At 58.4% G+C, this 68,918-nt stretch overlaps 1 protein-coding gene and 1 long non-coding RNA gene across 4 annotated transcripts; both read left to right on the forward strand.

The window, feature by feature from the left end:
* Positions 1-12,715: 12,715 nt before the first annotated feature.
* On the forward strand, positions 12,716-17,311 carry LOC140903262 (uncharacterized). Its single transcript, XR_012156201.2, has 3 exons — positions 12,716-13,612; positions 14,606-14,735; positions 16,933-17,311. It is a non-coding gene; the product is annotated as an uncharacterized LOC140903262 (long non-coding RNA).
* A 1,520-nt stretch (positions 17,312-18,831) lies between these two features.
* MIDN (midnolin) lies at positions 18,832-50,698 on the forward strand. 3 transcript variants are annotated; one of them, XM_073324260.2, is made up of 8 exons: positions 18,832-19,265; positions 22,561-22,786; positions 24,284-24,371; positions 24,651-24,713; positions 36,094-36,486; positions 37,841-37,973; positions 38,507-38,800; positions 48,942-50,698. In XM_073324260.2, exons 2-8 carry the CDS (start codon positions 22,569-22,571, stop codon positions 49,202-49,204), a joined length of 1,452 nt encoding a protein of 483 aa, XP_073180361.1. In that variant the 5' UTR covers positions 18,832-19,265; positions 22,561-22,568; the 3' UTR covers positions 49,205-50,698. The 3 variants fall into 3 exon arrangements, with proteins under 3 accessions (XP_073180361.1, XP_073180363.1, XP_073180362.1); XM_073324262.2 differs by lacking the exon at positions 18,832-19,265 and adding an exon at positions 21,672-22,395; XM_073324261.2 differs by lacking the exon at positions 18,832-19,265 and adding an exon at positions 21,672-22,385.
* The last annotated feature ends 18,220 nt before the right edge of the window (positions 50,699-68,918 follow it).

Here is a 68,918-nt window from a genome sequence, read left to right on the forward strand (position 1 = left end):
CTCCCTGACCCTCCCCCAGCCAGGCAGTGGCATGGAAAGGGCTTCCCGTGCTCTCTTCTCCCATGCGGGCCGGGAGCTGGTGGGGCCAGGGTGACGGGGGCATGAAGCTGGGCAGGGAGTCCCTGGTGCTGGACCTGGCGGTGCGGGGAGGAACTGGATTTCTGTGTGCAGCACCTGGCGGGGTTGTGGGCACCCCTGCTGTGTGCACCTGGTGTGTCAGGTGAGGGGTGGCCCCTTATCCCAGGCAGGGTCTCTAAAAGCCCTGGCGTGGGCGGGTACCTGCCTGTGTTCTGGAACCAGTGTTTAGGGAAGGCAGCTTGGTTTGGGGGCCCAGGCAGAGCTGTAGTGACCAGACCTGATGGGCTCTGGACTGGATCTGGTTCCAGGAGGGGAGGGGGTGGTTTCTGGGTGTGCCGGGATTAGTTTGGTCTGTGCTCTCTGCAAGATGCCCCACCTATTCTCCTCCCCCAGCCCTGTGGCTCCCCCACATTGTCTTCCCCCTTCACCCTCTGATGCCTAGAGGCGCATCCTGTCTTGCCGGAGGAGCTGTGTCCCCGAGCCACCAGGTGAACCCTGGCTGGCTGCTAGCAAAGGCACTGGGTCTCCTTGCCTGCACGGGGCACTCCAAGGGCACGGTCCCTGTGCCAGGGTGGGGGCCATGGCATTTCTGACGGCTCACACGGGTTCCTGATGAAAAAAACCCAAGTCCATCTGAGAGGGGAACAGCCGGGCCAAAGCGGGTGGGGATGCAGGTGTTTTAGCAGGGAAGCTGCGTGCTTGTCTGCCTCCAAGGGGTGAGTGTATTTCCCATGGGTGTTTATGCACTAATCTGTAGGGACGCCAGGACACGAGAGCGTTTTGGTGTGTGTCCGCATCCGTGTGCCTAGGTCAGGGAGAGGTCTGGTGTGTGTGAGGAGGGTAGGTTGGGCCGGGAAGCTTTTCTGAGTGTGCACCCACCCACGCAGGCTGATCTAGGCACACAGCTCCAGGCACACAGCTCCAGACACACACATAGCTGTGCACATATAAGTAGGGTCCAGGGGGTGCAGGGGAGGGTGCAAGGAGTGTGTGTGGGGGGGGTGTCCAGTGGGTGCATGACGGGGTTCATGGGGTGTGTGTGGGTCCAATGTGTGCATGGCAGGGTGCATGGGGTATGCGGCATCTGGGGGTGCACGGTGGGGCTCATGGGGTGTGTGTGGGTCCAGTGGGTGCATGGGGTTTGTGGTGGCCCTGGTGTCTCTTCTCCCCCCCTCTCACGAGTGAGTCTCCATCCGGGAGCGGTCTCCCCTCCCTGCACTTGGCTGACTCCTGTGGGAATATCCCTCAGGCCAGGGCAGCACTGATGCCAGCTGGGCTGGGGAAGGCTGGCAGCTGGGTTAAAGCACCCGCACAGAACTGGGGGGGGGTGATACTGGCACAGTAGGCACAGCCCAGGCCGGCACACAACTCCCACGGCTACCTGCCCCCACCCTCCCCAGGGCTGCTTGTCTGTGCAGGTTGGGAGCTCCCGGCCATATGTCAGGTTGGGACCGGCTCCTCCTGCGCCTTCCAGCCCAGCCCAGGGCAGGGGTGGAAATGACAAAGGCTGCTCCCCTCCGGGGTGGGGCCACCTGCTCCCTTGGGGCCTTTCTGGATGGATTTTTCCAGGTCCTTTAGTCCTTTAAATCTCAGTGATTTAGTCACATTCCTGGTGGGGTCAGGAATCCCCTCCCCCACCCACAGGCAACCATCTCCTCGGAGCAGGGCTTTTCCTCTGTGAGCTCTGCCCCGGCTCCATTGGCCTCTTGGGGCTGTAGGGTAAAGGGGGCAGTCTGTTAGCCTGTGGGGCACAGGCTGGTGTGGGGTGACAACACCCGGGCACCTGCCACAGGGAGGGGTTCGTTTGTTTCTGGACGGAGCTGCCAGGGGCAGAAAATGTTCGTTGAGCAGAAGGGAGAGAAGTAGAAGAATCTGACCCAGCGGCTGGGGGTCTGGGAATGGGCTGGGGGGTGCTGGCTCTGAACTGGCCCCAGGGTCGGGGACTGGCTGGCACAGGGGATCAGAGAATGGGCTAGGGGCCTCTCCCCTCTAGGGGGTGCTGGCTCTGAACTGGCCCCAGGGTCGGGGACTGGCTGGCACAGGGGATCAGAGAATGGGCTAGGGGCCTCTCCCCTCTAGGGGGTGCTGGCTCTGAACTGGCCCCAGGGTTGGGGATTGGATGGCACGGTGGGGCAGGGAATGAGCTCAGCCTCTCTCCCTGCCATGGGTATAGAGGAGGCTCTGCGTGGAAGCAGCAGGAAAGCAATTGACAGGAGGCGAGCAGATGTGGCTGCCCAGATCCATGGTGGCTGTTGCTCGGTCCCTGCTCCTGGAGAGGTCAGGGCGGGAAGGTGGGTGTTTCACACAAAGCCATTGGCCAGGGATGGGAAACCGCGGCTGGTGGCGGAGTCCAGTGGGCGACTGGACCAAGTGGAGGGGTGCAGTGGGGGATTGGCAGTGCCGCTGTGGGATGCAAGGGGGGGCAACGGCTCCTCCCTGACTCGGCCAAGGGCGACTGCACCAGCTGCCTGTGCGAGAGACTCTGGGGGCTAGGCCCGCGCTGCGGCGTCCAGCCCGCGGGGTACTGATTCGGTGTCTGCGGCCCAGATGCATCCGCTGGCACTTTGCAGAGTCAGCGGGCGGGCTAGGCTGCCGGGATCCGCAGTTTCACCACGCTCCCTCCTGTGGCTGAATCTCCCTGGGTGCATCAGGGGCCCTGGGGCCCCTTCTTCACTGCCCTGTGCCCTTGTGTATACTAGAGCGAAGGGAGGGGGTTGGGGGGGGGATGGTAACAGGCCATCCGCTCACAATGTGAATTTGCATGGCTGTCAATGGCCGCAAGGTGTGGAGGGCAATGGAAAGGGGGCTTTGGCATGTCAGATGCCCGCAGAGCCCCTGCTATGCCAGCCCAGTGCTAGTTGCCCCCGGATATACCAGGCCTGAGGCCTCACTTTGTCCCATGGGGTGAGCCCAGCTGTTCCGACATTCATATTGCAGCGTGAGCGATGTGCCGGGATGGGACACGACCGCAGAGAGACGTGATGGTGGCTGATGGGCCTTGACAAGAGGCTTTGCCAGGGGCATCCCAGCTAGGTGCCACTGGGTGTGTGTGGGTCAGGTCAGGGCTTGCACTGCCTTGCTGGGCTGCATTTGCCAGTGCTGGGTGTCTGTCTCCACCCCCTCCCCAGCTGCAGCGCTGCAGGATCGGGGAGAGTTACCTGTGTCTCATCCTTGTGCTCTGTACCAAGCATCTGCGCCCCCTTGGGTTGGGTCAGTTGTTTGATGGGTGCCCGTGAATACAGGAGAGAAGCCAGCAAGAAACAAGAGCCCCTGCTCTACTGGGGGGGGGGGGGGGGGGGGCAGCATCTGGACATGGAAACTCAGGCTCCATGAATTATTCAGCTGGGAAAAGCTGGGACCTAGGTCACATGTGAGGCTGGGGTGCCCGCAGCGGCCACAGGTAACCGATTGCTGGGGAGGGGCAGGGCACGGAGCTGCCCCGCTCTTGACACTCCTGCCGTCTGTTTACACGTGGCGTGGCTAACCCGCTCCGGAGCCGCCCCAGCCCCAGCTCAGCCTTGGGATTCCTGGCGGGCCCCACAGTGCGGCCAGGGGGAGGGGCTGGAAAAAGGAGAGCGGGACACAGTTATGCCGGCTGGCTGACCCACGCCCATCCGCCGTGTGTTGAAAGGCACTGGAGCGAGGAAGAAGGGGATTTGGCAGGGGTGGAGAGGAAGGCAGAGGAGGAGGAGATGACCTTAGGTCAACATAGCTACAGTGGTCAGCGGTGTGAAAGCCCCCCCACCCCAACACACACAGCTATGCTGACCTGACCCCCCGTGTAGACGTGGTGTTCCCACGCCACTGGATAAAACCCTTCTGTCGGCGTTGGTGATGTTCTGGGCTTGTGCTGGCCTCCCTACACCAATGTAACTGTGTACGCTGCCACCATAGACCTACCCTCCATCTTGCTGATGCTCCCAAAACCAGTCCGTCTGGCTGTCTGTTGCCATGGTAACGCTGGCAGGAACAGCCGGGATTGCGTTTGAAACCCAATCCTGAAAGCTGGGCCAGAAACAATTCCCTGCTCCCCCACATGGGACGCTAGGGCCAGTGGAATCCAGGCCTGCAGACGCAGAAGTCTTGGGGGGCGAAGTTTGCAGGCTGTACCCGGGGCCCGGTACGAGGGATACAGCGACGCTGCTGACAGGTCCCAGGGAAGCGGGAAGACAGGCCTTGTGGTGAAGGCACTGGGCTGGAACGCAGAGAAAGAGGTTCAGCCTCTGTGTGTCCTTGGACAAGTCGTTTCAGCTGCTAGTGTCCCCAGTCCCCATCTCGAAGATGGGGATAATGTTTGACGCACTCTTATATTGCAAGGTAAGTATGTGGATGGACAGGCAGGCATGACCCCACCATACATGCTAACGCATCTCAGTGCCCGCGATCCTCAACCTGAGGCTTGTTCCTTCCTGATCCCTCTTTGCAATCAGTGTGAGCCCTGAAGCATGAGGATTGGCTGTAATTTGTATCCTAGCTGGCCTCCCCAGTGATGCCAGGTTTTTTAATCTGCACAACCATCTCATCTTGTTTTGAATCTCGCCTCGGTAAATATCCTGCGGGGCTGAGTTCCGGGCGTTAATTACACGCCAAGTAGGAAAGAAAGGAACAAGAGGTTTCAGCGTTGTGTTTTCGTTTCCTGGCCCCCGTTGCAAATGACTCGTGATCTATCACCGCACGTGCCTCTTTCATAATTGCTGCTAATGAAATAAACGAAGTCCGTTTCCTGCCACATCACACCCTGCCCCCGCCCACCCCGGCCTGCTGGATGGCTTCCAGGCTCAGCAGACCTGGGGCCCGGCTGCACTGGTAAACAAGCACATTAGAAAAGTTGCACATGGGGGAGGGGGAGGTGTTCCCCTCTCCCATTAACAGATGACACATGTGGCTTTGTGTTCTCAGCTCCTTGGTGGGTTAGATCCTATGGCCCGATTGTAGTTGCATCCTGGAGCTGGAGCACCGGTCACATGCTGCTCCGGAACAAATGCCAGGTTCCTGGTGACAACTAGGTGACCATGCATGGTGGAAATAAGAATTGATCTGAACATTAGACCGGCAGCTCTCTGCAGCGTGTACCATGGTGGGGCCCCCGTCTGTCCCTAGGCATTGCTCTAATAATGAGTAATAATAAAAAACTCACCGGCATGGAAACTCCAGCCGGGGCCTGTGGGAGCGTTGAAGATATTTGGCTAATGTCCCTGCCCCTCCCTTCTTTGTCATATCCTCAGTTCTTGTCCGGGACACTGATGTACCAAGGGGGCAATTTTTTGTATCTTTTCCAGCCTTGGACCAGAAACTGTATGTGTATCGGTGTGTGTGTGCGCTGGGGGGAAGGTTGGACCCTGTTCTGCAGGGAGCTCAGACCCAGGGAGTTCTGATCATTCTTGCAGGGTTTGGATCAGCAGCCACAGGGAGGCAGCCCGGCCTCAAGGGAGGAGAAAAACAGGGTGCCCTCAGGTCTCTGCCCTGGGCTCCCTGTGGGACCTTGGTCAAGGCTGTGCCTCAGTTTCCCTATCGGTACAATGAAGGTGGGTGGGGGAGGGAGTAATCCTTCCTGGGTCTTGTCTAGACGAGGAGCTCTTTGGGGCAGTTCTCACTGCGTCTGTGCAGCACCTGGCACAGTAAGGCCTGGAGCTGAGCTCGGGGCTATAGACGCTACCATGATACAAGTGAATAATTATGGGCTGGCATGGACTTGTGTGATCTGTCCATCTATTACTTGATCCATATGTAATGTTTATAGAGCCCCAGTCCAGGGCGAGTCACTTCCCTGAGCAGTGCCTCAGTTTCCCCACTAGTAAAATCAAGACAATGCTATTTACCCTGCACAATTAAATTAAAATACCCAGAAGTGGCATGGCTGGCCACTGGGGAATGTGACCTAGGGCTTAAAGTCCATGTCTGGGCATCTGCTATCTGTTCTTGGTTCTGTCACTGACTCACAGGGTGACCTTTGGCAAGTCACTTCCTTTCCCATACCTCAGTTTTCCCATCTACCAAATGAGCATAATGACACTGACCCACCTCAGGGGCGGGGAGGTAGGGGATGTGCTGCAGCCGCTGGTGCATAGGACTTCTGGGTTCTCCACCCTGCTTCACCACTGACCTTGGACAAGTTGTTTCTCCCTCTGTTAAATGGGGTAACTCCTGGGGGGCAGGGGCATTGTCGGGCTATTTGTAAATCTCCGTTGCTGGGAAGGGCAGCAGATTGATAATATGACTCATTATGATGAGACTACCCATCTGGATGGGAAACTGCTTGGAAGAGGGCCCATCTCACTGTCTATGTACAGCGCCTGGCACAACGGGGCCCTGATCACTGCTGGGGTCTCTAAGCACCGCCAATGGGTAGGTACAAGTGATGGTGGTACTCAGCTGGCCCTTCCACTCCCTGACCACTGGACATGCCTCCTGAATGCACAGGGGGCACCCATGGAGGTGTCTGCCCCCTGCTGTGCCCATCCCACCCCCCACTCGTGCTGGTAACCATACCCAACGCACAGTCCCCCGCGCATGCCATCCCTGCCCCCCAGTGGCTGATCCTGCCTGCACTGCCGTTCCAGCACATCAGTGGCAGGGCCTCTGAGCTGGAGCAGGCATAGGCCACTTCGAAGGGGGAGGCAAAGGGAAACGGATCCGCCCTCCGAACCCCCCCCCACTTAGCAGCGCCAGGCGTGCCGGAGCCCAGATCTCTGTCTGGGGTCATGGGCAGGGATCCCGGTAACTCTTCATCACCTCCCGCCAGCCAGGGACAGCTCAGAGTGACTCACCCGCCCTGGCCCCTGCAGGCACTGTCAGCAGGTACATAGTCAGGGGCCAGGAAGGGAGCAGGATCTGTTCCTGTAAACAGGAACCCCATGGCCACTGTGCTAGGAGTCAGCCCCGGCCCTGGGTAGCGCGCGTGTGGGTGGGTGCGTGTGTGTGAAATGCGAGGGGGAAGTGTGTGTGTGCACTTGTGCGTGGGGGTAGAGTGACCAGATAGAAAGTGTGAAAAATCAGAACAGGAGGTGGGGGGTAATAGGCACCTATATAAGAAAAAGCCCCAAATATCAGGACTGTCCCTATAAAATCGAGACATCTGGTCACTCTACATGGGGTTGGGAGAAGTCTGGAGGGACAGGGCTGGAGGAGACACCCCTGGCCCATCTGAGCCCTGATCCACCCTTCAGCTCCGGTCTCATTAACCACAAATCTCCCCACTGTATTTTCCACTGCATGCATCTGATGAAGTGAGCTGTAGCTCACGAAAGCTTATGCGCAAAGAAATTTGTTAGTCTCTAAGGTGGCACAAGTCCTGCTGTTCTTTCTGTGGATACAGACTAACACGGCTGCTACTCTGAAAACTTTCCCTTGGTTTCTCATGATCTTCCTCTGATGCTGTTAGAGGCTGGGGCCAACGCCGCAAGGGGCCCTGCTGCCAGAAGCAGGGCCCCCGAGACATTTGCACCGCTAGAAGGCAGCTTTAGGGGCAGGGGAAATAAGGCTGGACTAAACATGTGTGTGTGTGTGTGTGTGTTTGTGAAGATGTGTGTGTGCGTGCACATTTGTGTGAGGGTTTGTGCATGCTTGTGGGGGGGGGTGCATGCGCATGGGGGGGGTGTATCTGCTAGTCGAGAGCTGTGGGTTTGTGCCGTGGGTGTGTGTATGTGGGCTGTGTATGTCTCTCTCTCCTTCCCCATGCCCATCATCACGGTATCTGGGCTTTGGCCCACACTTGTCCCCGTCTGAGCACCCCCCCACATTCTCCCTGGCTCAGCCCAGTGCAACGTCTCGGAGAGGGGAGGGGGGCGCAGGTGGATTCCCTCGAGAGAGCCAGGCCCCCGCCCCCGCGCCGTGGGGCCCAGGCAAGAGGATGCGTAATGGTCCTGCCCGCGTCACGGCCGGCTCCTAGGGGAGGGGTGGCTGGCGGGGACGTGTGTGCCGGGAGCATCCAGCGCGCCGAAGCCACCTGACGACAGCGAAGCCTCGGCCCCTGGCTGGCAGCAGCTGCTGTGGAGTTGCCATTACTAACCATCTGGCGTTCCTGCCCCCGGCCAGGGTGGGTGAGGGCTGCACATTCCTGAGCCCAGGCCAATTAGAGCACTGGGCAAGCCCCGGGCGGGCGGCATGCCTGGGCTCTGAGTGTGTGTGTCAGAGCCCCACACTGCGAGTCCCCAACCAGCCACATCCCCCCGTGGGCGGGAGCTAGCCCCTGCTCCATGGCGGCCCTTTGCCCAGGGATTCCCTCACCCTCGCTGCCCTTTGGGGGAGGAGGGGTGCATGGGGGGGCGGTTGGGGCAGCGGAAAGGGTGATCTGGGCCAGGGGCTCTTCCCCTCCCCCACGTGACAAACCCTGCTGTAACCACCTGCCCCAGCCCCTCTGTGTTCACAGGGCCCTAAGCATCACCTATTGGGGGAACTTGTCCCCCCGGGGGCCTTGTGCCTATCTCCAGCACCTTCCTGTCTCTGCCTCTGCCACGGGTAGGGCCCTGATCCTGCAAAGGGGCCCGAGCACCCTCTGACATCAGTGAAGCGACGCTGGCGGGCGTTGGAAGCGCTGGGCATCCTTCCGGCTACACGCTTTCCCCCCATCCCTGCCATCCGGGTGGCCCCCCACGTTGCTTCTGCAGTGCCCGCAACTGGGCCTATGGCCATTGGGCCGTTGGCTGGGCCCGGCCCCCTCCTCTCACATGGGAGCGACTGTCTGTGGCGTCCCCTGGGCCCCGTCCCCAGCTGGGAGCAGGCGGCCTCCGGCAGAGCTGGGGGGGAGTTGGGGAGGATGATTGGCATTCCCAGTCCCAGGGGCCATGGGAGGAACGCAGCTGGGGGGTTACGGGAACCAACCGCAGAGAATGACTCAAGAGGAGGAAAATCCTTCTGCAGCTGCCAAACCCAACAGAGCAGCCGAGCAGGAGCCCCGGGTTCCCAGCCAGGGGGAGGCCCCAGTACAGGGAACCCTGGGGTGTGGGGAGGATTGCCCCAGCTCCTCCCCTCCCGCACAGGAATGGGTTTGTGTGAAATGGGGCTGAGGGGGGGTGCAGAGACACCTCCTCTCCGTGGGCCCCAGGCGTGTTTGTATCAAGGCCAAAGAGGAAGGGAGCTTGATGGGTCTCGCCCCAACTGAACCTTCAACCACATCAGAAAACTGCCGAAAACCGCCATGCAGGCTGGCCAGGAAACAGGGGCTGGACTGGATTAGCAGGGGAGCTGTGGGGCCCGGCAGGGCTGTGGGAGGGGGGAGCCCAGGCCTGGAATAGTAGAGAGGCTGCAGGTCATCAGCAGGGCTATGGTGGGGCGGGGGAGCAGGGCTGGATGAGCAGGGGGCTGTGGGTCGGGATTGAGGGGCACTTGCAAAGCTGGGGGGTTGGGAAGAGCCCAGGGCTGGAATAGCGGTGGGGGCTGCAGGTCACCAGCGGGGCTATGGGGTGGAGCAGGTCTGGAGAAGCAGGGGGCTGCGGGTTGGGCCTGAGGGGCACCGGCAGGGCTGTGCACAGAACTCCCCTAGGCTGTACCTGGCTTTAGTGACCTTTGCGCTATGCGGTGCTAGCATTGAAGGGCTTCGGAGCGGATTGGGGCCCCCCTGGGCCAAGTGCTGCCCAAACCCCACCGGGTGGAGGGTCACGGCTCTGCCCTCATCTCTCTCCCGCTCCATCCATGGTCGTCACTCTTCCTGCGGCTGGTTGGCCGGCTTTGATCTGTCCCTGGCGCTGTCTGGGTTTCTCTCGGTCTGCCAGGGCTGCAAATGGGGAGCTGGTCCCCGGGGCTGGGGCTGCGGCAGAGGGACGGGGCGGGGAGCGGAGCCGTTGGCCACGGGAGAAGTGGGTTGAACTCTCTGAATCCTTGGTCCTTTGTTACCAGGGTGGGCCTGGCTGTGATACAGGAAGTGAGACGGGCGTCAGCGCTCTGGAGACCTTTGCTGAGCCCCTGGCCCCTTGGATCTCCTCGCTCCCCCTGCAGTCCCTCCGCATGCATAGTACAGGCCCCTTCCCAGCTTGCAGGGGAACGGCCCCACTCCCACTCCCACACGGGCTAAAGTCGCTCCTGGGGTAACTGGTGCTGGGTTGGATCCAAGGGCGTTTGGCCTGTGACGAGCCCCAGCCATCGCCTCTGCCTGGCCCTGCCATGCGGATCTGTGTTCCCCTCACGTCCTCCCAGCGCCTCCTGCTGGGTGCTTCTAACCTGCCGCTCGCTCAGGAAGGGGTCGGCAGGCTGGGCTGGGGGCTTTGGCTGGAAGCAGAGCTCGTTCGGAGCGTGCGCTGGAGTGGGTGGGGGGTGGTGGAGAGCATCTGCCAGGCCTGCCCACAGAGCCGATGTGCTGTTTGACGCCAAACAGCCCGAGAGAGACAGACAGACCCATCTGCCGGGAGTCTGGCGAGCGTGGCTCTGAGACTTCCTTGCTTTGGGGGGGTATACCTAGTCCCCGTCCCCCTCTTTGGAAATGATGGGGTGTTCCCGGTGGGATCTAGAGCAAGTTAACCTTGGGCAGCTGCATGGGCTCCTCTCCTCTCTGGGGTGGTGCAGTCGCATGGCTGGAGTGGGGAGGGTGGGAGTCAGGGCTTCTGGGTTCCGTTCCCAGGGTTGGAAGGGGAATGGGGGCTAGAGGTTAGAGCAGGGCCAAGTGGGGAATCAGGACTCCTGGGTTCTATTCCCAGCTCTGGGAGGGAGGATGGTGTAGTGGGTAGAATAGGACTGGGAGCCTGGGCTCCTGGGCCCCATTCCCCTCTGTGTGACCCACTGAATGGCCTTGAGCAAGTCACTCCCCCATCCCCACTCTCCATGCCTCAGTTTCCCCATCTGTAAAGCAAAGCTAATATTATTGACCCCCACCTCATGGGTGTGTGGGGTGGGGGTGAAGCTACATTAACACGTCTTCAAAGCATGTTGGGATCCTGGGGTGCAGGAGGCTGGCCTTGGCAAATAACACTCCTGGGCTGACAAGGAAGGCCGGACTCCCCCGTCAGCACTGGTGTCAGGGCCTCGGAAACTGCAGTGGTGGCTGCTCGAACCCCAGAGCCAAGACCTCCTCTGACCCACAGGTTCTGGGGTTGCAGCACCCAGGCAGGCCAGCTCACTCTCCAGGGTGGGTGTGGTTATCATGCTATGCCTGGGGCAGCCCCCAGCCCCATACAATAGTACTGCTGTGGGGTTCTGCTACCCAGTCTGGGGCTCCCCAGCAAAGGGGCCAGTGGGATGATCTCCAGTGGTCTTGCCATGTGTCCCAGGAGCAGGGGAAGGATAGAGACAGTTAACGTGAGGCAGCTGTAAGGGTTAATTGTTTAAAGGGGCACCACCCTGCAGAAGACTGTCCCAGGAGGTGGGGTTTGAGTCAGCACCAAAGCGCATCAGCAGAGCTGTGGGGTGTGGGGAGCCCAGGGCTGGGACAGCAGCGGGGCTGTGGGTCAGGAGGACTGAGGGGCTCCAGCAAGAGATCCCCACTGGGGAAGGCCTGGGAACAAAAAGGCAAACTCCCCTGAAGGGTCAACCCTACAACCTCCCCTTGGGCACTTGATTCCCTTTCCCCAGGAGTTCCCCAGCCTTTAACCCAGCATCCAAGGGGCCCAGCCAGTGTCCCTTCCCCTAGCTCCCTTGGCATCAGCTAGAAAGAGACACTGCTGAGAGGGGTGCTGCTCCCCCAGAGCTCCTGTCTCTGGTCGGGATGGGGAATCGAACCCAGGTCCCTGCCACAGCACAGGGGAGCCCTGGCCCCAGAGGACCTCAGCCTGTGAGTCAATGAGCTGAAAGGGGAGCAGACGCACTGAGGAACGTATGGTGCCTGGCCTGTGCCAGCGGAGATGGAAAACTTGGCCTCCCAGATGGGAGCAGTGACCTCATGGCTCTGAGAATAGCCCCTGGCCTCTCCCCCACTGCGCTGCCAGGCAGGACCTGATGCATCCAAGTACAGGTCTGCCCCTGGAGCCGTGACGGCAGCGCGGCCCCTGTCTGGGGGAGATCAGTTTCCTGCCCCCCAGGTCCGAGCAGAAATGCTTCTAAGGGACAGGGCGTCACCCCGGAGACCTGCCTCTGAAGGTGACTTTGGGCACAGGAGGAGCAAACCCAGCTGCTCCAGCCCCAGTTTCCTTGCTGGCGGGGGGCGGGAAGGGAGGGTGTTGTCTGTTGTCGCACCTAGTTTTGCCGCCTGGCTGCTCAGGTGAGGCCCCAAGGCTGGGTTAGCAGGGGGCTGCGAGTCAGGAGTGAGGTGCATTTGCAGGGCTGCGTGTGGGAGAGCCGAGGCCAGGAATAGCAGGGGCCTGTGGGTCAGGCTTGAGGTGCATTCACAGGGCTGCGTGTGGGAGAGGCTGGGTTAGGGCTGAGTGGGGGTTGATGCTCAGGCTGGAGCTGCATTAGCTTCTCTGTGTGGGAGGGGCCAGGCCTGGGTGGGGGTGGGGAAGGGCTGTAGATCGGGCCTGAGATTCATTGTATGGGGCACAGAACCAGGAACTGGTGTCAGCCGCACCCGCTCACCCCCGAGCTCTCCGGCCAGCCTGGCTCTGGCGTCTTCCTTCCCCGGCCTCTCGAGGGAGCGGTGACAAGCAGCCCTGCGCCCCAGCCCACGGTGGCAGGGAGTCGCTATGGTGACTCAGCCTGGGGAGCCCAACCCGGCTCCCCAGATACTGGCTCTGGGACGTCACAGCCCAGGGTCCCTCCCGCGAGCTGCATCATCCCGGCCATGCAGGGAATTGACACACAAACCAGGGAAGAGCTAAAAATACCTCCCAGCTCCTGCCCCCGGGGTTCCTTGCAGCGCCTGGGGGAGGCTCAGCCGTCCCTGGAGGCGGGGGTGACATCAGACCCTATTCTGGGCAGGGCGGGGTGGTGCTCCCTCCATGGGTCAAACAGAGCCAGGTGCCCCAACCATGGGAGGGGGAGCAGACCCCCCCAATTATACACATGGCTGCCCCCCCACTAGCCAAAGGGGGCTGAGCTCCACTCCAGAGGGAGGCGTAAGATGCCCACCCCTTCCCTCCGGGACTGCGGGCTGGATCCAGAGCCTGTGGGAGGGGATGGGGTTCTGTCCATTGAAGACAGTGGACCCGAAGGGGTGGGGCACCCCTGCTGCCTTCCCAGCTCCCTCCGCCCCCAAAGACTCCAGGTTTGAAGGTGAATGATCGTCTCCCACCCCGGTACCCCAGGCCCAGCCACGCTCGCTCGGCTGGGAATTGGCAGCTCCTGCTCGCTCGCCACCCACGGCTTTCCCAAGTGCCTACCTGCGTCCCAAGCTCCCGCTGGCTGTGAGTGCCCAGGGCGGGGTGCGGGGCGGGAGCAGCTGCTGGGGTCTGAGGCCAGATATTCTTCATTCTGAGAACCTCCTCACACCCCATTCACAGCCCACCCCCACCTGCCCCGGGAGAAAGACTGAGAGAGGGAGAGTTCGGCTCGGGCAGCATTCGGGGGGCACGGGTACTGCTGGGGGCATCTGACCCCGATCTCTCCTCTTCAAATACAGTGCCCTGGCTCTCTGTCACTCCATGCCTGGGACAACCCCTCTGCCAGGCCGGTCCACGGGAGCTAGTCGTCAGGAGGGGGCTCCTGGCTCTCAGCCACGGTCACCTGGATGGAGGTATGATCCCCATCCCCTGGCATCTGGGAACTGCCTGTGGGAAGGAGCAGGGGGTGGCGGGTGTTTCAGGACAGAGCCCCCTTGTTGGGGGTAGACTTTTGTTAGGGTTCTGACCCCCCGCCCCGTCCACTCTGCCTGCGGGTTGTTTTCAGCCCCTAGCTTGTTGATTCATCCTGACTCAGTGACTTCACTTCCAGTTCCTCCCTGACCCTGACCTCAATTCACCTGCAGACGGGCGGGGTGCAGAGCCCTGGGAAATGCCCTGCCCGGGCATGGGGGGCTCTGTGCCCTCTGCACAGCCAGGTGCTGGGGGTGTCACTGTGGGGTCACCCGTCCTGTCGAGCCCCTTAACGCCCCCTGGCCTGGCACTGCCCTGGCTGTTCTGGACCCGCGGGAGGTCCTGAACACAGGGACTGCCGGCCTTGGAAGGCCAGTCCCGCTGCTAGGAACCACCAAAACCTGGTACCAACATCAAGGAAACACACTGGCCATTTCCACGGACGCAAACAGGTGTTGGCAGCCCTGGAAACGTTGCACGCGAGAGCCAGGGCAGTGGGGATGGTTGGTCTGTCCCACGGCAGCTATAAACCCCCCATCCCACTGTCAGGGCCTGCCAGGGGGCACTGCTTACTGGGGCAGGGAAGGGGCCTGGGGCAGGATTTGATTCGGGGCAGCAGAGGCCTGTGTGGGAGCCTAGATTGCCAGCCTGTTACTCATGGGAGCTATTGAGTCGCGCAGGGCATTGCAATGGGGCTACTCACCAGAGTAATTTCTCCCCCCTGTGACTAAGGAGTTGGCAATGAGACCCAACAGCAAGTACCTTAAAGGGGCTCAAAGGGGGAGGGGTTGCAATGATGACTGTGGGACAGAAATTCGGGCCAGTGTTGGATTGGCTGCTCTCACATGTCCCTGACTTCGCCCCACCGGGCACCCCCACCCCGGGGACCCAGAGGTGAGACCGTCCCCCACAATCCCTCATTCCTGTCTCTCCAGGGGCCTCGTCTGGGAACTGAACCTGGCTGGCTGTGGGCCTGGTGCAGAGCCCAGGGAAAAACTCCTAGCAACTTCATGAGCTTGGGAACAGGCCCTGTGTCCAGCTGCAGAGCGGGGGATGCCCCACCAGGTGTGTGTGAGACAGCGCTTGCCCTGCTGGTGCCCTCTCTGTACCCACCCTGGGGCTAGTCTGACGCCAGCACAGTGAGACTGGCCCCTTTGCACATCAGCTGCATCGCCAACGCCCAGAACTGGGCCTGACCAAATAATGTGATTTGACTTAAGAATCAGGAGGGTTTTTTAACTAACTGACATTGGGGTTTTTCCCCGCCATTGCCTTCTGGGTTCAGCACATGGCGTGTTGCCCTCAGGTCATGTTTCCCAGCGTTTCTCTGCAGCCAAGAGGGCTAGAAACTGGTTCTGTGGGTTGCTGTTTTTTTAATGAAACCTTGATTCCCCCCTCACCCCCTGACTCCTAGAGTTGGGGCTTCAGGGAAATACATCGAGATGCCTGATCAAATCACCAGGGTTGGCAAGGCTGAGATCAGCCAGGATTAGCTCTTTCAAAACAAAAGAGCTTGGATGCCCTACCATTTATGGGACCCTCCCCAAAACAGTGAGCGCTGGGATTCCACCCCGCCCCCCTTCAGGGGGCTGGGTTCTCAGGCACCCCCTAAAGATATGGGAGTGTCAGAGGAACTCCCAGCCCAAACAGACTCTTTAAAGATCATACAATCGGGGACCTTTGTGCCAGGAGAACTCCTTAAGAGACCATGCCCCAGAGACATACTGGGGCGCTCTGGGAAGTGCTCGAAGTGCTTGGGGGTGCTGTGGGGGGCACCCACTCCCCACTGCGAGCTCAGCCCCATGGATTCTGGCGAAGGGGGTTGCATAATCTGCTGGCTTCGTGTGGCCAGCGCGCTGCAGATGGGAGTAATCCCTGGCCGGGGTCAAATAATCAGATTGCAGGCGGCTTTCGTGCAGCCGCCAACGGGATCTCTGTCGGCATTTGCTCCTCTGAGAGTCTCTCTCTCCCAAAGCTCCTCAGCCATAGGCAGGTTGAAGAACTTCCCCCTCGAACGCCTCTGACACAGTACAGGCAATATGCCCCAGTCTGTCTTTATTCGTTAATGAGGATTCCCAGAGCAACGCAATCAACTAAACACACAAAACCCTGGGTTGATGGGAATCCTGGCTTCTCCCTGCTGTCACCTCTTGCGTCAGGCTGTAGTCTCTGGGTTTTTCCTAAAGCCCCAGCTTCTGGAGTCATGGGGTGATGGGAGAAGCTCAGTTCCTAGTTAAAAAAAGAAAAGAGCAAAGTCTCTCGCCCTTGTGGCTGCAGAGAAAAGCTGGAAAACGCAACACCCAGAGGGGGCACAAGACCAGAGGAAGATTCCCAAAGCAAATGCCGCCCCCCAATTCTCCCTCACACTGAACTTCTAGACTTTGTCTGAGGCTATATCTTAGGGCTCCCACGCCCCAGGCTTTGCCTTGGCACCTGCTAACCTACAATTGATTCCAGCTGTCTAAGGTATTAGTGGGAGGAAGGTGGGTAACCTCATCCCCTATTATCCTGGGGGAGTCTACATGAGGCCCCCAAGAGAGATGGGTTCAGGTGCCAGGTTTCCATCAGCACCGAGCACTCAGAAGCGCCTACCAAAAATTATGGAGAATCCCCTCCCCCATTGAGAACAATAGACAATCTCCCCCTGTCCCTACCTCTCCTACTGAGAACAATGGAAGTGGGGGAGCACTTGAGAAATCCTGACACTAGAATGCAGAAATGGGCATATTGGGAGGCTGGGAGAGTCTGTGGATGTGGGGGATCTTGAGAACTGCTCTTCTGTGGACAAAGGACCCGATTCTCCATCCCTAGTAACCTAGGAGCACCTACCATTTACAGATAGAACAGACAGCTTCCCCTCCCCCCAACCCTGCGCTGCCCCAGTTTACCGCTTTCACAGGGGAAATCCAGAGATCCTGTGGGGGTGGGGGAGGCATCTGAGAGCCTCTGGGAAATCTGGGTTGTGGACGGCGCTGTAGGGAAAATGCATTCTGCTCCGTCTGGCCCGGGATTCCTTGCCCCTGCCCTCACAAATCCCCTGCCCCAGCTGCTTGGCATCCTTTAGGCAGACACACCAGGGTTTTTTTGGGGGGGTGGGCGGACAGAAAAGGGGCAGAGGCCAGCCGTGACCTGGAGCTGGGACACAGACTCTGGGTGCCTTTCCCAGGCCTGCAGAAGAGCTCAGTGGAGCTGGAAAGCTCAACTCAGAAGTTGGTCTAATCAAAGATATTCCCTCCCCCACCTTGTCTCTCTAATATCCCAGGACTAACACAGCTACAACAATGCTGCAAACAACCGTCTCCTAAGGTCCGTTTGCCAGGACACCAGTTTTTAAGGGCTGCACAAAGGGACGCTGCAGGCCCATGCAGGTAAACTCTCCCCTGCTCCAGGCAGAAACGCTGCTTTCAGCCTCCTATCTCCACGGCAATGTGAGATTGCCTCATTTAAGATGAGTCCGCTCCCCGTCCCCGCATTAGCCATCGTAGGTAGGGAGCCTTGTACTAAAGGGACAGGATAATGTTAAAACCAGATTAAAAAAAATCCCAAAGCAACGGTTTTTGTTTTCTTGTGCTCCCCTGTCTGTATCCACTCCTGTCCCTTAGGCTCTGAGGGGCAGGGACCATCTCTTTGTTCTGTGTTTGTACAGTGCCTCGCACACTGCGGTCCCAGGCCATGACTTGGGCTACAAGGTGTAATTCAATACGACTTACATTAGCACAGGATGTTAGATTCTTCAGCCTTAAATATATTTCACAATCTGATTTGCTTTCCCCTAGTGCTGCGGTTTGTTTACTTTTGCATTTCACTTAGGGCATCATAAAGCCAGGCTAGTCAGTTTCATGTTTGTTTCTAGTCAGTTTCACTTTCTGGGTCACCTGCACTAGGGCTAGGTGATTGTTTGGGGCAATGCTACTTTCTCCTAGCTTCTGCCAGCTAGTGCTCCAGAATCTGGGCCTTTATTAAAATAAAAATAACAAGTCCCTAGCCCTTATGGTTACAGAGAAAACTCTTCAATACAAGAACTGCGTGTAACCCAGATGGAGATGTCTCCTGAGTCCTAGGAGAAGGGTGGACTACCTCATGCCATCCCAAGGGGCATGAGCCCTGAAATCTGACAGTGACCATTTCCAGGGCAAGGCTGTGAACTATTTCACAGCTGATCACTGCCAAAAAGAGGGTGGGGGCACACTGTGAAGCTCTATGCCTCCTTCAGCAAGGAGATGAGTGGGTGAGGCCTCTGAAAGTGCCAGCCCCTGTCTGTTCCCCAAAGCTGCAGCGGGTCTCAGGTCGTAGGGCATAGATGTGTGTGTGGGCTTTGATCTAACACCTGCTTTGCTTTATTAGCCAGACCAAACGTAGCAACACTTCTACTGGCCTTAGAGCCACGAAAGGTCTTTTTTCCCCTGCCCTAGCTGAGCTGACTGTCCCTTTAAAGGTAAGTTATGATGAGAAAGCAGGAAACTGAAAGAGCTGTAGCAGGGTTCTCATCCCACGGCCGTGGGCTGCTTGCAGCCCAATCCGCACACAGCTGCGGCCTCTGTGACCTCCTCAGGGCCATACAGGTCATATGTATATATATAATATAGTGCAGGGGTTACTACATGGGGGGGGGGTCGCAAGCTGTCAACTTCCACCCCAAACCCCGCTCTGCCCTCACCATTTATAATGGTGTTAAATGTATCAAAAAGTGTTTTTAATTTATTGGGGGGGGGGTCGGACTCAGAGGCTTGCTGCGTGAAAGGGGTCACCAGTACAAAAGTTTGAGAACCATTGAGATAGTGTGTGGATGCCTATTCGGCTCATAATGGTAAACAGGTTGAGAACCCCTGGCTGTGGGATGGGCCTCTTTTAAGGCACTGAGCCGGGAGACCCCTGGTCAGCTCCTACCTCTGCCACTCTGTGCCTGTGAGACCACAGGCAAGTCACTTCCCCGCTCTGTGCCTCAGTTTCCCCTGATCCTCCTTCGTCTCTATTCAGCTGATACACGTTTCAGGGCGAATCCTCTCCGCTCGGTTTATGTACAGCGCCTAGCACCGGGGCCCGCCGGCCGCCCCTGCGGCGTGGGTAGCAAGGAGGCGAGCTGCGAGCCAGCAGCGGCGGCGCTTTACTGGAAGGCGGAACGGGGAACCGCAGGGGCCGCGCGGGTTGTGAAAGAGTTACTGGAGAGGGGCTGGCGCGCTCCGGCGCTGCGGGGCAGGTGTGGGAGTTGCGTCACCTCCAAGCTCACTGCTGACTCGGCAAGGCTGGGAGGCTTTCCGAGGCTGGCTGCTGCTCCTCGCTCGGGCTCCACCCAGGCGAGAGTGCGCGCAGGGGGGAGAGGAATAAAACTTCTCCAGCGCCTCCCCAACGCTAAAGACTAAGGCTGCCCTCCCCCAGAGCGGCGTCAAAAGCCCGAGACCTAGGCTGGGAAGGGAGCTGGATTTTCCCCTTGTTGTGCGAGCTCTGGACTAGCCCCGGATTTATTTGCCTTGGGGGACGATTCGGAGCCGGATTGGATCACGTGCTTTACCGGGATATAGTTTCTTTTTGGGGGCCCGAGCCGTTCCGGCTGCGCGCAGTGTAAAGGAGGCGAAGGGGAAGGATTCGCTGGACCTGGTAAGTCAGTTTGTGCTCTCCCTGGGGGGACAGGATTTCAAGGCTCTCTCTAGAAAGGGGGTTTGATTTCTACCAAGCCAGCGACTGAGGAAGCTCCCCGAGGAACCCGGCTAGGCACCACACAAGATTCCGGCTGGTTTCTTTTTTGCTCTTTTAAAGACAACTCACAAAAATCCATTTTTTTTAACGTGGGTCTCAGTGCCTTTTAAGGAATGGGGGCGGATTGTAGGGGAGAGCTTCGCTGGGTCCGATTCTGACCTCTCTGCCGATATAGATCCACTTGAGCTGCTCCTGGTTCACACCACAGTCTGATCTGCATCTATCGACTCCTTGGCGAATTAAACTGAGGATGAAAACTCCCTTGCCCCATTCTGGGGAAACCTTCCAGGAATCCTACAACGGCCAGATCCTATTTGTAATCGTCTCTTAGGGCTCCCCCCTCTCAAAAAAAAAAAGGTTTATTTCTGATTTCAACGAAACCGGAGCCAGCCTGAGTCGATTGGACTTACTTTTCGTTGGCAGTTCTGCTTTAATCGAACAAGGCATATGTCATTGAGAGACTTGGCAGGGTTGGGTGGTCTTGTTTTTTAAAGTTTCCTGACAAAGCCCTGAGAGAGTTTGTAGGTGATTTTTTTTTTTAAATCTAGTTTCAAATCCAGTGCCTCGGGGAGAATGGGAGACACCCTGTGTGGAAGAAAGAGATCAGAGACTAGTCACGAGGGGGTGACTCCAGCTCTTGGGGGGGCTCTCGTGTGGCTTGGTTTTGTTTAACATCAGAAATAAATCCTGTCTCCTTCCCAGACTAGGACAGGAGTTAAGGCTACTTATTTCAGGCCGGATATTTCAAGTGCTCAGCACCCACCCGGGGGAGGGGGGCACGTTTCCCAGCAATTCGGCTCCCTTGTGTGATCTTTTATGACCCCCATTGTCCAGAAGAACCCAGCCAGCTGCCCTCAGGTGCCAGAAAGGGCTTAAGGTGCGCTCCTTGCAACGTTTCTGGCCCTACACGCGGATCTGGCTGGCTCACTAACCTCCCCCTCGGTAGCCAGGCTGTTTACACACAGGATCTAATCGGGCTTAGGCGATTTTTGGTGCCAACGCCCGTCTTAACCGCCAAAGGAGCAGCTTGCCAGGTATCTTTGCGTTTATGTCGGGTGGCGCTGGGAGTGTGTGTGTTTCTAAGTGGCGCGACCGTTCCCGTCTGCACAGAGGACACACTATTCCCATTGCACTGACTGTCCCTGTGGGTTTCCCACACTCCAGGCCGGCTCGCCCGGCAGAGGGCGCCCTTGCTTTGCTGACTCATTCTGCAGCGTCTCTGGCTGCTGCTAATACCCCCCCCCCCCCTATAACACCGAGCCATACCTCCGGCCTTTAGGGGGAAGGGGGGGGCCCGAAATCTAACCCGGCCCTTGTCCCCAGAAAACCCTGAAGTTGCCTGGAACCGGAATTTGCCCAAGGAGGATTGCATCTGAGTCTGGGGTTTGCTCAGTCCGCATCTGGATTTTGTAACATTTGGATGTTTCCCCATCGCCCCCCCCCCGGCCCCCTCACGTCGGTGTCTGTCTGTCTGTCTCTCTTAACTTGTTCTCTCCGTGACCTCAGCTCACTCCGGCTTATGCGAAAGCCGCTGCAAAGTGCGTCCACGTTTCCCCCCAGCTCCTAGCCGGACTGGGTCAGCCCCGGGGGGGGGGAGGTGTGTATAGACGTCCCCAGAGCTCCCGCCCGGCTTGAGGACAAGGGTAACCCTCTTCCCCAGTCAGGCCTCCGCGGCAAAGCGGGGCTTTTTACACCCCCGGCCCGCGTTCACCCCACCGCCGCAGCTCAGCCATTGTTTGGCATAAGCTGCACCCTTGGCGTGTTCTGCCGCGACCACCTTCCTCCGAGTTATCTCCGGGGGTGGGGGGGCGAAGGATTTCCTTCCATCTTGTAAATACCCTCCCCGCGCCTTAGAACATTGGCTGGGCTGCGCAGGCTCGGGTCATTCCTCGCCTTTCCCGAGCAGCCCCCGCAGAGACAAGGAAGAAGCAGCTGCAAGGTGCAATCGCTCTGTGTGGGTGGGGGGTGGGGGGGGGCGTCTCGTCCCACGCCGGGACGGAGACCAGCCCGCAGACCTGGCCTCTGAGCGCGCGTGTAAATCTCCCCCCCCCCTTTCCCAAGCCCAGGGAGCAGCTGAGTCGAGGCTTCTCTGCGTAGCCCTTTGTTGTGAAGCTAATATATTATGAATGGCTTTTTTAAAAAGGGGGGGGCTGGCTTGGAGAGGGAGGGGGCGAGGAATCTAGCCAGGCACCAGCCAACCCTCCTGTTTCCAGTGGGTCAGGATCTGCTAGGCAAAGGCGTAGGGGGAGGGGAGGGGGGGAAGTGGGGTGGCTGGGGTGGGGGGGGAGAGGTCTGAAAGGGAGGGTGGAGTCAGCCTTCCACGTGGGGGAGCACCGGGCCGGCTGCGATTGGCCCCGGGTTGCCTGTCTCAACGTTCGGAGCGCCCGGATTGGCTGGAGGCTGCGCCAAGGACTAAGAAGTGAATGAGGGGGGAAATAAGCGCCGCCCCCCTATAGAACGTTGATACATTATAACTTTTTGTGTGTGTGTGTGTGTGTGTTGGTACCGTGTGTGTGTGCGCGCGCGCGTGTGTGTTACTTTCACACCGCGACACCGGCGGAGCTCGGAGCGGCGGCTGCCGGGTTCAGCCCCAGCGGGGGGGATTCAGGAAGGAAAAAGCTTCTTCTGCCCCCCCCACTTCTCCTCCCGCGCCCCCCCCCACTTCTCCTCCCGCGCCCCCCCCCCACCACGGAGGCAGCACCCTTCCTTCACACACAGCGAGCCCTCCCTGCCAGCAGCGTCTCCCGGCGAGATCCGCGTCCTCAGGAGGCATCCGAGGAGGGGGAAGGGAAATTCCCCATGGGAGAGTGACGTGGGGGGGGGTTTAAGGTTTTGAGGGAGGTTTAAATAGGGGCAGACTGCTGTGTTGTTCAGGGAGAGCTGGTCCCCTTCCCTCCCGCACCAAGTCCCCTCTAGAACCCCGCGCGAGGAAGACCTGGAAGGACCACGCGGATCCGGAGTGACCCTTGGATATTAAACCGGAGCGAGGGAGGACTCGGGAAGGCGATCCCACCCCGGCTGGTGTGTGTGTGTGAGTGTGTGTGAGTGTGAGAATCTGTGCGCGCAGCAGAACCAGGCGCTCTGGTCGCTCCTTTGTTCCCTTCCACTTCCTTTTTTGGTCCCCCAAACCTCCCCCCCCCCCGCGACCTTGATTCCCCCTGCCACACCAACCGCTCCTCCCTGCCCGCCCCCCCAGGTCACCGAATGGACCAGCAGCCCAGCGCCAGGAGCTGCAGCCGGGGTGCCCCAGCCTGCGAGGCCGTCCCGAACGAGCCCTCCATGAATCTGTACATCAACACCACCACCGGGACCCGTTATGAGCTCTCCGTCCCCGTGGAAGAGACGGTGGAAGGACTGAAGCGGAGACTGTCACAGAGGCTTAAAGTGCCCAAGGAAAGGCTGGCGCTGTTACATAAAGAAAGGTAGGTCTGGCAGCCCCCCACCCCGCCTTGGCTAAACTACCCCACGAGGGACCCAACTCAGGGGCTCCCCAGTCTGTGTCGGGGGGGGGGCAAGCAAGGATCCCCCCCTCCCCGCCGCCCCTTGGTGCTTTGGCTTCTTTAAAGTGGCTGGCAGAGGAGGGTTTACTCTTCGCCTCCATTGCAGAGCCCTGGCTCCTGCCATCCCCCCCCCCCCCCGGTGTATGTGTGTGGCCCCATTTCTCAGCCTCCTGCACTGAATGGGATGTGTCGGCTCCCCGAGCACGGCTGGGCTGAGCGGGGTCCCGGGGAAGCTTCTGCGATACGGACCCTGGACCTAAAATGGAGCCTCTCCGTGGGCTTTGATCCCACAAAACTTTCCCCTGGCGCTGTGTGTGTGTGCGGGGCCCCCTCCTGGCTGCACCCCGCTCGGTCGCCGCCTTGCACCGAGTCACGAGTGAGTGCGCGGCGCGGTGCCCTTTGTTCTAAAGGTTGAACCGAGGTGGGATCCCAGAGGCGGCCTTTTCTCGGCACGACGCGGCCCCCCCCCCTTTTCCAAAACCCCAAATGCAGCCGAGGGCAGGGACGGGGATGGGGGAGCTCTGGGGGAGCTGAATTCTGGCGTGTCAGGGCTGGGAGGTGGGACAGTCCTTTGTTTAACCGGAGCCAGGTTTGCTGCAGATCCGAGACTGGTCAATGCTTAAGGTGCGGGGGGGGCTTTCTGTGGGATATTTTGGCACCCCCCCTTCCCCTCCAGCCCCCTCCAAACAGTAGCCAAAATGGAGAAAGGAACCTCGGAGACTAAAATGAGGGGGCTTTTGCTCTTGATTGGCTCCCCCTGGCTGGAGCAGCTGCGTTGAGTGAATTAAGCACCCGAGCCTGTTGTCTAATTGAGGGGGGTGGCTGTGTGTGGTGGGGGTGGGGGAGAGAGCCTTTGCATCTATGATTACAGTACTTGAAAAAAGAAAGGGGGGGCGGGTGTTAGTTCCCCCCCCATGCTACCCTCCTCCCCAAACTGGTCAACGTTTCCTCTTCTCCCTGCCCCCCACCCCCAGTCATCTGAATTCTGCCTGTCCTATGGGGAAGGTTTTGTTAGACACAAAAGCTACAGACACTGCACGAGTTAGTGCCAATGGCTGCTTGACTGATTACTGCAGCATCATTCCCTGCCTCCTGCCCCTCGGAAAGAATGTTTACATGATAAACTGGAGGGGGAGAGACACAGACACAATTGGACGTTGTGGGGGCAGGGGCTGGAATGAGATTCAGGGGGTAAAGATAACTGGGGGGGGCATTGTGTTAAATGGAAATGAAAACCCCACCGCTGAACCTGTATCTCCCCCCCCGGCCTAGGCCGTTCAGATTCCAGGGAGCAATGAGGGAGCTAAGGAGGGTACCCGGGTTGGGTTCTAAAGCAAACCAGGCCCCCTTCCGTTAACTGTCCCTTTTTGCTCGAAGTCTGATGTCCTTCTCTCGGTCTATGTCTTTTCCCTTCTGCAGTCGTCTCAGTTCTGGAAAGCTGCAGGATTTGGGGGTCGTGGAAGGAAGCAAACTGACGCTTGTCCCCACAGTGGAAGCTGGCTTGATGGTAAATGGCCTTTTTATTCTCCCCCCCAACACACACACACTCGTCTCATCTATTATTAAAGGACTAGAATGTGATCTGGCTCAGCAGAATCGATGCCACTTCCTCCGACACAAACCCTTTTGTCCTGGGGTGGGGGGTTGTCGCTGGCACTGGGAACGCCAGCAAGTTGAATATTTCATTGGTTGCTCGGTAGCTCGGTGTATAAATAGTGAAAGTGACCTGCAATCCACCCCCTTGCCACACGCGCGCACACACCCCCTTTTTTATTTTTTCTTTCAGTCTCAGGCATCCAGACCAGAACAGTCGGTGATGCAGGCTCTGGAAAGCTTAACTGAAACTCAGGTGAGATGCCGAAATATTGGTGCGTTGACATGGGCAAAGATTTCTCTGCAGGGGGCTTGTATTTGACCTCCTCCCCCCACAGCTTCCTGGATGTACTGAAAGCTAGAGATTTCGCAACAGAGAAACCTAGAGGCCTGTATCTGTGGTGAAGGGATTTGTTACTGTACTGCGAAAAGGCCATGATCCAAATCAGGGCCCTGCTGAGCCAGGCCCTGCACAAACACTTGGGGAGAGACAGTCCCTGCCCTGAAGAGTTCAGCCTAAATCAGGGGTTCCTAACCTGCAGCCCAATCAGCACCCAGCTGCGACCCACGTGACATCCTCAGGGGCCATACAGGTCATGTGTGTGTATATATTGTGTGGATGCGGCCCACATACCACACAGAGAGCTGCAGGTGCGGCCCACAATGGTAAATAGGTTGAGAACCCCTGGCCTAAACAGTCAGTGGGAGGGGAAACCGAGGCAAAGGACAGTGAAGGGTCTAGGCCAAGGTCCTGACCTCAAGGTGCGATGTGGGGGTCCCCATTCTCGACACAGCGGGTGTATTTTGGGACTGATTTTCCCCATCCCCCAATTTAAAGACAAAAGCAGGATTCCTACCCTAACAGTTGCCTTTCCTGCGTGAGGGAAGACGGCCTCTTGCTATTGTTTGCAGAATCAGGCGGGAGGGGGAAGGAGGGCCTGTGTATATGCGGATCCTACCAGGACACAGCTTTGTGTTGGAGGTTTGCCCCTTCAGATCATAAGAAGGTGGTGGCGGCGGGGGGGGCTCTTCTCCCAGGGCCTGAGCGGCCCTTCCGGAAAACCGGCTGCAGCAGCTTTCGAATGTCTGCACCGTGGTCTTGAGCTTATGGCTGGGGAGGGGGCAGGAGGTGTCTCTGGGTTAGGATCACTGGCTGCGCTCCCAAAGGCGAGAGGTTGCTAATCAGACAAAGAGGGGGAGGGTGTCTTTTTTTTTTTTTTTCCCCTTCTTCTTCTCCCTACCCCTGGCTTGCGCTTCAAGGAAACCCTCCCATTGCTGGGTGACCCTCTGATGTGTGTCTGGGGGGAGGTGGGGAGGGAAGGAAATGGCAGACTGCAGCTGGGTGTGGAATTCACCTCTTCACCTCCCTCTGGCTTTAAAGTTGAGCAGCTCCTGCTTCTTTGTTTTCGGTCTCTTTTTAAAAACAAACAAACAAAAAACCTCTCTCCTTCCTCCCTGGCTAGCACTTGAGTTTATTTTTAAAAGACTTTTTAAGTCCCTAGTTTAATTCTGAGCCACCAGCATAGTGCTGGGGGCCACTTTCCATCCCCCAAGCTCTGGGCAAACACATGCTAATGCCCAGCCCTGCTTGGTACCTTTTTAAATGCTCTCCTCTGGATCTGAGTAGGTGGGAAAAACACACGAGGCCGGCTGCAGGGCTTCCTTGCAGCCCTGCCTGTCAGGACTCTGCTGCTGGGCACCTAGTGCTTTTCTAGGACCAGGCCCCTGGAAGGGTGGCGGAGCCACCGAGCCCCTCCATGCACTGTGCAGCGCAGCTCTCCCTCAAGTCACCTTGGAGCGAGGAATGGCCTTGGCAACCTGGAAGCTCTTGGCCCTCCCGCAGGCAACCTTGACTCTGTACGGCCCATTAACGCGCTGCTCGCTGAGCTGCAAAGCCAGCTGGGTGCTTCTGGGGTTGGAGGGTTCCCTGACTTCCTGCAGTGGCAACAGAGCACCCCATCCCCTGCGCTCGGATGTGGCTTCCCTGTGACTCTAGCCAGTGAACTCCTGGGTTCTGGCAAAGGGCTGTAGGCCGTCTGCTACGTGGCTTTTGGGCAAGAGTGTTTTTCTGGGTTGGCATGGGGCATTGGTGAAACGCTAGTGGCACCGTGGTTTGTTCTGGCAGAAGGCTTTGGGTCCCAGTTCCTCAGCTTGGTTTGGTGTCTGGTCAGTTGAGACCTTCCCCGTCCACCCCTCACCTGTCTCGGGGATAGTCTCAGAATTGTCCCCCCTTTCAGGGTGGGGGCCGAGCACACGGGGCGTGAGACGCTCCCTGTTAGCATTCTATGGAGAGCTGTTACTCCAGTTGCAGCCTGGGTAGGAGCCCAGAGCAGCATAGGAATCTCCCTGCACAATGCCTCTTTCTAGGCCTGGGAGGGGCAGAGGGCAGGAATCCTCCTGGGTCGGGCTAAGATTCCTGGCTGGGGCTTGCTGTCTCATGCCCTGGGAGGGTGGGCAGGGGCAGAGCCGGCAAAGAGGCTGGGGCGGGGTCCTCCTGCGTGGTTGGTGTGTGCGTGCGTTGTCTCATCTTGAAAACTTGTGTGATCGCCCAGCCAACATAGTAATGGGGGGGTGGTGGCTGCTTTAAGGAAGGGGGGGTGGGGGGGAGCTGGCCGACCTGCCCAGAGCAGGGCTGGCTTTGATTACCGTGCTTGTGTCTGCAGGATGGAGTCTGGTGCATTCCAGGCCTCGCAGCGAAAGGGTTTATTCCTCCTTTGTGGCTTGTTGGTAGCAGACCGCCAGAAGTGTGGGGGGTGGTGGTGAGGGGGTTAGAAGGTAGCTCCTTAGAGGCGCTGAATTGCAGAGATGTAGGCTCCCCTGGGTCAGTCTGTGTCCCATGCACCTTGGATGCAAAGTTCAGGTCCCCAGTCGAAGCTTCACTCCCCCACCCTCGCACCCCCTTCCCTTTCTCTCTCACAGAAGCTGGAGCCGGAAAAGGCCTCACATACCTCTAGTCTCTGTTCCCTACTGCAGTGAAACGAGTGGGACGCCAAGGCTGGGAAGTGGTGACCCCCCCTAGGTTTGTTGACAGGATCTCTGCCTCAGGAAGCCTTCTCTGAGCACAGAGGCATAGCCAGCACCTGGGGGCGGGGGACAGGAAACCACGCCTCTCATTCATGCTTCTCGCCTTGGTTCTGCCTGCGTAGGGCTCTCGGAGCACAGCAGATCTCCCTGCTATTAGACTTCCTCTGGGGGGTGGGGGAGAAAATGCCATCTAAGCCTTCCCCTCGGTACCTTAAGGAAATGACTACCGGGCAGGAGGCGTGGTGCCTACCCCAAGCTAGGGGCTGGATTCCCATGGCACTGCTGATGTCCTGGTAGCTGCCGATAAACTTCCTGCCAAAGCTCATTGCAACATTCAAGGGGTCGGATGATGCCTCTTTCCCAGGGGGGCTGCCCTCCTGCTCAGCAGAGCTGCTGGGGGGGTGGAGGGGTATTGCGCCTTGTCCAGCAGCCTCAGCCATGCATGCAACCTTCTCCACCCCAGCGTAGCTGAGCCTGCCTGCCGGTCTTGGGGAAGAGGGTCCTGGTGTCTCTGGGGCGCAGGGCACCATCCCGGACCCTGCCAGAGAGGGTAGGGATCTCTGCTTCCATTGGAAGGCCCAGCAGTGCGGATCCAGGGCCTGGCTCCGGGTCTGAGGTCACTAGGTGGCTCTGCCAGGAGGAATGTTATTTCTCAATGGTGGAAGTTTTTTGTGTTTTGGTACTTCGCCCTCCCTTCCCCCCGCCTCTTTTTTTCCTTCCTCTGGATGGAAAATCCCTCAGCGGCAGTGTCTGGTGGAGTGTGGGAGCCGGCGTCAGGGTTCCAGCTGCCTGCTCCAGCTGTGTGCAGCTGGAGAGAAGGTTTTTAAGCCTATTTTGGGGGAGGGCAGGGGCTGTTTCCTTCCCCCTCCGCTTCCCCTTGGTTTGGACCAGCCTCTCTCCTCTGGCTCTGAACTGGGCTGACCCATAGCATCAAGCCTGTGTTTTGTGGGGCGCTGGGCCCTGCCCTGTGGGAAGGGGGCTCTGCCCTGCGTGGGGTGCTGTATTCGCTTGAGTAACCAGGGCAGAGGACAGTCTTGCCAATAACATGGGGGGGAAGGCTCTGATTTCCTGCCCCCTCCCAGCCCGCGTTAGTACCAGTCTCCTCTTGCGCTGGTATCAGGGTGCCTCCCTGCTGAGCCATCCATCCATCCACTCGCACCCACCCTGTTCTCATCCCCTGCTGGGCGGTGGGGGGGGAGGCAAAGGTTACATCAGGGCAGGCGCTTGGAGAGAGGAGGGAATGCAACGTTCTGTGAGTCATCCGCATTTCTGGGAATCGGCAGGGACGCGCTCCCTGTATCTCCAGGGCTGGATTCGGAGACAGTAAATTAGATTTCCCTCCCCTGACTTGGCAACAGCCTGCAGGGTCCCTGCTGCTGGTGGTTCTCCTCCGCCCCTTCCTGGCTTCCCAAAGGATCTAGGGCAGCAGAATCCCTGGGGGAACTGGCAGGATCCCTTGGGACCGAGCACCACCATTCCCATCCTGGGTGCAGACATTCCTCTCTTACCTGAGGGGGTGGGGGGGATATTGCCCCATCCATGAGGTGTTAACAAGGGTGCTGGTTGGACAGGGAGAGGGCCAGTGGCCTTGTTCCAATGGCCAGTGAACTCAGTGGGAGCTTTTCCATCCCTGCTGTGGGCGTTGGAGCAGGCTGGCTGGGCGGGATGTGTTTATGTTGGAGCATCCTGCTTTCTGGTGGGGGGGGGAGGACGGAGGGCCGAAGGAATGTGCCGGAGTGTGGGGGAGGGGAGCCATCCCGCCCTGCCCCTACTCGGAGGGGGGGGGACCCGGAGAGGGCGTTCATTTGGCGTCGGGGATTGGTTGGTTAGGTAACTAGCGAGCCTGGGAGGGACCAGTGCGCCACTGTTCGCAAACAGGAGCACTTGGAGGAGGAAGGGGGATGGGGTGGGGGAGAGAGGCTGGGTTAGCTCGATAGCCCCTGTCTGGGTTCAGGACTTGGGCCGGTGTCATTGAATGGAAAGGCCGGGGGGCAGGTTGTAGGGCTGGGCTGTGGGAGGGGTTGGCACTGGCTGCCAGGCTAGGAGAAAGGGGGGTGCTATGGGTTTTGGTACATGGCTAGTGAAATGTCTGGCTGTCTCCACTCCCTTCCTTGCAGGGCTGGGGCAGGGGAGAGGGGATGGGGATGGGGTGTCTCCTGCTGGGGTGTTGGAATCTGGAGCTGTTCCTTGCTAGTCTCGGTGCTACCTCTGTTTAAACCTGCTCCTCCCTCCTTGGCGTTTGCAAGAACCGGCTGACGTGTGTGATGCCGAGGCCTGGCTAACAGCCCCCCGCTCCCCCCCCAACTCCTGGCCCTGCGCTCAGAGAGGAAGGGATTATTTTTAGTGCTGCTGGGAGCCGACAGGCGGTGAGCTCACGCTCGCTCCGGGCTCTCCGGTTTCCTTGGCTAATAACAGCCAAGGGTCAGGAAGGGGTGCGCAAGGAGGAAGGTGTGAGTCAGGCCCTCTGCCAGGAAGGAGAGGGAGCCTTGGGTAGCTGCTGACGTCAAGGGGACCTGGAGGAGTCTAGAGAGACTTGGGGACTGTCACTGAGGGTGTGGGGGGGAGGGGATGACTGGTTTAAGAGGGAGGCAGGATTGTATAATGGCTAGAGCAGGGAGCCTGGGGGACAGGACTCCTGGGTTCCCTTCTCGGCTTGGGGAGGGGGGTGTGTGTGTGGAGAGTAGTTGGGACATCTGGATTATCTGCCACTGACTCACAGGGGAGTCCTTCTCTCTCTCCACCTTGGCTTCCTCCCCCATGCCCTAGGGATGCTCATGAGGTTTCACAAGATCGTGGTCCTAAATGGCTTTCAGATCTCTGATGAGAGAGCATGGACAAAACCCCTCTAAGCTTGGAGGGGGAAACGAACCCCGCTTTCTCTGAGTCCCTCTGATTTAGCCCCAAAGTCTGGCCCACCCTATATATGCTGGAAATGGTCAATATTTTGCCTGGTGGAAGCCCACAGGGGTGGGTGTAGGAATTGGCTGCTCCTCTCCACCCCCTTTCTCTTTGCACCTGAGCCGGTAAGGGGTGATCAGCAGAGGGTCTGTAGGTAGTGGGGGAGGGGAAGGCCAGTGTGCTGTGGGGCCGATACCCAGCAGTGCCTGTTTCTTTAGGGGTGAGCGAGGAAGTTGTGCGGGGGCGGCTCTCTGAGCCCCCTCCCGTCTGGGGGTCCAGGCTTTTCTCCAAATGTTAATTTCCCACCTGTGAGGCTTTCCCCTCCCCGCTCCTGGAGAACAAGGGAGCAGTCTCCATTGAGACGAGAAGAGGGGTGGAGGGGATTCTGGGGTGCCCCAAAGCCTGGTTAGTTCAGAGCCCTCTCGAGATGCCTCTCTCCCGGGCAGCGATGCTCCCACACTGAAGACCCTTTGTTTGGCTGGCGGGGGCGAGCGCTGTGTGTTTGAATGGCTGGATGCTCGATTGGGGGGGGGCTGGGAGTCGTGACTGCTGGGCCTTTGATTCCGGGGGAATCTTTTGTGGCTGGAGGGAGGGGAATCGTGACTGGCGGGCCCGGGAGAGGACTCTGCTGTTAGAAAAGGGCTTAGCTGGCCCCTCTCTCCGGGAGTGTGTATGAGGCGCTCGCTGGGGTTGTGGGTTTATCGGGTGCATGTGCATTTGGGGGGGGGGTCCAACCCCCCTGCGTTGGGGCACATTGAGTTTTCCCTGCACCCTGTTACAGCTGGAGAAACTGAGGGTCATGAAAGCCACAGAGGCTGGGATTAGATTGGGGATCCTCTTCCCCCCCCCCCCGCCCACATCTAGGGCTCTGTGCAGGGTAGGTGGGCACACACATCCCCCCCCCCCGGGCCAGAGGAGTGTTCCCTCCTCCCCCAGCTGTAACCTTGATGGCCGAAGTTGCAGCATCTCTTTCACGCCCACCTCTTCCTCTGCGGCCTCCATCTGATGCGCTTGGGGGTTCGCTGTTATTTTTAAGCCGCTTTTCCCACGGCTTCTCAGAACTCAGCATCTCTCTTGGATGGGGGGGAAAGGGGAGGGTCTTGGTGTGATACCGAAGCTACTGCTGGGGCCGGGGAGAAGCGGGTGTAGGGGGAGTCTCCACTGCTGGACAAGCTAGGGCTGGGGAGGAGATTGGTGCTGGGAATGGAGGTAGCTGCAGACAGCAGGGCTGGCTGGGTGCACAGCTGTCCCTGTCTCGGTGCCCCCTTGGAAGCTTGGCCTGAGAACAGAGGCGTCCCTTCCGTTCTGTGGGGTGCATGAATTGCACCCCATTTGACATGCTGAGGGCAGGAGGGTCTGTCCGCCTCTCAGGCGCTTGCAGCCCAGTGCCAGCCGGCTTAGACAAATATTCATCTTCGCCAACAAAAGGCGGGGGGCGAAGTGTTTGTTCATGAATCCTCCCCTCCCTTCCCGGGACCCTCCTGAGCCAAGAAGCAGAGGGGCAGATCCTGCCCGGTCCCTTGCCCAGTGTTGGGCTGCTGCTGATTGAAAAGCCACCCCTCCCTCCGCATTAGGAGAGCGCGGGGTGCACCCGTGATCGATCCCTGCTGGGGTATCCTTCCCGTGTGTGTGTGTGTGTAACTAAACATCAGCACAGCCTGGCCTTCTCCCCACAACCAGGATTGTTGTGTGTGCGTCTGCCCTGCTCCCCTCCCTCTGTGCTTTTCCCCTGACTGCTGGGGGGGGGGGAGGAGGAGCTGGAGGAGAGGCTGGAGGAATAGCACCCCCCCCCCGGCCTGGCAAGCATTAAAGCCGGCCCCCCAGGCAGGTGGAATGTGAAGTGGCAGCATGGGGGGAGGGGTGTGGGCTGGGGGGCCCTGGGGCAGCACTAGCCGGGCCCTGGGGCAGCACTAGCCAGCCCCTCAAGCTGGGCCTTTAATATTCTTCCCCCCCCCGCCTTTTTTCCTCAGAGCAGATGGCGGGTGATTTACGCTGCCAGGCACCTCCTAGAATAAGTAATGGGGTGGGGGGGAACGGAGCCACGTTGGGATCTCTGGCCTTGTTTAGCTGTGGGGGCGGAGAGCAGCTGCTGGGGCTCTGGGGAAGGGTTTTCTTCCCCCAACCTCCCTATGATTTGGGCATCCCGTGCTTTTCATGGGAGTCCTTGCTCCCCTCTCCTCCCAGCTGCTCCATCATCTGCCACTCTCTGAGCCTGTGGGGTGGGGGGGAGATGGGGGAGGGTGACAAACTCCTCTCCCCTCCCCATTGTAGGTGTTTTGGGGGGGGCGTGGAGGTGCTCTGCCTCGCAGTGGCCTTTTTCACTGTGTGCTCTTGCCTGAGTCACGCTGCAGAGGGGCCCACCCGCCCCCGGAGCACTGCGCTGGGGGGGGGGTGTCCTCGCCTGCCCCCTCGCTGTCCTCTAGTCACCTTCCTGAGTCGCTGCCGGTCCCTGGCCACACGCTCGCCTGGCAGGGCTGCTTCACCCTGCCTTGCTCTGCGTGACTTGGTGGCTCTGCTCCGGGGGAGGGGGCAGAAGTGCCCCCCATGCTCAGGGAAAGGCTCCCCCATCTCTTCACTTCTCTTGTCCGGCAGCGGAGCTGTGGGTATCGCAGGAGCTTCAGACTGGCTCCTGGCCCCCCTCCTCGCCCGCTCTGCGCGGTTTTCCTGCCTCTCTGCCGTGGGCCGCGGTAACCTCTGTTGCGGGATCTGCACGGGCGGGGATGGGGGGCGTGAGGCTCTTCCCCCTTCTTCGCACAGAGCATGATACAGGGTTGGGGGGTGGGGGCTCCCTGAGAAGGCACTCTGTGGTCGCCCTCAGCGAGTGACACGCCACACCGGTGGTCTTGGCTGCAGAAAGGTCAGGGGTGCGTGTAGGGGGAGCTGGGAAAGGGTGACTAACGGCTCGTAGGTGACGGCTGCTGGGTGGGCAGAGCGTGAGAGCTGGCAGGGCTTCGGGGGAGCCCCGTTCAGCAAGGATCCTGTTGGCGGAGTGACTTTACCCCTGTGGGGTGGGAGGGACTGCATGGGCCTCCCACCCCAGCTGGGTCTGTATGGCCGGCCTCCCTTCTCATGCCACTGCAACGGCTCCCCAAGGTGGGGGCTCTGCGGTGACATACTCAGTGACGCCCCTCCAGCCTCCCTCTGTCTCTCTTTCCTCCCCTTCCTGGTCACCCGACTCCATGGAATCTGATCAGCGATGAGGGAGATTAATGTCTCTGGCCGCGCCCTCCCCCGGTGAGTGGTCCAAGGGTTCAGCAGATGCGTGTTTCCCTCTTTCCCCCCCAAGTGCTGACTTCTTCCCCCATCCCCAGCTCAAACGCCAGAGGCCCCTCCACTTCCTGCAGCCTTGCTCATTGGGGTGGGAAATACATCACAAGGCAACGTGGGGGGAGGAGGGGAGTGCCCCTCCTGAACTGCCGGACCTTGTTGAGGGTGCCCAGACACCAAGTGCTATGTGGGGCAGGCTGCAGTTTGATACATAGAGAGCTTGGATTTCCTCGGTCCTGCTCATGAGCCTTCAGGTTAACGAGGGCCAAGCTAGCAGGAGATTGGATAGAGCTGGGGCAAGGTGGTATATGTTGTGCTGAGCCCCAGATGGAGGAAAATTCCTGAGTGTGAAATCCACAGTGGGTTTTCCCCCTGGGCTTGGCCTTCCTGGTTAAAGGTCCCGCTGGAGATCTCCAGCTGCTGGGGGAATTCCCCTTCTTCCCAGCATCCCCCTCCGGCTGGGGCAGTGAACGAGAAAGAGATGCTGTGAAATCCCAACTACCTCTCCAGGAGTCTTCTGATAGTTCAGTGGGTACTTCTTTGCAATCCTTCTGTGGCTGTTTCCCTCTCGACTAAGTCACTGTGCAGGGATTTGGCTCCAATGCAGCCCTGGGACCCAAAGATCTAACTCAGAAATGGCCACTGAATTGTCTGGGTGTCTGTTTCTGGTCCCCCAGAGTTGATACCCCCACCATGGGTGTTGGGCCCTGGCAGTTCACGTTGACATTGGGTGTGCTTGTAGGTGCTCAGCACCTCTGGAAGACAGTCCAGTCCTGGGTGTCTTATGTGAGAGCCTCCATAACATGGGAGACCCAGATGTTTCCTTTCCCCTTTTAAAGATCTAACGTGTCATCTGCCTTTGTTTCACGGGTGTGTGAGATGGGCCCCCATGCCCAGAAACTGGGTTTATCCAGTGATTGAACAGGGCAAGTAGTCCGCTGAGGGACTGGCCCCAAGTCCTAGCCATGAAAGAAGTGTGCTTAGCCCCTTGGGCTGGAGGGATGTAGCCCCTCTGATCCTTACTTAGTGCTTTGTAGTGGGAGGTCTGGACATGCCAGCCAACTCATATTACAGCGCCTGGAAGGGCTGCTATCGCTCCAGATGGGGCGAGGAGCAGGGAAAATGGGGGTGACCCCTTAGCATTGGCTGTGACCTCCTTGGAAAGGAGGGAGTCAGGTGACTTTTCTTGGCATTGTCTCCGTCCCCTGCCACTGTCTCAGGTGCAGCGGGCTTGGCAGATGCTAGACTCGCCGGGGAAGAGAAGCCTCTTTCAGGCTATAGGGAAATGCAAATGCACAGCTGTGCAAATGAAAAGGGGTGCCTGTGTCACTGGGGTGGGGGTGGGCAGAAAGCGTCCACAGTAAGAGCCATGAAGAGTATGTCAGAGGGTGGATTCCAGCCCCCGCTGCTGGACCTTGTCCCGCTTCCCCCCACCCGGCTCTGGTTAATCTCCTCCTGTGCACTGCGGGGAGCGGCTGTGTGGGCAGGTTTATCACTAGGGTGGGGTGGCGACCCTCCCCTGTTTTTATTTTTGTAAAAACCGCCTCCGTCAGTTGCTCCCCTGGCACCACGGGTCACGCAAGGATGAGATGTGGCAGGCGAGTCCTGAGGGTTCTGAGCTTTAACCCATCAGAGTTCCCTCCCACCCCCTGCACCCCTCTGCCCGGTGTCCTACTGGAGTTCCTAAGGAGCAAGGGGGTCCCTCTTCTAAAAGGCCTGGCTTCTCAGTTGTAGCCCCGACGTGGCCCCTGCCTATCCAAGGCAGCTGCCCCCACCCTGCTGGCCTCTTGGCACGCTCCCCCTTTCCTGCTTCTGCTCAGTCAGCAGTCGTGGGAGCTCTCCGGGTGCTGATGCCCATGTCGCTCTGGGATGGCTGCAGGCTCCTTCCGGGTTCATTGCCCTGCTGCAGGGAACGCAGCCCTTCTGTATGTGGGCTGGGAGAAGACAGTGTGGGCATGGGGGGTGAGATCATGGTGGGGGAAGAGTGGGATACAGACTGGGGGTGTGTGTGTGGGGGGAAGGGGGTGGTTAATGGCTTCTGGGCCAAGTACCTACCCCAGAAGCACAAATCCAGCTCCCTACCCCTAAATGATCAAAGCAACCTTTCATATCCTACCCCCCCGTCCATCGTCCCCCCCCAGTCCTGTGATCAGTCTACTCAGGGGAAGCCCATGGGTGCCCCCCTCTAGGACTCCTGTTCCTTCACTGAATCGGGGGGCCAGAGGGGCACAGCTGGGCAATGGAGAGAAGGCAGCGCCACTTGGCAAAGTCAAAGCAACCCCGAGCTGTCCTGTCCTGTTTCTCGCCCCCATATCTTGGAACCGGTTGCACCGGGGACCGTTCTGCTGCCCCTTTGCAGTGGGTCGGACTCTGCTGGTGCCCCCACCTCACCCAAAGCTGCTGCACCGCGATTGAGACTGTGACCCTAACTCCTCTCCTCTCCTCAGGTCAATGACTTCCTGTCAGGAAGGTCCCCCCTGACGCTAGCCCTGCGGGTCGGCGACCACATGATGTTCGTGCAGCTCCAGCTGGCGGCTCAGCAGAGCGGAGGGCAGCTCCAGCATCGGCACGTCATCGCCAGCCGGGGGGAGCCCGGGGCAGCGGCCGGCCCCACCCCCCAGTGCAGGACGCTTCACGGAGGGAGCAACTCCAACTTCGCCCGCATCCCAGTGGTGCCCACCTGCCAGCAGAGCCCTGCCCCCAGCCCCGCCCCCTCGGCACAGGCCACGCCCATGTACTGTAACGCCGCCCACCCGGCCCCTGTCACAGCCGGGATGTTCCGGTCACACGGGGCCAGCACGCAAACAGTTAACAGCAGCGTCGTCTCCTCCTGCTCAGAGGTGAGTCTGGCTTTAAAAAATAAATCAGGTGGGGAGAGAAAAGGAGGGAGCTGGGCCTCCAGACTCCTGGGTTCTAGTCCTGGGTCTGGAAGGTGTCTTTTCTTTAGTGGTTAGAACAAGAACCTGTCTATTTCCACTCCTGCCACTGACCGGTCACAGCCCAACTCTGTGCCTCAGTTTCCCCATCTATAAAACGAGGGTGTTGTGAGGCCTTGTTACATTTTTCCAAATGCTGTGAGATCCTGAGGCAAATGGTGCCAGAAAAAGGCATAGTATTCTCTTTTTATTGCAAAGCGTAAGGCAAAGGTCTCCTGCTTTAGATTTTGGTAGGGGGTGTCGAGGGAGAGCGTTTCCCTGTGTGAGAGACGCTCTCCAGTCTGGTCTGTGTACTGCCTCTTGTGCTTTGACTGCAAAATGCTTATAATCCAAGGAAAACCCCAGCCTGCCATGGGAGGAAATATCCAGCAGCCCTCAGGTCTCAAAGTAGGATCACTGCTTATCAGACTCATCATAATCCTTGACTGGCATCTTTCATTGCCAAGCACTTCCCAAAGGCAGGCAGCCACATTATCACCATTTCACAGGTGGGTAAACTGAGGCACAGATAAGGGAAAGCAACTTACTCAAGGTTTTGCAGCAGAGCCGGGAGTAGATCCCAGGTCTTCTCGTGCCCTAACCACTAGACCATGCTCCCTTCCAAGTGAGTAGGTGTCTTGGCCCAAATGGGTTCATGGGTCTTGGAGGCTCAAGACCCAAACGTAAGGCAGGTGTTAGCAATGAAGATGCCCTCTAAATCCTTTTTCTTCACTGTGAATGGTTTTGAACTGGGCTTGGCCAATGGCAGGTTTGAAACCTGGCTGATTTCTGGTATTGCTTTTGGAAGTGCCCTGTGACTGCATGGCCTAGTTGATATAGCATTGGACTGGCATGCAGAAGATCTGGGTTCTGTTCCTGGCTCTGCCACTGCTGGGTGAGCAAGTTGCTTCAGTGCCCTGTACCTCAGTTTCCCCATCTGTAAAATGGGGATAATGATGCTGCCCTCCTTTGTAAAGTGCTTTGAGATCTGTGGGTGACAAGCACTAGTTAAGATCGAGGGACAATGATGATTATGGGATCGCCCTGCGTGGGTGTGGGTACTGCCTTGTCCCAAAGGGTTGAGGGAAACCTCATGCCTTATGCTGGCCAAGGAAATAAGATTGCAACTTTGGAGTTTGGATGTGGGACTTTTTCCCCCAGCCACCCGTCAACCTAGGGTCTGCCCCTGTGGCTGCAGGTTAGTGGGAGCCTTCAGGTCCATTAGTGTCTGTTTGCTTCTAATGGTTAATAAGCGTCTCTCTTTCCTGCCACTTGCCAGGTGGACTGTAGCACCCGGAGTAACAATTCTGCCAGCAGCAACCCAGCCCCAACAAGCCGATCCCGCAAGCCTGGCGCAGTCATAGAGAGCTTCGTTAACCACGCTCCTGGGGTCTTCTCAGGGACCTTCTCCGGTACGTTGAGAGCCCAGGGAACTGTGGGCTCGATTCTCCTCTCACCAGTTCCGGTGCGATGCCATTGGCAAGCACCGGTGTGTGTGGCTGGGGAATTGGAGACTGTCTTTTTTTCACGCTGCTTGTGCAGAACAATGGGGAGGGGAGAACCAGGGCTGGACCAAGGCCCAGGTTGGTTGGCGTGGTAACCAGAAGCTGTTGCCAAGTGAGGGCAACTTTTGGTGGCTAATGAGAGCTGAGTTTGATGCGTCTCTTCCTACCTCAGCATCCTGCCTGGGATGGGGGCTTGTGCCAGCTTTGGCTGCCAGCCTTCCTGGGAGATTCAGTGCATTGACCCCCTCGACCCAGGGCCCTGCACTGTGACCTGCCCCAGAACACAAAGATGCTTATGGGGAGCCACTGAGGGGTGGGACAGAGTGTGCCAAGGGTAGGGCTCAGCTACTGCCCCCCAAGCATCCCCTACAGGCAGCCTGGCATGACGCATCCCCCCTGACCCTTTTCCTCCCCCTCCCCCTGACTCTTCTCCCCTGCAGGCACTTTGCACCCCAACTGCCAGGACAGCAGCGGGCGGCCCCGGCGTGATATCGGCACCATCCTTCAGATCCTCAATGACCTCCTGAGCGCCACGCGGCACTACCAGGGCATGCCTCAGTCCCTGACGCAGCTGCGGTGCCAGACGCAGTGCGCCCCCTCCTCGCCCCCGCCCTCCCCGGACCCCGCCAGCAAAACTACCTCAGAGAAACTGACGTCCGCGACCGCCATGGCCTCGCAGCCCCTGCACTCCGTGGTCCAGTGCCAGAGCCAAATCAGGATGTGCAAGCCCAGTGGTGAGTCCCGCCCCGTGACCCCCGCATGTGGCCCTGTGGCTGTTTGCTTGTCCCTGTTGGCTGAGCTATGGCTTTGCCGCTCGCCGCAGGCCTCGTTGTTGGGGAAGCTGTGACATGTCCATGGCAACTAGGCTGGACCAGGCCCACCACGGGCCCAAGACAGGTGTGATGCTGAGAGTGCTGGCTGGGTCCTGGCACCCCATTGATTTCAGTGGTGTGTGGACAGAGGCGCAGCTGAGTGAAAGTTAAAGGCCATCAGAGGCAGGAGGATGGTTCTGCTGATCATCTTAGTGCGGCGCTCAGAAGGAGGAGTGGGGGGGGGCTTTTGCATTTCTTTCTCCCCAGGCCTAGGTTCTTGATGGGCTGCAGGGCCCCTGCTGACGACAGAGGAAGTGTGGGTGATGGGGTGGGAAGGAAGGAGGCTGGGTCCCTAGCTGGGATTTGCTTGCTCCGATTCACTTCCTCTGTGTATCCGGTTCCGTCTGCCTCTTTGTTCTGTAACTGTCCTGATGGGGCTTCCAGCCAACTGGCGGGGAAGGGGGGGCAGCGAAGGGGGAGGGTGAAAAGCCGAGTGTTCCCAAGTACCACGATTTGCCCTTCGCCGAAAGAAGGCCGAGAGATTGAGCCTGGTTCTGGGTGAAACCCCAGCACTTCTAGCCAAGGGTTAACTCCCCTGGTAGAGCTGCCTGTGCTCAGACTCCACCCTCTGCTGCAGAGTAAAGAGCCTGTTTGTTTGCTTATTTATTTATTTTAATGACTGGCCCTTTGCCATCTTGTTCCAAAAGCCTCTTCGCATAGGACCCCCCCCAGTGTCTGTAAAGACTGCAGAAGGCTTAACAGCAGAATAATTAAACCAATGGAGGCTGTTGATTGACTTGGGGGGGCTGGGTGTGTGATAGGGCGCTCTGTTTACACCGTGTGCTAGGCACAATAGCCCACATGCTCAAAGGTGTTTAGGGTCCTAATTCCTTGATTTCAATGGAAGCTAGGGGCCAAAATACCAGTGAGGGTCTGGCCCTATAGAAATGGAAGGTCCCTGCCCTGACGATCTTACAATGCTATTATCTTTAGGTCCTCTGCTTGTGATTTGCCTATTAAAATGTACTGTCATGCCTATGCTTTCTTGGCTACATACTGATTTGGAGTGATGCAGAATCGCCCCATTGGAGGGACCCAGTATCAATGCTCTCACCCTCCAGTGGGCAAGCTGGGGGCTATGCATTTAATGTGCAAGTTTCTCTCCTCTTTAAAAAAAAAAAAAAAAGAAAAGAAAAGAAAAATCTCTTTGCCCCCAATTTGCATCTCATCCATGCAGTTAAGGCATGCAAGGCGCTCAGTGATTCCCTGAGGAATTTGCAAACCTATTACCTGTTTCTTATCTGTGTGTTTACCTTTCCCCTTCAACCCTAGTAGGGGGTGTGTGTGCCCCAGTGAGTTAATGTAGAAAACCACAGGGCTTGTGTTAACCCATTCAATGGGCAGGGGCTATAGTTGGCTGATTACTCAAATGGGGTTCTAAAAGCTGCCAAATAATGTCACCGAAAGAAGAGACTGTCAATTTTGCTTCCTGTTTGGTGAATTGGACTCAGGGGGATGGGGAAACTAGTCCTGGCATTGAAAATAAAATAAAATTTTAAAACCTAAGACTTAAAATGAAGAGCCAAGATTTTCACTGGTGAATTTTGGGACTCCAACATGGTCTGATCTTCAAAAAGTACCCTTTGCAAATCAGGCCCCTCTGTTATACTACCTAGCACTTTTAATCCGTAGATCTCAGAGTGCCTAACAAAGGATGTCGGTTTTATGATCTCCCCCTACCCTTCAGAGATGGGGAAACTGAGGCCCAGAGTCTTGCCCATGGTTACCCAGCAGGGCCATGGCAGAGCTGGGAATAGAATCCAGGTCTCCTGAATCCCACTGTTGTGCCCTAGCCACTAGGTGTCCCCTGTCAGAAGGCGGGGGACACCCCAAAAATCTCTAGTTACTTGTGAGAATCTTGGCTAAGGATTGTGGAAGCTCTTCAAGGGCAGGGGCTGCGAACACCTGTGTGTGTGTACAGCACCCATTAAGGGGGGAGGGGTCCTAAGTCTGATCAGGTTAGCTGTGATATAAATAAGTTGGTGTTCATAGGTGTGACCTTGAGGCTTGGTGGCATGGTTCTGAAGGAACACGTGCGTGTCCCATTGTAGGTCTCCAACACTGTTTGGCACAGTTGGTGACATTGAGGACTGTTCCGTATACAGGGGGCACTTAATGCCTTTGGGAAACTTTTGCCCCACTTACTCAGATGTTTAAAATGGGGGAACCAAGCGCTGGCCCCGGTTGTGGCCGCTGGCTGAACTCTTCTCAGAATTATCTGGCCGTTTTTTTTATGTTCTATATGTTTGTTGAACCGTGTTCTGTGCCGGCGTTGTGACTCCATTCGGATTGGTGGCATTACCAATGGGTAACTTGGCCTGGGGTGTGCATGCGTGGGTTTTGGAGGACTCCTGGAATGGGGGTGACTCTGCGCCCACCCCCCCCCCCCAGCAATTCTTGGTGCAGAAAGATTTTTATCCCTTCCTCTGATCTCATTCAGCAAGCCACCATCTCCTCCCACTTCCTTCTTTCCCTCCAATCTCTCCTGTCTGTCCCCTGCTGCTCTCGCCTCTGTTCCGGCTACAATGCAGCCACACACGCACACCCCCTTCTCCACTTGCCGTCTAAATCCAGGGCGAGACAAAGGGCCCCATTCAGAGCCAGGGAGGCTGGTTGGGGAGGGGTGGGGAAGAAAGCACTTGGCCTCTGGTTTGGCATTTTTGGCCTGGCCCTGAGGAAGCTGTAGGCTGGGGACATGCTGCAGAAATAGAAGTCGGGGGGAGAGTTTGTGTGTGGGGTCAACACAAAACAATCCTGCTTTTTCTTCCTGGCAGACTTGAAAATATACTTTCCACCCCTCGCCCTGGGCCCTTTCCCAGCTGGGGGCAGAGCCCTCTGTCTGGGTGCCAAGCTTTGGGGTGCTTCTAGGTGGACTCCAGCCAGTCATCTGCCTGGATAGGACTTCGCATCTGCCCTCGATTACGCAGGATCCTAGAAGTCAGACGTGTGCCCCCAGCCCCAATCCAGTTTGCCACCTCTGCAGAAGTTCATGAGCCTTGCAGCTGTCGCAGACAAGCCATTGGCATAGTCTGTCCAGGCACCTGCGTGGAGGCAGTGGGGTCTAGTGATCAGAGCACAGGTTGGGAGTCAGGACTCTTGAGTTCTATCCCCAGCTCCGGGAGTGGAATAGAGTCCAGTGGTTAGAGCAGGAGACTGGGAGTCAGGACTCCTGGATTCCATTCCGAGCTGCGCTGATGGCTCACAATGGCCAAGAGGCTCGCCCTCTCTGTGCCTCGGTTTCCCCCCAGTGTGGGACCGTTTCCTGACATCACACATGGGTGGGGGTGGGGTGGCTCCTGCGGCCAAACCCATGCGCTGCCAGCCAAGGGCTTTGAGGTCCCTCCAAGGGCAGAGCGTTGGTAAGAGGCTGTGTATGCGGCTGGTAAGGCAGGGCCCTGTCTCTACCCCGCCCACCCGTTCCCATGGCAGGGCTCGGCTGGGGTATGCGTGTAGGAGGCCTCCACTTATCTGCAGGGAGCAGCTCTTTATCCACCTTGAGCTTTGGGCCCTGTGCCGCCCCCTCCCATCCCCAGAAAGTTAATTTCTTTCCTTCCCGCCCCCTCCTTGTTCTTCCTTTCATGACGCCGGAGCCGCCGAACAGGGCTTAGCAGGATTCTTGCGCCCGGGGACGTCACCGGCATGTGAGACGGGCAGCTGCCCTCCCTCATAGGGAAGTGTCTCTTGGCAGGGGAGAGAGAAATGAGACGTGGCAACCAACCAGCTTCCGAGCTGCCCAGATGCTGGCGGCTGCTTGCCCTGGAGCCGGGGCAGGATTCGGGGTCTCTCTCTGCCTGTGGGGAGCTGAGGGGTGCGGGGGGGGTGTCGTCCTCAGATGAGCTCCCTCCATCTCTCTCCATTCTCCTTTCCTTTCCCCTCCATCCTGCCTTCCCAAGCTCACTGCTGCAGGCTGCCTAGCAAACCCCAGCCTCTGGCTTCAGCCCTTCCTACGTTCTCCTTTTCCGCCATCCCCGGGGAGGCCTCTCTGGGTGAGCTCCCCTCCTCCACTCGGAGCAATGCTGCTTCCTCCCCCCCGCAGCCCCTCTCAAAGTCCTTTCAAGCCCCCCTTGCTGGGATCGACCCCCCAGAGCAGCCTGGGGCCGGGGGGGAAGCTGCATTCCATCCACCCCAGCTTCCCCGCTCTGTTTGTTCACTTGGCTCCGGCGCAGGGAGGTGGGCGCTGCAGAAAAGAAACTGAGGGGGAGGGAGAGAGAGAGGAGAAGAAGAAGAAGAAGAAAAAGAAGGGGGTAAGGCGGTGGGGGGGAGAGGCAACAACAAAGGCCCTGCTCCAGGGGCTGGAGATGTGCTGAGCCCTGCAGGAAGCCGACTCCAGCTGCCCCCCCCTCCCACCCCGTTCCTAGGGTTTGGGAGGGGTCATGGACCTTTCACTGATTGGTTTTGAAATAACATTGCACACCTTGCTTCCAGCCTCTTCCCATGCCCCCCCGATCGGTGCTGCTTAAACTCTGCGTGTGATTGTGGGGGGGTGGGAACCCAACTCCTCCCCCCACCCCATTTAATTCACCCTCCATCGGTACCCAAGGGTGGAGGAAGCTTTTGTAAAGCTATTGACTCTGGGACCCCCTTTAAGCCCACGCACACACATTGCAAAGCCCCATGAATGGTTAGAGTAGGAAATGGCTGGTTCTCTGCTGGAGATGATCTGTGTTGGGGGGGACAGGCGGGGGCTGTGGGAACAGCCCTCTCTCCTCTTCCCAGTAGGGGTTTGAAACTGGGGCAGGAGGGGGTGCTGGGTGGAAGGGAGGGGCTCGGCGGATAGGGTGTGTCTGAGACGCACTCGCTCAGGCGTGGAAGGTAGCGTCTCTCCTCCCGCTCCCCCCCCAGCAGTCGCTCCCCTTTGTACACCTGCACTGCTCGAAGCAGGAAGGGAGCCGGGACTCCTGGCCGCCCCGAGGTTCCTTCTCTGCAACGATTTGCTTAAAGAAAAGAACTGAAACTGGAAGTCACTCGCGTTTCTGAAGCCCAGGCGGGGGCCGCATAGTGGTGTGCCGTGCAAATGTGATTCTTCGCGTCCATCCCCCCCTCCCGCCCACTGGGTCTTTGCCTCTCAGCCAATGCAAACAAGAGCTCGCTGGGGCCCGAACGTCGCGTGCAAGCGCTCCCAGAGAGCCTGAGCGAGGCCCGGTGGGATGGGAACTAGGCCACGGCAGCCATCTTGAAACATGGCTGCTGCTGGAGGACTCGGGGCTGCCCAGTCTCTCGTTTTCTCTCCCCCGCCCCCCCTTCCCCAGCTGCTTTTGCACTGTCCTTGCTGGTGAAAAGATACAGTAGGGTGGGTTCTTTCTCGCTGGGGCCCATGGCGCCTGCGTGCTGCACGGCCACCCAGCCATCTTGCGGCTGCTTTTCACGTCACGTGGCTGGGAGCACAGCCGGGTCCCATTCTGCGTGCTCGGCCCTCAACCGGCCCAACCCCGGTGGCTCCTCTTGGCACCACCTTGCCCGGGAAGCGGGACAGAGCCGGGGCTCGCCAGCAGGGAGGGCTAAGGAGCAGGGTGGCGGACATTAAGGGGGCCCCTCGGGGTTGGCTGGGTTTTCTGTGTCTCAGAGGTGGCAGTGCTACTCTGAGGCTGAGCTGGTTTCCAAGGACCTGTCCACTCTATAGAAATGCTGGCATCCGCGTGGGTCTGCATGCAACTGAGGGACAGTGGTCCCATCTACGCCACAAGGTGAAATAGTGTTTGACCAGCAAAAAAAAAGGGGGGGAGGGATGGGGCAGATTTAACATGTAGTCACCCGTTCGTCCTGCTCCCGATGTAGCAACTTCTTCCAGGATGGACAAGGGTTATATAGGGTTTTATAGGGCTATATGGACTTTATAGCCCAGTCTGAAATGGGCTATAAAGCCTGGTAGCTGCATCATGGCCTAGGACCCTTTTAACTGGGCTTCTCCAGAGCCTGCTCAGCCCCAGTGCAGGATCTGGCACAGGTTCTGGCATGGGTGTGAAACTCTAGCGTGTGAGAGAGGGGAGACAGATGCTCCACCTCCTCCACCCTGGGGGTTTAATAACAAGGTTCATAGACGCCCTCACCCTGCAAATCCCTTCTGCCCTGTGTTAGAACCTGGCTCAGACATGTTTGCAGCTGACATATCTGTGGGTAGGGGCTGGAGGGAGTGGGGGCAGCTCTCCATTTCTCTCTGAGCAATCACCCCAGCCCCGGTGACCCCTAGCCACGTACTCGGCTGTCCCGAGCTCCTGGGAACAGTAGCGTTGCTGTGTGAGGACGGATCTGGCCCAGACTGTCTCTTTGCATTGCTGGCTGCAGGGGAAGTCGCTCAGAGAGCTCTCACGGAGGGAAGGGGCGAGGGGGGGAGGGCAGGGGCACAAACCAACACTGTTGCTTGTGTTTAGCCGGCTACCCACAGCGCCCCGCTGGCTCGCACGCCAGACAAACAGGGCTAGTATCTCTGCAGGGATTTTTTTCCTCCCTTTCCCCCTAGAGGGGATCCTAACTATTTAAGGCTTGTGCATGCCGAGCATGCCTTTCCGCCCACTGATGCAGCCATGGACGGCAAGGGGGCCTGAGGCATCAGTAGCATTTGGAGAGGGTCTCTGCAGGGGGGCGCTGAGGGGATCTCTGGTGGGAGGGCTCTGGCAAGAGCTGCCGCCAGTGGGCAGTTTAGCTGTAGCTACAGGGGAGAGGGTTTGGTGTGGCTGTAGCTGAGGGGAACTGATTTCAGGGCCCCCTTCCCCATCTGCCACGGGGCTCTCTTGCATAGCTATCTCCCTGTGCACCGCTGGTTCTTAGCCGAGCTGCTATCAGGACCCTGCAACAGAAAACAGCTGGGGGGGCCAAGTGGGATGGATCACACCTGGGGACCCCCCTCCCCAGAAACCTGAGCAGGTGTGTGCTTTGGATCTGGGGTTTGGGGTGGATGACTTGCGATCGGACATGCCATGGGTCCGGGAGAGCCTCGTTGTGTCTGGGTAATGCCTAACACCACGGGACTGGGGCCTCTGGCCCTCCCCCAATACAGATAAGGAATATTAACTCTCTGGAGCCTCTAGGTTCTCGCCAGGCCCCGACAATCCAGTCTTGGAGCCCCTCACCAGTATGTCCAGCCTTCTCCTCCTAGCCACATCCCTCCCCCTAGAGCTGGAAGAGTGCTACCCCTGCTTCATAGATTGGGGGGAAACCAAGGCACAGAGACCAGGGAGAACTGATTCCCCTCCTTGTAATGGGGGAAACAGGGAACCCATATTTTCTGTGCCTCGGTTCTGTCCGGCCCATTTTCCTGCCCCCATGCGCACACACAATGACCATCCTTGTCTGCTCGCAGCCCGTGTGGTTCGGGGCCTCGTCGGTTCTAGTTCCCTGTCTGCCAGGCTGCAGAACCGATCTGCTGTAATCCCATCTCTGTCTCTCGCCACCCCACCTAGTGCCACATGCGCCCTCCCCTCCCCCGGCGCTGGGGGGAGAGAGAGCCGCTTTCACGGCCAAGTTTATTATTGAGTGGGATCCTCTTTTCCTCTTTCTCCGGCACTGAAGCCCATATCTATAAATGTGCAATTGTTCATCCTCCCACTCGCTGCTAAAGCAAGCGGGGCGCTCGCTCTCTGGCGCGCCCTCTCCCCGGCGCTCAGAGGAGTGGGTGGGAAGCAGCCAGTGGCTTCTGTTCCACTCAGTAAGGGGGAGCCCCCCACATTAAAATGCCCAGCAAACCTACCTCTGCCCCGGCACAATCTCTCCCTTTGCAGGAAGAGCACCTGAGCAGCGTCCCTGCCCACTCCTTCCAACCCCTTCCTCCCCGGAAGCAGAGCTGCTCCATGCTCTCTGTGGCCTCCATACCACCCTTTTCGGGCTCTTCCACTGGGGGGCCTTCTCCGGTGTGGGTGGCACTGGCCGTAGCGCCCCCCACCCCACCCCGGAAGCTGTTTTGAGGCGGGATCCAGCCTGGGGGAAGGAGGGGGTCTTAATAGCCCCCTCCCCGCTCTGCTGAGGCCAGGCTGTGGATCCAGGCTCTTCCCCACTGCTGTGCGGTCTCCTGTCTGTCCGCCTCTTGGAGGCCCGGGATAGCGGCATTTTGGGGGGCTGAAGCAGAGATGGGGGGGGGCTGGTACAGCCAGAACTAGGGATCAAACTGGGTGCTCTTTGCGTGGGTCACCGGGAAGAGGGGGAATGCTGGGAGCTGGAAGGGCCTGTACAAAATGGTTCTCCTTTCCCAGCTGTCCGTCGTCCGTCCCCCCCCGTCCTCCTAGACACACCATGCTCTATTTATCCTTGGGTATAGGAAGGAAGAAGGTGTGTGTATGGGAGGGGGTATGTTTCCTCTCCCAACCCCCTGCTGTTTCCATGGCGATAAAACAAACATGACACTGCTTGTGAATTGGGGAGATTTGTGTTGATTTTGGGACATGTCTGGGAATGAAGCTTTCTGGCCTGTACTCCGGGAGGGGTAAATAATTCTTTGGGGGGGGGTAGGGACTGAAAGGAGTGGGGGAGTTCAGAGGAACTCAGTTAGGAGTGGGGCAGCTAGCAAGCATTTGGCGCTGGGGCGGGATCACTCCTGATGGCCAGACAGGGGAGTCCTCGGTGCATGGCCTCCGACCGCATGGCAGTTCAGCCGGAGTTTCTGATCACAGCTGCTGCCCTAAGCCGTCTCAGTTCCTGGTCCAGCTTCTCCCTCTCCTTTGGGATCCTGCTGGTAGGAAAGGTGCTAGAATTTGAACTTTCCTTAGACTGCCAGAGGTGGTGGGATCCAGGGAGTAGAACAGGGGGCCTGGGAGCCAGGATTCCTGGGTTCTATTCCCAGCCCTGGGAGAGGAATGGCGTCCAGTGGTTGTAGCAAGGAGCTGGGACTCAGGACTCCTCGGTTCTAGTCCCAGTTCTGCCGCTGACCTGCCAGATGACCTTGTAACACTTTTTAAAAGGCCTATTGGATCAAAAAAGGCAACATTGTTCCCTCTAGCATGTCTTTTTAGTGCTCTCCCAGGTCTAGTATTTAAATTGTTCCTGCTCCTCGCCTCAGTTTCCCCATCTGTGGATAAGGGGATAATTCTCGCCTACTGGTTCACGCAGTGCTTGTAGATCCTTTGTTGAATGGTGCTCTCGAACTGGGATGCTTGATTGTCATGAGGTGTTTTTCACTCCCACCTCTGCCATTTGGGCAATTCTCCTCCGCAGGTATTTTCAAAGGGGCGGAAGGGCGGTAGTTACATAAGAGCGGTCACACTGGGTCAGACCAAAGGTCAGTCTAGCCCAGTGTCCTGTCTTCTGACAGTGGCCAATGCCAGCTGCCCCAGAGGGAATGAACAGAACAGGGAATCATCAAGTGATCCATCCCCTGTCGCCCATTTCCAGCTTCTGACACACACAGGCTAGGGACACCATCCTTGTCCACCCTGGCTAATAGCCATTGATGGACCTGTCCTCCATGAACTTATCTAGCTCCTTTTTGAAACCTGTTACAGTCTTCGCCATCACAACATCCTCTGGCAAGGAGTTCCACAGGTTGACTGCGTTGTGTGAAGAAACACTTCCTTTTGTTTGTTTGTTTGTTTTTAGAATCTGCTGCCTGTTAATTTCATTTGGTGACCCCTAGTTCTCGTGTTATGAGAAGGAGTAAATAATGTTTCTTTATGCACTTTCTTCACACCAGTCATGATTTTATAGATCTCTATCCTATCCCCCCCAGTCGTCTCTTTTCCAAGCTGAAAAGTTCCAGTCTCATTAATCTCTCCTCATACAGAAGCTGTTCCAGACCCCTATTCATTGAATCCATCCCCTTTATGCATTTGAGGAGCTGATGCATGCATAAATCCCACTGAAACTGGGGTGGGTACTTCCGCATCTGCCTTCCTCATCTGTAAAATGGGGATAATAATCTATTGAGCTAGCAAGGGAGATCCCCCGCCCTGATGGCTTTGCAATGTGCTGTACAGCGCTGATCATGGTGGGAGCCCCTGGGAGCTGCGGTAACATAAGCAAGACTCCAAATGTGAACCCATAAAACTAACACATGCCCCCGATTGCTCTTTGGTGTCAGGTGACCGTCTGCGGCAGACCGAGAACCGCGCCACCCGCTGCAAGGTGGAGCGCCTGCAGCTGCTGATGCAGCAGAAGAGGCTGCGTCGGAAGGCACGGCGGGACGCCCGGGCCCCATACCACTGGCTGCCAAATCGCAAGTCCAGCCGGACCAACAGCAACAGCAGCGTGTCTAGCGAAGGCAGCCTGGACCTAGACTTCGAGGATTCAGTGTGGAAGCCTGAAGTCAAGGCAGACCTGAAATCCGAATTTGTTGTAGCATAGACACACACACACACCCCCACCCCGCCCCACCCCACCCCAGGCTGATATGAACGAACAGGGCCTGTGGTGGGACAGACCCCGCCGGGGAGAGCCAGGACTCTCGTCTCTTCAGTCCCATCGCTCGGATCTCCTCTGTATTCGCCGGATGCCTGGGGCAGACCTGGGTGACGTCTGTTGGAAAAGCGTGGAGGGGTTGCCCCACTTTTGATTTTTGTTCCTGGTTTATTTTTCAGAGGGAAGGGGATGGGATGAGGGTGGGGAAGGGAGCTCTCCCAGACGTATGATGCGGGGAGATGAAGCGCTGGAGTTTCAAGCTGGCGAACTGGATTTTGTTTTGTTCCCGTTTTGAATAATAAGTGGACTCTAACATGCCTGCCTTACACCGCCGCCGAACCAATAAAGCCAACGCACGAGAAACTGAACGGAGTCCGTCTGACGAATCAACAGGCTCCAGACTTCCTACGTTTTCGCAGAGCGGAGTGCTTGCTCGTCGGATGGGAGAGGGGAACTGTGGTTTATCAAAGCTGCTCATTTCGCTGTGAAAGACCCAAGCATGCACAGTACAAGCAAGCGCTCCCTGTAGGCTCGGAGCCTGGCGCTCGCTATATATATATATATATATATATATATATTTCGGGGGGGGCATGGAGAGGGCAGCTGTGCATGCTTGGGCCACATGGGATCCCAGAATTTGGGGGCTGTTTATTTTTCCTTCCCTCTTTATATGTAGCATTGCTCAGCTGTTGTTGGTTGTTTTTTTTTTTTTTGTAATTTAATTTTTTTTTTAAACCAATCCAACCCTGTCCCAACTCCACACAGTTAGGTTGCAGAACCCACATGCACTTTACAGGTCTCAGTTGTGAAGTAGTGCCGGGGCAGCTCTCCCCCGTCCCCCACCAGTAACAGCTTTGTGCTGGCTTTGGAGATCTCTGTTACGGACCCTCAGAGGAGATGCTGGGGGCATCCTCCCAGTTTGTTTATTCTCAACCCCCACCCCCTGCTTTGCATTGTAAATTACAATGCAATAGCTCTATCCTTCTTTTTTTTTTTAAACAAAAAATTATTTTGGTTGTTTGGGTTTTTTTGGTGTGTGTGTGGGTGTGTGTGGGTGTACTTAATTCTGACTCGTTGCAGCAGCAAAGGTGGCTTGCTTTATTTTCTATGGAAGAGGGAGGGTAAAATAAATAGATTTCCCCTCTGCTGTAGAGACCAACTTTTTAATTTCAGAAGGTTTTTTTTCCACCCAGCTGTTGGTTGTGTGTTTTTTTAACTTAAAAAAGGAAAATTAAGAAAAAAAAATAAAATAAAATCCAGTACTTGGTAATGGCTGTTTGCAGGCCTTGGGGCTAATATTTATAGACATTAATAACTTGACTGAGCCAGTACTGACCTAGTGTTGCCTAGACTGTAGAAATCCTTTTTCCTGTCCATTTGTTTTTTTCTTCCTTCCCCGTCAGGAGATCTGTGCAAATAGAAAACCCCACGTGATGTGTTTTTTGTCTGTAAAAGTCTTTTTTGTGTGTTTTGGGGGAGGGGTGGGAAAGAAGGGGGTGGGGGGTGGAGGGGAGAGATCAAATTTTCCATCTTACTTTTTTTTTTTTTTTTTTTTTTAAATTTGGGTGGTATGGATGCAAATAAACTTTAAAATAACATGAATGATCGCAGGGGGGAATCGGGAAAGAAAGTAGCAGTCCCTGTGGATTTTTCTGGGGTTTTTCCCTTTTTTTTGGTAGCATTAACTCAAACTTGGGGAGACAGGAGCCCTTGAACCACGGTTAGCTGAAGATAGCGTGGGGAGGTGGGTGGGGGTTGGGAAAACAACTCGATTTTGTCCCCCCTCCAAGGGGACTCGAGTTGGAATGTTATCTGCAGAACAAAGGGCGCTACTGGGGAATGAGTTAATTCAGGCCAAAGTGGGGCTGAAAGGAGTTGGTACTTTTAATTTCCAAAAACCCCCCTCCCTCACCTCCCACAGCTTTATTTCCCTCTCCAAGTCGAAAGGCAGCAGGGAGGGGCTACCCCCTTGCCTTTGGTCTTGCTCTGGGCCTGAGCTTTTGTCCGGGGTTAGAAGTGCTCGTGCTGAGGTGTCTTGGTCTGGGTTTCTACTGCTGTATTCCCCCAGCGCTCTCCCCTCTGCAGCCGCCTGCCCCATGAAAGGAAAAACTTGAAGCAACTTTGCCACTAGTGTATCCTGTTAGCTGGGTACCACCCGCGGCCCTGTTTCCCACCCTGTTTCTTTAGCCGGGGGGGAGGGGGAAGCAGGCTCTACCAATGCCCATACGGGTGTCCCTAAGGGGGTGTCTCGGAGTAGCATGTCTGTCTGAGGGCGATGGGGACTGTGGCATCGCTACCCTGGAACGACAGTGCCCTGGAAATCCAGGCAGGAGCACAGCTGGCCCCGGATTCTGGGTCCTTTTGGTTTTTAAACTCACTGGTGAGTTTGGGGTTGTTTTTTTTTTTTTTGTTTTTTTTTTTTAATCCGTTCTCCCCAAATGTATTGATACGGCCAGCCCCCCCCCCAATAAAAACACCAGCCCCCACTTTTTCTTTATCCCCCACAATTGTAGCAAGAACCCCACCCGTGAGCTGTCGTCCGGTTTTCTATGGTGTAGAAACCAAGTCCTCGGTAACGTCCATTCCTTCAGCATCACGGCCCGTTATTCTAGCGCCTCGGTGCTAGCTGATTGGCTCGGCCGCTTTCCGAGTAGTGGCGGGACCCCGCCCCCTCTGGTCACGTGACACCATTACACATCCTGTTTTCCCCAGCTGTGAACTTCCTTTGTACGTGTTGCTGTAGTTTTTTGTGTTTATTTTTTTAATTTTGAATTCAATATTTAAATGTACTATTTTGTACAGTGTGTGCACTCCTGCCATCATCCCCTCCTTGGCCTGGGGTTTTTTAAAAAAAAAAAAAATAAAAAATCTATAACGGGAAAAAATAACCATGATGGGGGGGGGGGGGGAAAGCATTAACCTTCTCCGGTGTGTGCGTGGGTGTGTGCGCGGGTGTGTGTGTGGGGAGGGTATTCATGTTATATCACCTCATTTAAGTTACCTGTATTAAATAAAATAAAAAAATAATGATTTAAAAGATAATAAACACAGAATGAACCCCGTGTGCTTCCGTCAGGCCGAGACGCCTCTCTCATTGCTGGACTGGAGGTGGCCTGGGCCTTCGGGGGTCGGCGGAGCTGCTGTTTGCGGTCCGGCCCAGAGCAAAGCTCCCGCACGGAAGCTGAGCGGCGTGTGGCCGGCTGAGTGTCTACTTTCTCTTCCCCAGGGAGCTGGCGGGGTGGCCTGGATTGTGTCAGGGCGTACACCAGTGCAAAGAGCGCGGGCCTCGCTTCTCTGCTGTGTCTTTGCAGGGGAGCAAACGAGCGCGCCCCTGCGCTTCACCTTGGCTGGGCACAAGTGGGAATGGTCCTGCAAAGGCACCCTGACCAATGCAAAAGGAGGGGAGCCCGTCTAGGGGGCGGAATGGGACGTGGGCGAGCTGGGTTCAATTTGTGGCCCAGGTGGAGCCTCCCTGCCTCACGTTGTCTTGTGCCTCAGACGCCCTTCCCTACCTCCCAGCGGGGTGATGGGAAGTGCAAATCCCTCTCCGTGCTCAGAGACTACTAGCTAGAGAGTTTCTCTGACTGCACATGGGGCTGGGACTGGTGAATTGGAGCTGAGGCTGTTTAAGACCTTGCTGCTCTTTGGACTGTGGAGATATTTTGGGGGTGGGGTGAGGGGGCCAAGGAGATCGGTCCTCTTTAATAAGCTGCCTTCGTGTTGTTTGGGTGTGTACATGGACATGCTTGTCAGTCTGTGTGTGTGTCCGTCCACAGGGGCAAGGGGGATGCAATCCCTAATTCCCCCCTCCCATTAGTCACCGTCTAGTTGGGGAGGAGGGGAGAGGGAGAACTGAACTCAGTACCACTGGGAAGGGAGGGGGTCGGCCAGGCCTGTTCCCTCTTTTGACTTGACACCTGGAGGAATGAAGGGGGGAGGGTTTGAGGTCACTTCTCTCCCTGCCGCTAAGGCCCCCGCCCTGTTGGGTTGGAATGAAGCTGTCATCTGTGTCAGACCACCTGTGTCTTCCCCCCACTCCTGCATGCCTGCTGTCCCCACCCAGCTTCCTGGAGAGCTCCCTAGCCTGGGAGAGTGAATCGAGTTTCAGTCTCTTTTTATTTTGCATGCGATTCCACTGAGCTAAGCAAATAAACTCATAAGGGGAAGGGGCCCTGCCCTTCCACGGGTGCAAGGACAGCTCTGCCTGCCTCTGAACGTCCCTGGACTTTCTCAAGGTTAGCAGAGAAAGGATCCTATCCTAGCCCAGCCGAGGGGTTGCTGGGACCAACCGTCCCTGGCTCACACCCCTTCTCTGTGGGAGCGATATGGGGACATGGAATGCAGGGCGTGCTAAGGCTTTGGCCAGCTGCTCCTGTGGGGAACCAGTTGCTCTGCGTGTGATGCTGGCCGTGGTGACTCAGCTGCTTTAGACCAATGGCACCAGCTCTTGGGGGCGTTAATGCAGTTCTGGTGCACGACGCAGCGGCCTCTGGGCTGGAGCCATGGGGGGGCAAGTCTCATACAGGCCCCCAGCTCCCGTGTCTGACCGTTCAGCTCAAGCTGGAGAGACGCAAGTGTTAAACTCTGCAGGCCCCTGGTTTGTGCCCAAAGTGATAGCCATCCTCGCTGGGGTGCAGAACGGGTGGTAATAGATAAGGGGTGCAGCTGGACCCCGGGTAGTCCCCTGGTGTGGGGTTCTTACTTCTAGGACGCTTGGCAGGCCTTTGTCCTCTTTGATCTTATAAGACCCAGAAGACGGGGGGGGCATCCCCAGGGCACCTCCCCCACATCATACCAGGTGGTGGCTGTTTCCTGCTAAGCAGCCTGGATTTGCAGGCTTCATGTCACCCTCTGCCAGGTGGTAAGGCATCCCGCTGCGGGAAGTGTTACAGTCATGGACAGAGACCCATGGCAGCACGTGGTTCCCGCCTCACTCGGCTGATTGTGCTCCAAGGCCCCGTCTGCACTGTCAATCCCCAGCTCCCGGTGGTGGGACAGGACTCAGGGCGGCTGCTGGAGCTTTAACGACTGTGCTGCCTGCCCTTGCTTAGAGCCGGGTCGGCTGACCGGAGGGTCCTGTCCTGCCCTGCCAGTGGAGTGGGTTTGCGGTCCTGGGGCGCGTCCCTGCAGGCACTCTGCCGGCTGAGCTACCCCAACGCAGCCTTTGGAGGGGACCGGGGGTAACTGGCTCACTCGCAGCGTGCGAAGACCGGACAAGCAGAGCTGTGTGCGTGGGGTGGGGGGAAGTGGGGAATGAAGGGTAAATAACCCAGCTAGGCCTACGTTTGCTGGGGGGATACAGCCAGCTCCAGCTGAGGATCTGGCCTAGAGTGTCTTTCCCCTTCAGCTCCCGCCCTCCACACGCGCACGTTTTGCTGGCTTTGCTTCCCAGTGCAGCCCCTGCCTCCCTGACTGGTGCTCGCTACCACCCTGGAGACGTGAGGCACGGGTGAGTAACCCTTGTGTAAGAGGCCACTGTGTACGTCAGAGCTCCTGGGTCGGGTTTTCCCCCGTCCCCTCCCAGGACTTCCAGCACCAGCCCTGGTGCTGGCTAAAGCATGCTGGGTGGCTGCATGCAAATGAACTCGGTGCGTCATCGCCTGGCGACCCGGAGGGGGCGTTGACGGACCCATCAGCGTGTCTGAAACAGGGCAGTGATTTGCCCCATCGATGCCTGAACGAACTAGCCGGCCCAGCCGCTGGAGGGCCCCAGGGCCGCTGGACTGTGCCCCCAGCGAGGCCCTTTGCAGCGGGCGTAGGGGCATGTCCCGAAGGGCAGGTGCCGGGGCCAGGTCGCGGCTGCCCTTCAAAGTGGCGTCCCGTGGGCTGGCTGAGCGGCTAGGTGCAAGTTTCACTGTGTGAGATCTGGAAACTGTGGAGCCAGCTTGCTGAGAAACTGTACCGACAACTCCCCCCCGCGCCGTTTCTTACAGTCACCGCGCTTGCAACCTCCCCACCCAGGCGGTGCCTGAGCCGCTGGCCGGGGTCACGCATGAGGAAGAGAAACCTGAACCAGTTCCCCTCCCCCTCGGGGTGAGCTGAGTGACAGCCTTCCCCGAGCTGGGCCCCGTCTCCCGAAGGTCCTGCTTAGGGTCACCCTTGGCCGTGGAGCACCAGAGGGCATCTGCCCTGGGACCGGCTGGCGATTTTCCATCCCCATCTGCTCTGATCCTTGTCGTGAATATCCCGGGCGCCCCTCGAGGCCCCGGCGGAGATCAAGGCCCTGTAGTGCCAGGTGCAAGAACCATTCCTGCCCTGCCCTGAATAGCTCACAGGCTGAGTAGCCAAAGGGGAAGCAACTTCCCTAAGCCTCCAGGGGGGCCGGGGGGAAGGCTCATTAGCCTGGTTTCGCAACTGGAGGCACCCAGGGCTTGTAAATCCCACCAGGGGAGCTGGGACCAGCCCCCTAGGTCTCCTGACTCCTAGCCCAGTTCCCTGCCCACAAGGAACCATCCTTCCTCTGGATGACTAACGAACTGGGGAAACCAGTTCCTGGCCTGCTCTCCCGCTGACCTTCCCCGCCAGGGCTGGGTGCTGGCCCGCCCGCCTCTGTCACACACACACTTTTAGCAGGGCCTGGGTGTGAGGTGGAGACCTTCTGGTTCCGCCAGCTGGGCCTGATGAAGCTCACACTCTCCCTCTCCCCCCATTGTCCATCTGACTTTGGCTTGGGCCTACCTACCCTGGGCCGGGGGGAGAGGGTGGCTCTGAGCTCCCAGCTGTCAGCGCTCAGGGGACAGGCACTTCGACCTTCTGCCTTTGCCGAAAGCGGCATTTTGGCGGGAGAGGCGGAAGGCTCGTGATTCTGAGCACTGGTCTCAGCTGGGCTCTTAACAGCGCAAGGAACAAGGCAGCTGGACTCCTGGGTTCTAGTCCTGTTGGTTTGCTGTGTGAGCTGGATACGGTCACTTTTCCCCACTCCGTGCCTCAGTTTCCCCAGCTCTGACATGAGGGTGAGGCAGCGTGGGCTGGCAGGCTTAGTGCATCAGTGGTTGCTGGAATACCTAGCAGTGCCGGCCCAATCCCTGAGCACACTCGCTGGCCACAAACAAAGCCACAGCTGTGGATTTATAACTCCTGGGTTTATTTTCTAGTCGTTTCCCTCCCCCCACGCGCACCCCCAGGGCTGACCTTGGCTCCTCGGAGTCACAGCCCTGCACCGGAGAGGTTAGTGGAAAGCCGGGGTTCGGCAGGCCGGAAGGAGGAAACTGCAATCGAGGAGCAGTTGGGCGTCACGCATCCTTTGCACAAGCCTTGCACGCTTGGCCCAGGGTCTGTGTTCCTGGTAGAGGGCAGGAAGCCGGGGGAGGGTGAGAGCTGACAGCCACCTAGTCACTGCTGCTTGCCTTCATCGGCGTCGTGCACATGGAGAGCCCGCTGCACCTGGCCCAGGGGAGCCCTGTAAATCGCTGACAGAGCTGGGCCTCGTGCCCAGGTCTCCTGAGTCCCAGTCCAGTGCCCTGGCCAAGGTATGGTGAAAGGCCTGAACCCCCTTTAGCCCCCCCTGCCCTGAGCAGGAGGCCGGGCTGCCAGGGTCTTTCTAGGGCAGCTCTGGTGAGGGGCCCAGCAGGCCTGTTTCCAGGAATGCCACTCGCTGTGCCCAGCACCCGCCCCAGCTCAGCCTGGCGTGGGGGTTGAGACCCTTTCAGTGGGACCCTCCCATAGCTTGCAGCCAAGCCAGCTGGGATGGCTTCCCCAGCCCCCACGCCAGGGGATGTGAAGCACCCATGGGGTAAGAGCCTCTCAGGAGGAGGTCTTGGCTTGCTACCCGGGCGCCTGCGTTAACCACCCTCCCCCCACCCACCAGCTGTGGCCGGAAAGGCTCCAGCAGGGCTGTAGGAGGAACCAGCTCTGGGGCACCATTGTGCATATGCACAGCCCCACGCACACACACGCCTGCATCTCCACACACACGCACAGCCCCATGCACACACACGCACAGCTGCACGCACACACACACACACACATGCACAGCCCCACGCACACACACGCCTGCATCTCCACACACACACACACACATGCACAGCTGCACACACACACACACGCACACACACGCACAGCCCCATGCACACACATGCACAGCTGCACACACACACACACACATGCACAGCCCCATTCACACACACGCCTGCATCTCCACACACACACACACACATGCACAGCTGCACACACACACACACACGCACACACACGCACAGCCCCATGCACACACATGCACAGCTGCACGCACACACACGCCTGCATCTCCAGACACATGCATGCATAGCCCCCCCACACACACACGCACAGCCCCACGCACACACACACACACACGCACAGCTGCACGCATGCACACACACGCGCGCGTGCACACACACAGCCCCACGCACACACACGCACAGCTCCATGCACACACACACGCACACAGCCCCACGCACACACACACACAGCTGCACGCACATACACACACACACACGCACACACATGCACAGCCCCATGCACACACACGCACAGCTGCACGCACACACACGCCTGCATCTCCAGACACATGCATGCATAGCCCCCACACACACACACGCACAGCCCCACGCACACACACACACACACGCACAGCTGCACACACACACACACGCACAGCCCCCCACACACACGCACAGCCCCACGTGCACACACGCACACACACGCCTGCATCTCCAGACACATGCATGCATAGCCCCCCCCACATACATGAGTAGCCACAAACACATGCACACGTGTACAGCCCCATACACACAGATGCACGCACGCACACACACACACATGCACACACATGCATGCACAACCCCCCCCACACACACACGCACACACACACACACGCACACGCACAAATGCTCTTTGAAGAGGCAGGTTCCCAAACATGCTGCACTCCCCTTTAGGGTGCACACATGCCCAAGGCCTAGTGCCCCCCCACAACCTAATTTGCTTCCCATCCATAGCCAGCCTCCATCTCCCCCCCCCCGCCAGTGTTCTCCCAGCCAGCTGGCCGCCTCGCACAGCCCACGTCCAGGTGGCCCAGAACGCGGCGTCCTTCCAGCCAGCCAACTCGCTCCTGCTGGGGGTGGGGGGGAAATGACGGGGGGGGGTTTCCATCTGGGAAGGTGCCATCTCCAGAGGCTGCCAGCCCAATGCCCCCCCCCCGAACCCGCCATCAAAGGGTCCTGCTGCTGGAGCCCCAGTGCAAAGTCTCCCTAGGCAGATGTGGCGATGGCGACGGGACCCCCGAGGCCAGGAGAGATGCTTCCCAAGGCTGAGCCAGACACCCCCCGCCATCTCCAAGACAGGGTGCCATCTTTCAGGGTGACACTGGGGAGGGGAGTCTCTGGTTTCAAACTCTGAGTTTTGGCAGTGTGGCAGCATCGAAGCAGGACACAGAACTCACCTCCCTCGCCTCAGGCCCCCCCCCCCGCTGGTTATCCACCCCCACCCCCCCGTCCCCATGCTGGCATCAACCACCCCCCGCCTAGAACAATGCCAGGGACAAAAACTCAGCCAGACTGTGCCAGAGCAGGGATTCACCTGTGACTGGAGGAGCTCCTGCCTTTGCAACTAGTGTTGCGGACCTGTGCAAGGAAGCCCAGCTCCAGGGAGGAGCCCAGCTTGGGGGCTGGGGGGGGGGAGGGGGGAGCGGAAGCTGGGAGGGGACAGGTGGGGGGAACAGGATTTGGGGGGAACAGGGGCACCTGGCTTGAGTGGGAAGGGGAGCCCTGAAGGCATTCCCTATGAACTCACACCACATTGCTGTCAAAAGGCCCTTTAGGTGCAGGATAATGGGGCAGGTGGGGCTGGGGTGTGGAGGGCACTGCTGGGTCCAAAGGGGAAGGAGAGCAGGGGGCCAGGGAGGGACTGGCCAGTTTGCTGAAGGACCACCTGTTGGCCCTCCTGCCATAGCTGGACCACAGGGGGCGCTGTTGCTTCCTGCCCGGAAACACTGTGCAGCTCCAGACCAGCTGCCGCAGCCTCCCCCAGAGGTGGCTGCATTTCAGAGCTGGGTGCTCCCGGCTGTACACGCGAGCGCTGTCGGGTGAGTGGTGGTAGGACTGTCCAACCTCCTGAGTCACCATCATTAATGCTCCTGTTCCTTCGTCATGTCTAGCATGTCTCCTTCTTGTCTCACCTCCCTCCCGCCTCTCTGCAAAGGGCCTCGGGACGCCTAGGCTGGAGGGAGGGCAGATGATGCTGGCGAAGGTGCCAGGCCCCAAGCACACAGGGGACAGACAGGGAGGTAGAGCCCTCAGCTCCCTGCCGCAGCTCAGACGTGAGCCGAAGGGGGCCCTGATTCGATGGATTGCAGGCTCTGAATTCTTTGCTCGGGTTTGTCCTTTGCTCCAACGCCTGAGGGCAGGGATAGCGCTGTGTCGTGCATGTGGGCACCGTGCCTGGTGTGACGTGGGTGCTGCTGGAATGCCCGTGATAGGGAACCGATGCGAACAGTTGGCACACGGCGGGCAAGGCTAGCTTTATGGGTAGGATCCTGGGCTGGGACTCAGGAGAGCTGGGCTCAGTTCCCAGCTCTGCCTCTGCCTCCCTGTGTGACCTTGGGCAAGTCACTTCAGTTAACCCCGTGCCTCAGTTTCCCCATCTGTAAAATAGGGGTAATAACCTTTCCTTTGTCTGTTGAATAGGACCGCATGGGGATTGTCAGAATAACCTGTGCTAAGGGCTGACTCGCCCTCCCTGGTGTGGTGAGGGAGAGGGCAAGGTGACAGGCTGTGGGCTCTCAGCATCGGTTCCTCCACCAGTGGGTCATGGGGGGTGGGGGAGGATTGAGGCCCAGCCATGCACAGCACGGCATGGAGAGCGCTAATTGCAGCCCAAGAGCATCTGTGGGAGACAGCGCTCTCCGATACACTCATGGCCCGCTGAGTAATCCCAGCCCACAGGGGTGCAGCGTCGGCTCCTTGGGTCTCGCCAGGACTCCTTGCCCTTAGCCAGTGTCTAGCAGAGACTGGCATCCTCCTTCCGAGGGCGACTTGGGCCTACAGCCTCCATACCAGTGTGTGGACACGGGACTGAGAAGACACCCCCAACAAACCATGGTCATGGGCATCTGACACTTGCTTGCCCCTTTATTCAAGCTGAGGCTGAGCGGGGTGCTGGGGACCCATAAGGCTGGGATTCCTGCTCTTTCACACGGGGATGGCTAATGCTTTCTTGTCTCTTCCCTTGCACAAGTCATCTGCCCCCCCACCCCCCACAAGCTGCTTGCACGTTGCAGCTCTTTGCACGTTGCAGATGTTTGCACGCTCTGCAGCTTTCGCCACACTCGGCGCTTGCTACTTTCCTTCCCCTGTGGGTCTGGCTTTGCTCCCAGCTGACCCTTGCCTCTCTCCCTTCTGCCCTCTGTCCTCCTCCTGGCAGCTCAGAGGCCCATGAGCGTGGCACTGGGTGGTGCCCCTGTGTGGGTTTGGGGCTCAGCAGGCCAGCTTACAGGATCAAGGTGGACTCTCACCCCCTCTGGCCAACAGAGGTTGGGGGATTGTCAAGGCGATGCAGCCATTGAGCTGCGGTGGCTTGCCTGAGCTCACATCCTCTTTAGGAGGCTCCGAACAGCCCCGGCGCTCAGCTGGCCAGCATGGGGGCGGGCGGAGGGGCGCCTTTGTGTGACAGCGTGGGAGGCAGCAGCTTCCCTTCCTCCACCGCCCGTGCAGCCAGGGCCCCTTCTTCCTGTCACAACTGAAAATACTTCACTTCCCTCCCTCCCACCTGCACCTGTGCTTTGGCACCCGATGCTGTGGGGCCAGGTGGCCTGGTAGAGAAAGGAGGGGTGCTCTGCTCCCACTGTCCTGTGTGGGGGGGTCCCAGTGGCTTTGCTGCAAGGGGGTGGCAGATGCCCCACCCCCAACCCCAGGCCACTGTGCAATCTCACACCCTCCTGACTCACAGGCGTTAACTGCTTTCTCCCCACCTGGGACCCACCCTCCCACCAACCCTGGCTCTATGGAAGGGGACATGTTCCTGGAGATCAGAGCCTTCTCCCCAGGGGAGGGTGAGGAGTGAGTGATTGGCACAGGCTTCCCTTGGCACCGAGATGCTTGGGAAAGTGGAGATGGGTTGGAGGGACCCTGCTGGGCAGAGGAGGGAGGGTGTGAAATACCAGCTGCAAGCTATTGGATGAATACCTTAGCGTATAAAAGCCCTGAGCTCTGTTCGCTGTGCTGTGGGTTACTATTGATTATCTGGAGTACGGGTGCACCTAGCGGCCCCAGCCGCAATCAGGGCCCTGCTGTGCCATGCGCTTTGCAGACACAGGGCGGGCGACAGCTCCTGCCCCAAAGAATTCCCAGGCAAAATAGACGAAGGATGGGAGGGGAAACTGAGGCAGAGAGGGGCAATGACTCCCCCAGCATCATACAGCATGTCAGAAGCAGTGCTGGGGATGACCGTAAGTGCCCTGTTACCTAGGGTTACCATGTGGCTGAGGGCAGTGTCTGCAGATTTCCTTTGCTCAATTTTGATGCTTTATTGGGCAACAGCCCCACAACATTCCCCCACTCCCCACCCCACACACAACAACCCCACGCTGCTCCTTCACCCCGAGCCTGCAATGTGACACCCAGGGGCTCTCTGTCTGGGGACAGCAGGGCTTTCCCTGCTACATGGATCACATCACAGGGCTGCTTCCCGTCACTCAGACCTGGCCTAAACGGCCGTGGTCCCCAATACCTGTGTCCATAGTTACACTGTCTAACCACTAGCGTGGCCGCAGATGGCGCCTTACACCGGCATCGCTTATTCCTCGTCCCACATGGGAATGCGTGTCTTTATACCAGTATAACTGCGTCCACACTGGGGGGACCGGTCTAGTTAAAGCTGTGCACAGACTAGGCCTTGGGGTGGAACCAGAGCCCTTCCCCGGGTGGGACCAGCGGGGCGGATGGCACCAGCGATCCCCCGTCGAGCAGAGCCGGCAGCTTCCCGGTGCGCCCTGGCAGCTCCTCGAGCTCGGCTCTATTTCTACAGAAGGGGAATGAGTGCCGGAGTTCGGGGCCCTCCGGAGAGGAAGTGGCTTCAGGTTACCGCAGTGACACACGCAGAAACACGGTCCCTCTCTGCGCTGCCAGCTCCCGGTCTTTGACGTCATTTCGAGTAGAGCGAGCCCCGGGGCCTCCTCCCTGTGTCCTCTGCCCGGACACCCCCCTCCCCGGCAGCTCACCGCCTGAGTCACGCCAAATTTGGCAACTGGAAGAGGCGCATGGTGCCTGCTCTGGGAGCAAATGGCAGAGACCTTTTAAGGCAAGCCCTGCAGGATGGTGTACACACACGGGCTGCCAGGCAGCTCCTTGTGGGATGAGCCTCCCCGCCCCCCTTCTTCCACCGGCAGGGAGCCATCCAGCCTCCCGCCACCCCCGCTACTGGTGCAGGGCCCCAGCATTCACACAAACACCCCTCCCCGCCCATCCCGCTCAGCTGGTCTGTAGGACTGAAAGCCCAGCAAAGGCCGGTCTGGAGGAGGGGAGGGGGATGGGAGCAAAGTTGGTTAATGATGGATATTTAGGGGGGGGACCTCCGTCCCCAGTGCAGCCCCAGCCCAACCTGGTCCCTGCAGACACCTCCCTGTCCACTCCCAGCCCTTAAAGGAGCCCAGTGGGCCTGATTCTCTCACAGCCAGCGCCATGCCGCTGTGACTCGATTTCCGCCCCGGTGGGAGTGAGCCCAGGAACAGGCCCTGGGAATGGGGGGTCAGGGATCCTAAGGCATTGCGGGCTTTGGAGAAGCAGCCCTCTAAGACAAGGTGTGACCCAGATGCACACACCCGGGGCCACGCAGCCTCGCGGGGGTGGCTCAGCACTGTCTCACAGGCCCAGGGCGTGCAGTGCCTTAGCTGGCTCAGCGATTACTAGCTGCTCGCTCATGGCAGTGACACAGGGCTGCGTGCTCACCAGGAGCGCTCCCTGGAGGAGGTGTCTGCGGCAGGGAAGCCGCCCAGCCAGGACACGGGAGGCTGCACCCAGGCCTGGAAGGGGAGGTGATGGGGGTTGGGAAGAAGGGGACTCCCTTAGCTGCAGGGGAAGGAGGGTCAGCAACAGAGCTAGGATTAGACCCCAGGAATCCTGACTCCCAGTTCCCCTCCCTCTAACCACTAGACTCCACTCCCGTCCAAATGCCAGGGATAGAAGCCTGGCATCCTGACTCCCAGTTCTTCCTGCCCTACCCACCAGACATCTCCTCCCACAGTTGGGAATCAAACCCAGAAGTTCCCCAACCAGGGTCAGTTTTGTCTGCCCCACCCCAACATTGAGTAATCAAGTGGTAATAGAAGCTCTTCCTTGGCCTGGCTCCTCTTATGATAGGCACATGGGGGGGAGGGGTGGGGGCGGGGGAAGGGGAAGCATCTGAATCCCTCCCTTGAATTTTGTGGGTCCACATCAACTGGAATCTGGACCCAAACCAGCCCTGGTTTAGTTCTGGCAAATGCCCCCTCCCCACCCCCACCCCCATCTGTTTTTGACTATCTTTGATGGGGAAGGATGGTCTAATGATCCTGAATCAGACACATCCCTGTCCTGTGCCTCAGTTTCCCCCTCCGTGCAGTGGAGATAATGACATGGCATCCACCTCACAGCAGGGCTACAAAGCTAGACAGGGCTGTGCCATGGTCTTCGGGCTCCTCAGCTGGGAGGGCAGCACATGATTATGGTCATTATGCCCATCCCCACTGCTGGGCTAATGACCTCTTTGCCTGGCCTGATGGGGGGCAGGAGGAGCGGGGCACCAGAGCCTGCTTGCTATTAGCCCAGGAGCTGGGAGGCCAGGCACGAGCCATATCCTTGGAGGCTGGCACAGGGATTGCCTGTCAGCTCTGCCCATCTGGGGGGCGGCGGGGGGTGGGGAAAGCAGGGGCACAATGGCTGATTGGAGGGTGGGCGTTGAACTAAGCGTTGGTGGAGGGGCCTGGATCTGGATCTTCTCTGGGGGCCAGAGAATGCTTTGTGGGTGTGTATGGGAGGGTGCTTTGGGGAGGGGGTGTCTGGGGGAAGGGGGAATCAGACCCCCCCCAAGGACACCTGGGGGTGTTGTGTGTATGGGGGGTGCTTTGGGGAGGGAGGAGCTGACCCTGGGGCCCAGTGGTTGCTTTAGGGAAGGCATGGGGGGGGGGGGGCAGACAGCAGCTGCTGGGATGCCGGGGGAACAGGCCGTGACATGTGCTCCTGGGCCATCTGTGCGGGAATGAGATGGACAATGGCACCTGGGCGGGGAGGCCTGGGGGGGGGGGGGGGGGAACCTCCTGCTCTGTCCAGTTCCAGGTAGTTTTTGGGACTCCTGCAGCTGGTGGGGGTTGAGGAGGGAGAGCTGGGATCAGGAGTGTGGGGCCCACAGGGAGCAGCGTGGGAGTGCTCCGACCGACATCCCCCTGCACACACCCCAGTGGGAATGTGGGACTCGGGGGGTGCAGGGGCTGTGGGATAGGAATCTAATGGGGCCAGCCAGGGGGCCTATAGGCCACCCACAAGCATCCAACCTGGGGGGAGGGGGAGTGCTGGCTGCACCCTCCCCAAGCCCTGCTTCCTTCACAGGGCCCTTCCAGTTGGGGCCCAAAGCTGGCTGTGCACCTGTGCCCCATGGCTCCAGGTGAGATGTGTGCAGTGGGGGAGGGGTTGTAGCCATGCTGGTAGGCCTGTTGGGGACTTGAAAACCCCAGGTTTGATTCCCTGCTCTGCCCCAGACTCCCTGTCTGACCTTGGGCAAATCCCTTAGCCGCTCTGTGCCTCAGTTTCCCCAGTGGGGAATCACAGCCCTGCCCTGCCTCACAAGGGGGTTGTGAGGATAAATGCCCTGAAGACTGTGAGGTGCTCAGACACTTCAGCTCTAGCGGTCACCAAAGAACTAGCTAGCTCCATAGTTACCCTCCAGCTCTGTGTCTGAGGCCTCCTGTCTGAGCGTGGGGAGTGTGTGGTCCAACCCCGAGACCCATTGTATGGCAGCGGGGCAGTGGGGAGTAGGTGAACTCCCTGCCCCTGCTAGGGGCAGACATTCCCCCCTGCTCCTGTGGGCAGCAAATCCCCTGTGGCAGGGGTGTGAGGCTGCTGCACGTGGCTGCCCCCTGCTGGACAGAGAGGCGCTCAGCCTGCAGCAGCCTTACCCTGCCCTGCTTGTTTCCTGGATCCCCCTGGCCCCCCTTCCCTTCTGCACCGAGGTTGATCTACCTGAACCTCTGCAGGTAGCGGGGGCGGCTGAGGGAGCAGCCCACTGAGCAATGCAAACACTTCAGGCCCCCACCCCTGGAGAAGGGCCTGGGCAGGCAGGGCCAGGGCAAATATTTGCCTTAAATAATCAACACCTGCTCCCAGTTGGGGAGTGACCTGGATGAGGGGGTAGGGGCGGTAGTGGCATGGAACCCTAGATAGAGAGAGACACGGGCATTAGGCTGAGCTAGAGACTCAGGCCCAAGGGGGCCTGCCAGGCAGCCAGGGTCCTCGACAGCACTGACTAGTCACTGGGGATGCAAAGAAACCTCGGGGTGCATGGGCGGGGGGCAGTGGGAGGCTGAAAGGTCTGAGACCAGCCCCCGCATCTGTCCCATGACAGCTAATGACAATGCTCTGCATTTTCATCTGCCCCTCTATATGTCTCTGACTCAGGGGGCCAGTGTCTTCGCCCACAGTGGGCGGAAGGGGAAACTGAGGCATGGGGCCCTGTGTGAACTAAGGGTATTGGTACACCAGTGCAAATAACCTGGGAGCAGCCAGGGCATGACTTGGCTGAGGTCTAGACTAGAGGGAGGAACTTGCCCCAGCTCCTAGAGCCCATCAATGACAGAGACATGAGCAGAACCCAAGTCTCCAGCAGGACCAAATCACTTGTCTGAACAGGACCACCGGCTACACTTAGCCTCTGCTGCACAATGCAGGCAGGGTGCTCCAGTGGCTTGAGCATCCAGAGACCTGCATGCTATTCCTGGCTCTGCCACTACCTGGCTGAGTGACCTTGGGCAAGTCACGTCCCTGCTCTGTGCCTTAGTTTCCCCTTTGTCTGTCTTGTCCATTTAGATAGTAAACTCCCTGGGGCAGGGAGTGACTGTGACCATGTGTGCAGCACCCAGCACTTTGGGGACTCAGTCTCTGTGGGGCCCTCTAGGGACTATGGGACTAGAAGAAAGAAGCCCTCCAGATTACACTCAGATCACACAGAAACTCACACACCCCGCGAACACACACCCATGCACACAGCTCACACACACAGCGCTCACGCACACACACACACGGATCACAGAGAGAGGGATTACACATACTCCTAGATCACACGCACACTCCCAGATCACACAAACATACACACATTCCCAGATCATACACATTTCTCACGCTCACAGATCACACACACACAAGCACACAGGCTGAACACATTTCTCACACACACAGAGATATCATACACGTCCAGATCACACAAACACGCACCCAGATCATACACACACTCATACAGATCACACGTTTCTCACACTCACAGAGATCTCTAACATACACAGCTGACACCCAGGAAGCCTGCACACACAGCTCACAACATACCCAGACCTTGCACACACCCAGAACGCACACATGCAGCCAGAGCACACAACACACACACACACTCCCCACATCTCTTGTTCCCCTGGGTGCAGACTCCTATAAATCTCTGGGGCCACCCGCTCCTCCCAGACCCTGGCAGGGGGCATGAGCCTTTCCAGGCAGCTGGCCTCCGGAGTAGCGGCTTTGCACATTTGGTCTAAGCTGGCGGGGGGAGGGGGGGGGCTTGTGTTTAATTTTCCTCCTGCGTCTCACAGCAGCACAGCCGTAGATTAGTCTCTGTCGGCCTATGTAAAATACCACCCAGCCTTGGGGGAAATGGGGAGACAGTGTCTCAGCACTCACACAGCAGCTGCCTCCTGGCAGAAACGGGCCAAGTCAGGTCCATTTATGCCCTGAGCTTGGGGTGGTTCCGATCATGCACAACCCAAACCCGAACCAGCCCTAAGGTGTGCAAAAACCCATGCCCCACCCTCCTTGTTACTCCCCAGACCCGGCTAGACCCGGTTCCCGACCTGGAGTCAGCTCTCAGCCGGGGACCTTTGCTTTCTGGGGTGGGGGCAGGAGACAGGAAGGTCTGGCAAGGGGGTGGGCTGGATCCTGGCACCTGGTGGGCTTTCCAGCCAGGGTTGGGGTGCTTGGCTGTGGCAGGGGAGGGCACTGGCAGCAGGCATGGGGTGGATCAGAATGGGGAGCTGGAGGATTATGGGAGGCAGCCGGAGGGGGTCACAGCAGGCTGGAGAGGAGACCAGGAGTTCCAGGGCCTGTTGTGGCTGCATGGAGGGGGGGCACTCCCAGGGTTTGCCCCCCCAGGTCACATGACATCTATGGGGCTTTTAGGGGTCAAGAAGCTCCATTACAGCCCCTTGCGCTCAGCAGAGCACACAGCCCCCGGGCCGGCTGTTGGAGGAGCAGGTGATGGGAGCTGCCAGGCTGCAGACCTGGGTTAGAATGGGAGCTGCTGCCTGGTACCTGACCATACAAGTTATGGAGAGGCGAGGGGCTGGGGGGCACGGATCCAGGTCCTGTGGGGTCTGGGGGGGGGCCATGGATCCAGAGCAGACGGGGGCCAGGGGAAGGGGTATGGGTCCTTGGAGGCGGGGGGAGCACGGATCCAGTGCAGGTGGGGGCTAAGGAGGGGGCATGGATCCATGCAGGTGCAGCTCAGCTGCGGGGGTCCATGGATCCAGAGCAGGCTGGGTGAGAGGGGGGCTGCCTGGGACAAAACAGGGCAAGGCAGCTTGAGCGAGGCCCTCCTATCTCATTGATCAAGTCTGGACTGTCCGCCTCTGTCCGCCCTGGATTCCTGCAGGGTCAAGAGGCCAATGGCTCCCCCTGGGCTCCCTCCCCGCCCATCTCCCACCATTCTGGCATGCACAGGGCTCCACGCCCACATGGGCTGTCTGGCAATCTCCCAGCCCTCCCACCTCCCCCTGCCCCCTCGGGTCAGTGCAGCTCACGACCTCTGCCCCCATGCTGGCTGTTGGGGCGGGGGCGGAGGGGGGGGCATGCCGAGACTTGCAGCCCTGGCTGCTTCGCCCTGACCCCTCCAGCTGACCTTGGAGCTCCCCATCAGCCCAGCCTGCAGCCCGGAGAGCCTGGGCGGGTGGCTCCTGGTCTGAAACCTGCTCCCCTCACTGTTTCTAGCCTGTGGGGGGTGAAGGATTCTCAGGGGAGGGGGCTGGGGGGTGGGACGACCTCCTAGAGGGGATCAGATGAACCCAGAATCCGACCGGCGTTAGAAAACCCTCTTAGAACAAGCCTTTTCCCACTGGAACGACTCCCACCCCACCCCCAGCCAGCACTGACCCACCCCCCACCCCCATCTCCACCAGGCCATGTTGGTATGGAAGGGGCTGCCAGGTGAGAGGCGTCAGCGGACCCATGTCTCAGAAGCCCCAGGCCTGGGAAGCAGGGACATCTGCACCAGGGCAGGACAGTGAGGGAGCCCCTGGGGGCTGGGGCTGTTGGGGTCAGTCAGAGAGGGGCCCCCTTGGACTGGGGGAGTGTGGGGGGGGGGAATAGTGCCTGTAACTTGGCCAGTCCCCTCCCCCGCCATGATACCCCAGCCCCACCAGGATGCTCCCAGCCCCCCGCCCCCAGCCTCCCCTGTGCTTCCCCCAGCCCCCATCTGCCTTTTGCTT

The sequence above is a fragment of the Lepidochelys kempii genome, chromosome 25 (assembly GCF_965140285.1).
Source record: "Lepidochelys kempii isolate rLepKem1 chromosome 25, rLepKem1.hap1, whole genome shotgun sequence".
Taxonomy (NCBI): Eukaryota; Metazoa; Chordata; order Testudines; family Cheloniidae; genus Lepidochelys; species Lepidochelys kempii.

Excerpts from the sequence above, each read along its gene's own strand:
- MIDN (XM_073324260.2), top strand. The coding sequence starts at position 22,569 with ATGGACCAGCAGCCCAGCGCCAGGAGCTGCAGCCGGGGTGCCCCAGCC. Across the intron at positions 22,787-24,283 it reads GCGCTGTTACATAAAGAAAG|TCGTCTCAGTTCTGGAAAGC; the intron begins GTAGGTCTGGCA and ends TCCCTTCTGCAG. Across the intron at positions 24,372-24,650 it reads CAGTGGAAGCTGGCTTGATG|TCTCAGGCATCCAGACCAGA; the intron begins GTAAATGGCCTT and ends TTTTTCTTTCAG.